General features: G+C 43.2%; 2 protein-coding genes across 2 annotated transcripts; one reads left to right on the top strand and one right to left on the bottom strand.

The window, feature by feature from the left end:
• Nucleotides 1–1,801: 1,801 nt before the first annotated feature.
• On the top strand, nt 1,802–6,105 carry LOC133931625 (G-protein coupled receptor 26-like). Its single transcript, XM_062378541.1, has 3 exons — nt 1,802–2,748; nt 3,488–3,601; nt 5,680–6,105. The coding sequence occupies exons 1-3, from the start codon at nt 2,081–2,083 to the stop codon at nt 5,906–5,908; spliced, it is 1,011 nt and encodes a 336-aa protein (XP_062234525.1). The 5' UTR covers nt 1,802–2,080; the 3' UTR covers nt 5,909–6,105.
• A 9,111-nt stretch (nt 6,106–15,216) lies between these two features.
• Nucleotides 15,217–38,485, bottom strand: cpxm2 (carboxypeptidase X (M14 family), member 2). The gene is made up of 14 exons (XM_062378878.1): nt 37,876–38,485; nt 35,706–35,798; nt 29,968–30,077; nt 28,698–28,837; nt 26,363–26,447; nt 25,421–25,571; nt 23,943–24,031; nt 22,008–22,131; nt 21,673–21,869; nt 20,335–20,514; nt 19,137–19,434; nt 18,762–18,901; nt 17,887–17,986; nt 15,217–16,023 (listed from the first exon to the last, which is right to left on the bottom strand). The coding sequence occupies exons 1-14, from the start codon at nt 38,156–38,158 to the stop codon at nt 15,767–15,769; spliced, it is 2,247 nt and encodes a 748-aa protein (XP_062234862.1). The 5' UTR covers nt 38,159–38,485; the 3' UTR covers nt 15,217–15,766.
• Nucleotides 38,486–53,251: the final 14,766 nt, after the last annotated feature.

Raw genomic sequence — 53,251 nt, 5'->3', positions numbered from 1 at the left:
AATGTGATTGTTTGTGTGGCTTTGCGCTGATTGAAACATCTCAATCAAAGTGACGGTTTAAAGACCAAAATTCCAGCTATAAGAACAAGAAAATCCATCACCAATCTGCATTATCCACATCCGTCCAAATCACACAATCCCCTCTAGGTTGTATTTTTAGAATGACTTCTTTTCAAGGGCGTTATTCCCTGTGTAGCCGTCATTTAATTATGAAAAGAATAATTAAAGCCATGCCTGCAAAAAGCTGCACCTGTGCTTGGGATCAACCGGTGGCTCTGTGCAGATAAGGCCCCCGAGCGGACACTGGAGAGCCGCTGAGGCGCTTACATGACAGGGCTCGATTGTGCCTCTCTCCAAGGGCTGATGGGCCCCTGACATGTGAGGGTGCATCGCGCTGGATGTGCATCCATCACGGCCAAAGCCTCACTCCGGACAGGGAGACAGGCGCCTCTGCAGCCGCCCTCTCTTTGCACCAAGGGCCCACGTCATCCCATGTTCTCCTCAGACACCATTAACAGGATGGACTTTTAATGAGCCTGCACATCCAAGGCAAATCCCCCCCCCCCCCCCCCCCCCTGTTCTCCCCTCTGTTTCATCTCACCTCTGTGCCACCCCAGAGAGAGTGAAGGGAACACGGTGGCCTGCGCTGTATCACATCTGCACAGTTGAACACCATGTGTGTTGCAGTTACAATAACGCTCTCCGCCCACACACTCTCAGTCTTACTCAGCCCCCCCGAGCCCCCCCCCCAGCCCCCCACCCCACCCCACCCGCTCCAGCACTTTTCAGCACACACTCACGTGCCGCAGCACACTCCGATGAGTCCTACGCTTCAGAGAAAAAAGAAGAAAAAAAAAAATCTTTCTTCACACTCCAAGTCCAGAGGGGCAGCAGAGTGAGGGGGCGTCGATTGGCTTCCAGGGGACCGGAAGATGTTGCTCACCATCAATGTGATGGAGCTGACTTAATTAGAGGAGATATTTGAGTACAAGCATGAGGAGGATGAGATGCTACTGGACGCAATGGTGGTTCAAAGCAGAATGGACCATGTTATTTATTATAGATTAGAAGTTGCCCTTTCAGCTCAATTCAAGTGGGCAGATCTTTTCACGTTTGCCAGTGCATATCGCTATCTTGTTTTATTTGATGTTTTGGCCTTCTATTAATCACCCTTAACCAAATAAATAGCATTGCATTTTATTGTATCACAAAGAAATACATTTGTTTCCTACCACACATTTTATAAAACAAGATTTGGTGAAAAGAGACAGAGTGAAAGAATGAATCTTTTGACAGTAACTCATCTTTTTTTTAATGGTTTTGTTATGTGCTTCTTAAGAAGACATCCTGCTCTGTTTTGCAGTGTGATGCAGATTTCTTAAGCTGCAGGATGTATTGCCATCTCCCCTGAAAAGCAAAATGTACCAAATATAAAATATGCATATGCAGTTCAGAATGAATGATATATTAAAGCAGTGGTCAAAGTCCAAGATATATATTCTGAATCCGTTGTTTTCATATTTCCCTGCCCTGATGTGAGAAATCACTTTCAGCACAGACAAGTGTGGATTAGGGCAAAAGGAAGGAAACTCTCTGGGAATCAGTGCAGTTGTCCACCAGTAATTAATGTTGTCTGACTGTTCCTCGGAGGAGAGGAGGGTCGGGGTGAGTGGAGCCCACACACTGGGCTGTGTGTGTGCGGAGAGGGGTGATGCCTCCAGAGCGCATCACAGGACGACAAAACCCCACTGCAGCGCCAGAGGAGAGCAGCTTTGGCACCAGCGCTTGTTTCATGCAGTTTGCTGGGAGGGAAAGTGCACAGACCGAGCCCACGAATCTCCAAACATCCCTCTTCCTCTCATCATGCCGGACTCCTTCTCATCATCCTGTCCTGGCTCTGGCACTGAGACGATGTAGTGGAGGCAAGAAGCAGAGGGAATCTCCACGGGCGGAGAGAGATGTGGGGATGCACGGACACGGTTATGGGTGACTGATGCCCTGTTTTTTTGCAGAAGGAGCAAAATGAGGACGGATTTACGGACAGAAAAGTGGGAATAAGTGAGTTTCTGGGCCACCCAGGATGGACACTGCGGAGGTAATCCTCTCTGTGTTGGTGGTTGTGATCATTATAGTGTCGTTGCTGTCCAACGTCCTGGTGCTGGTCTGCTTTCTGTACAACCCGGAGATCCGCAAGCAGGTGCCGGGTCTCTTCAACCTGAACCTCACCTTCTGCAACTTGTTGCTGACGGTGTCCAACATGCCGCTCACTCTGGTGGGACTCGTCAGCAACGCGCAGCCGGGGGGAGACGGCTTCTGCCGCACCGTGGGATTCCTGGAGACCTTCCTGTCCACCAACTCGATGCTGAGCATGGCAGCGCTGAGCATCGACCGGTGGATCGCGGTGGTGTTCCCGCTGAGGTACCACTCCAAGATGCGCCACAAGGACGCGGCTTTCGTGCTCGGCTACACGTGGGCGCACTCCATGTCCTTCTCCACGGTGGCCGCGTGCCTCTCCTGGGTGGGATACCACCGGCTCTACGCGTCCTGCACCCTGTCCAACCCCAGGGCGAGCAGCCGGACCCAGTTTGTCATCTTCACCGTCTTTTTCCACTCCTTCACCTTCCTGCTGTCTTTAATAGTTCTGTGTGTCACATACCTCAAAGTGCTGAAAGTGGCGAGGTTTCACTGCAAGAGGATCGACGTTATCACAATGCAAACTTTAGTGCTGCTGGTGGACATACATCCCAGGTGAGCGGCTCTATTCACTTATTCTCCCTGTTTGTGGGACATTTACTATTGATCTCATGGCTGTATGTCATATGTATTGGAAAAGCTTATAAGGCAATTACAAAATGGAAAACTCTTGTTGGTGCCATCACTCTTCTTCATGGTTTATGTCCAAACCTGACCTATGTTCTGCATGTGCTCTCAGGACTAACTGGTTAATGATGCCTTGCACTGACATTTGAGTTGAGCCCTCAGTATTCAGAGGGGGATGCAAAATCGGATTAATCTCAAATGTCAATCAAAGTGATTGCTTTATGCTGCCTCCATACAGTATGGCTCAATAACCATATGGAGTGTTGGTGTGTTTATGTGTGTGTGTGTGTGTGTGTGTGTGTGTGTGTGTGTGTGTGTTTGTGTGTGTGCTATAGACTTAGATTGCATAAATTGCCACTTAAAGCATTTTGCATCACAACATCACAGCCATGGTGCATTCTGGTTCACATCTAAAATCACCATGTTCTAACAGTGACTGTTGTCCTAGTAATTCCAAGTATAAAAGGATCCTAATTTTTATTTTTGAGCTAAGAATGTCTTTGGGATGAAATCAGTTGCCTTACACCAGCTCATCTTCTGATGGTTCGTTCTCAAGCTGTATGCGCAGCAGGAAAAAGGACAGAATCGCAGCAGCTTCTTTTATGAAATCTTAGAGATGCTTTCCTGTGATGTGTCCCACTGACATAAAACCCCCCCGTGTCACCAGCGTTCGCCAGCGTTGCCTGGAGGAGCAGAGGAGGCGACGGCAGAGAGCTACGAGGAAGATCAGCACCTTCATTGGCACCTTCATGCTCTGCTTCGCTCCCTATGTGATCACAAGGTGAGTGTGAGCCGCTGCGGCCTATATACGCTGGCCTTCTTGTTTTTGCTGGTACCTCGCTTTCCTCTTCTGTCAACTGGCCCCACTTCCTCCTCTTTGCCTCGCCTCCTCTTCCTCTCCACGCCGGCCAGATTTGGAAGATGAGATTGGCTGACCTTGTGATAAGTAATATGTCTCTGCTCTGCTGTAAAGCTGCATTAGCACTTTCCCCCCTCCTCAAGTTCGTTGGGTGCATCTCAGTAAAGCCAGGTACAACGAACATGTATCATTCACTGGGCAGAGAGAGGATGTCAAAACGAGAGCTGCCCAGATGTGCGAGAAGTGGAAGTAAATATGTGAGTTTCAATTATGCGGGTTAAAACTATGCCAGGGGGTGACAATATTAAAATGTAAAAATTGCAGGGAGAGGAAAAAACCAGAGCAAAGCTTTTTCATTCCTCTCAGTGAAACAGTATTTCAAAGTCTATGGCATGTGAAGAATACATCGAAAAAACAAAAGCCGATCCCAGCTGACAGTGGGCGAGAGGCTGGGTATACATCCTGGACAGGTTGCCAGCAAATCGCTGGGCAAACATACAGAGAATTAAGTGGCTGAAAAATTTACTTTGTGTGAATATTCGTTGTTTGGTTGAAGATTGGTCAGAGAAAGGCTGTTTTTGAAGGATCATGTTGTTGCTGAAATGTGTTGTTTCTGCAAATGGTTGGAGGCAGAGATCCCAGAGAGTCAGGCCTGCATGCAAGTCTGGGTACCAATCAAAGACTGTAAATAAAGATGGAGGACATGACAGCTCCCCCAAAGTGAAGCCAAAAGGTCTAAATCGCCACCAGGTGGCCCTCTGCAGTATGAGTCATAAATCGAGCCACCTCCATGTTAGTGGACGGGACATGGACCAAAGTCAAATACATTTTTAATGATGGTTTCTCTCATTTTAATGTAATTCTAATCACACTGATATTTGTTCAAGTGTGGTTTTTCTGGTCATTTTTGTTTGTTTTGTAATTTAATGCTATCAAAATTATGAGGCCTTGTTAAGTCACAGTTTGATTGACACCTTATGTCACACGTGTCATTGTCTGTGTGGGCGGATCATACAATATGCTATTCTGTCAGTAGTTAATGAACCCCAGCAGCACTCGACATGCTCTGCAAACGGCAGATCGCTAATTACAATCTGAATGTATTATGCGTCTCTCATTTGTTGTCAGAGTTGTCGTGTGTATAGTTAAGACCCTGCTGCGGCGTGTGTCAGCTGACTTAACCTCCTGTTCACGCTGCTGCTGTGGAGTGTGTGGGCAAACGCCAGCGATGGCCACTGGCCCGCGTGAGCCTCACGTTGATGTGCTGACAGGGCTCGACGGTGGACAGAGTTAATCACACAGAGTGCAGGGTTAGAGCATCAGCAAGTTTTTTTTTTATGGCGAAACATACAGTAAAATATTTGAACACATGACAGAAATTAGAGTGAGAGCAGCAACTTGATGTCTTTACGAGCCCAAAGGAGACGATGCAGACACTAGTAAAGCTCATTATGTGTTTAAATCATATAAACAGTGGTGCACAAGAGTTTCTTAACCAATCATTTGGAAGTCACCGTCCCGCGTCCTTTAAGGTTTTTCTGCTCAGCCGTCCGTCTAATAAATCACAACTGAAGTTAATTGGCTCGTTCCCAGACACTCGTTACTGCTCAGACAGTTCTGTTTTATTCTTGCAGTGCCTTCCCTTTTGCCTCTTCTGACATGAAATGCTGCGGCTGCAAATGAGACACGCAGCCTCACACCATAAATCCACTCACTTGAGACGAAGACAGTGAAACTCCTCGAACGGTTTCACTTGAGAGCTGCCTTCATTTCATCCTGTGTGTGTGTTTGCAGTAGTGAGCTACTACGGAATACTTCTAGGGTGACTCTACTCGAAAATAAAAAGCTGTTCTTTGCATAATTATACAGAAGAACAGCTATGGATAACAATGTCTTGCAAATGTATTTCTACTTCTGCATAACACGCTTATGGCCATGCATGTCTTTTCCAGCATGCCGCTTCCCCTCTCTCACCAACTTCTCTTTGTGTTCGCTGGCAGGATCGTGGAGTTATTTCCAGCAGTGCCTATCAACCCTCACTGGGGAATTGTCTCCAAGTGCTTAGCTTATAGCAAGGCGGCCTGCGACCCCTTCGTGTACTCCCTGCTCCGACACCAGTACAAGAAGACGTGCAGCGACATCGTCAACAGGCTGCTGAAGCGTAGTTCCCTGAACACGTCCGGCCGCGGCCACCAGACCCATGGCAACAGCATACCGACCGCGGAGTGACGGACAGCGGGGGGGACTGACAGGGCTGTGTCCCGGGGGTTGACTTGGCCACTGTCGGGGAAAGCTGATTTATCGCCGATGAAGAAGAGGACAAATTAGTTCTCCCTGTCTGCTTGAATTTGGAATGACATGCCAGAAAAAGAGTGACTAAAGACAAGGGCACATCCCGGCACAGGAATACCACTGTGCTTGCATACTGAGCGGTCAGAACAGCAGACCAGTGCGGTGGACTCGCTGCGAGGAGATTACACAATGGTAGACTTCACATCCACCTGGAGAGACAGATGTGCCCACCCAAGAAGAACGGCCGTTTCATAGTCTCATTTCTTTATCTGGATTGGCTTCGGGATTTAGCAGTGTATGTTTGTTTTGAGATTACCGTAGTATACACTGATATTGTGTTTTGAAAAAAAAAGAGTCAGGAAAGGCTGTATGTCTGTTTTAGTCTGTGCAAAGTGTTTGACACGTTCCTGCTGTATGTAGCACTGAAAACTAGCCTAACCAAAATGATGCGTGTATTGTCTTATGAATTAAATAATTGTATAAGAGACGTTAAACGTACAGTACAGCGGACAGTGACACTGCACAGCCCCGCCTCAGGTTTTTTTTTTCAGAATGAATGGGGTGAAACACACTCCCATTAATTTGTACACTACTTTTAATTTATTTTAGTTTATTTCACTTATTCGTGTAAGACCAGTGGAAGGACTACGTGATTCGTCATGGTTTGTGCCCTGAGAACCCATTTTTTGAAGGACTTGATGACCTGGCAGAGGAGAGTTTTAATGGAAAAAATGGGCCTTCAAAACCATCTGCCTTCGCTGTCATGACTGACGTGTGCCCCTCAGGCTGCCTAGACAAGTGGAGCGTGGCCGACTGTACTTGTTGTTCACTAAGAGGAATAATCCACAGAGACTGCCTCATGCTTTTCTCACATATTTGCGCAGTATGAACAGGGAAGAGGAAAAGTCTGCAACATCTTTATTTGTCCTTTTAGAAAAGTGATAACATGTATTTAAATGACATCCTGTGGTATTACATAGGAACGACAGCCGCTCCTTGCGAGGACACAAACGACAAAGCAGCTCGGGAGGCAGAAATGGACATTCTGCCAAAGTCAGTGGTCGAGCTAAAGAAATACTCCTGGCTTTCATCTAACACACACTGAATGTGATATTTGGGTCAGTCCGTTGAAGGCAGCATCTAATATTTATTTTTGGCAACCGTAGCTGTGTCTCAATGCAGGGGCACAATTCATTTTCACAATAAAATCAGTTTACAATGATTGAACACGCTAATGCTAGCTAGATTCAATGACCAAGAGATCACGATCAAGATCCTTTTCTTGTTTTTGGGGCCTTCGGGCAAACCCGATGTTTTAAAGTTGTTGTATAGTGGCTCACTTAAAAATATTATTGGCAACAACCTCATTTGTCAGTCAGTTTACACTTGTATTCATGAAGTCAAAGTTAGCGGGTTAACAAACTAGCTTGTTTGCCATGAAAGTTGAGGTTCGGCTAAGCTAACTAGCTAGATTACTGCTGTGTGGCTACAGTGCAATATGTATTTAGGTTATTGTTGTAAAGATGAGATGTCTACCTCAAGAGGTGTGATTTTTTCAGAAAAACAGAAGAACAAAAACAATAGATTATGTTTGAAAATCATCCTCTGATATATTATCCCAATCAAGTACAAAATCTAGGCTTCACATTTAATGTTTTTGGTCTGAAGAACAGAACAGTGTAAGAGGTGAAATGATGGTTGTGTAGTATAACCCTCATTCTATTAACTTTAGGCAGGGATCTGTCACCCACGCCTTCAGCCTACTGGGAAGACGTTATCCAGGAAATAGCTTTTCATACTATACAAAATAAATCATTAGGATTAAACGAGTTAATCATATCAAGATTAAACCAAAACAAGTTCTTGCATTGAAACTAGCAGTTATTCTCGGTTATTAATCAGTTTTTGGTTTGGTCCATAGTATGTCAGAAAAAAAACAAAAGATACTTTATTTATTAGCACGGAAACAGAGAATTTGGGGAATTATTTTGCTTATTTCTTTTCCTCTAGCGATAACGAGACCATCAAAATTGTTGCAGACCGACAATACAAATTTCCCACGGAAAAAGGCATTTCAGGTTTTATACTAGCAACCGTAAATTATCATGGAACCTTTAGAATGAGACTGAAACATACTGTTGATTGATCAATAAAGCTAATTCAATGAAATGAAAGGGACATCATTTTTGCATCAAGAGCAGCTTCGTTTGCATCTGTGCAATTAAATCTCCAGATTTGTAGTTTGATGTACAAGATACATGGCAACTAATATTCAACATACATTATTAGTAGTATGTTTGTAATATGTTTCTTAAGGAGATGAATAGCTATAGAGGGTTGGTGTAAACTCAGTTTTACGTGAACACGGAATATATTGATATTCTGTATATTTATTTAGTCCTGTTGCTTCTGACTTCCAGGCAGTTCTTAAGGACAGGTCGCCCACTACATGTTGTACCTACTGTTTTATGTGCACTTCTTTCTGTATCAGAAGACGAGCAGCTCTGTATCAGAGGGCGTTAGAGTTGACATACTGTAAACAAAGGTGCTTAGCTCTGAAAGAGAGAGACTATAGAATAAGATGTAATGTAATATGTATTGTAAAAGTTTATATTGCAGATTTTTCAATGGATTTGGACACATTATGTTTAGGTTGTACACGCAGGAGGCCATTAGTGTATTTACACACAGTGACACAATGATCAGTGATGGCACCAATTGTTATTCTCTGCAGTTTCCTTCTCTGAAAACATATTTATTTTTCTGCCCAGGAGTTAGAGGATTTGGATAAATGGCTGTATTGTGTTATCTGATTGTGTTGTGTTTGTTGTTTATGGCACGCCAAGATATTTAATGCCTTAAATTCTGTAATATAAAGTGTTTTAAAGTTTTTCCATTCACAAAGGCATTGGGATATGTTGACCAATACAGAGAGACTAAATCATTGCCTTATTCACTTCCATTCATTAGCTTGATGTTCTGTCTTTATCCCAACTCAGCCGGTAGATTCCTCTCTGCTGATGTTTTGCACTGATGTAGTGTAGTTATTTTTCTCATAAGCTATAACTACGGTATAAAAAATAAGCTAGTCTCGAAACGATTCGTGTCGACAGGTTTAGAGGGACGACAAAGTGAAAAGTATTTTTGTGTCTTTTGATATACGTCTGTGTAATTAATTGAAAATACTGTATCTGTTTGAGTGTTACAGAATGTGCTGCTTCAAATGCAAACTTAGTTTTAACCAATGTTGTTAATAGTTGACGGTGCAGTGAGTGTTATATACCTCATTTTGTAATGGTGACTGACTTGACAGCCTGAAGTGTTTTGTTATGTTACCTCCTAATTTATTCAACCTTGGCTCAATGCTGCTGCTGCTGCTGCTAATGGTTACTAAAATGATGATGATGAGGATGATGAAGACTGCGGTTTCATTTCTAGTGACGGTAAAATGAGAATATTTTGAATTGGTGGACATTTTAATTGTAATATTGGAGAAAGTTTTAGATTTTGATCCTTATGATTTAATTAAACTGTAGACCTTACCAAAGTGGTCTTGTTCTATTGTGACAACACACTAATTTAGTATATTGTCTAATAAATTTAGTGAAATAATCCACCCTTGGTTTTTCTTCAATGCTTCTCTACTGGGTAGTTATATCTGAACAATTCATCTCCGCCAAAGCTAACTCCCTAATTTGCCATGTTAAAGAATTCCTGGAGCCGTCCATTTATACAGATAAACACATCAGCCATAATGGCCTCTTCAAAGCTGCAGCCAATAGGGTTTTTTTTTAGGAGCAAGAAAAACGTAAAGAATAGTTATCGTGCTTGAGTAGTGACTGATGCTCGATCAGAGCCTCCTGCTGGCTCTGATTGGTGATTTGAAACAGGAGGGGGGGATTCTTTCAACTGCATTATGAGCCGTAGGTGGAGCCAACAGTCCCTAAGAATCTTTCTCAGACGATTAGTGACAGTTTTAGCAGACATGATAAAAAGTCATTATATTATTCAGTCACCAACAATAACACCTTCAGACATAATGTGGGTCAGCAATAGAGAAAATGAGGGTTTGACAAGACTGAGATGACTTTCAGAGGGAATTGATTTTTCACTTCACACCACAGTGCAGGTGGTAAAGCAACAACATCCGAGGGAGACGCCTGAGATTCTGGACACTGATTCACACCCGTGGAGCTTGTGATTATCTCCATGTGGGTGGCGCTGACCGTACCGCTCGGCGTAATCACGGTCGACCTCAACCCACTCAGCCGACTGACCTCCCAGAGTGAGGAGGGAACCACAACTCACAGTGCAAAGTGGACTCTCTCGTTTTTCTTTTTTATTACACTTTGACAGGGAATTTAAAGAAGCATTGAAACAGCTTACAGTATATGAAATCAGTGCGTAATGTATTTGCAGCTATTTAAGTGTTTGTCTTTTTAAACGGGGAAAAAAATAGCTTTTTACAGGTTCCTGGAAAACTTCAAAATACAAAATAAAGGGTGTAAAAAAATAGGCCGGTGACAGTAAAGAACAAAGCTGCTTGTTGACTTTTTTGGGCTGCAAAACAAAACAAAATATCAAAAAGCACACAAGCGGCCATTTTCCAATAAACCAGCCAGTCCTCTCTTTCATGAGTGCCGCACTTGTTTTTGTGTTTCATCCGAAACCCGAAGCTTTTACCTTCACATCTGAATGAGATGGAGGCGAATTTGTGAAAATGGCCATAGAGAATCCAAAATGACTTCATACATCAATAAACATAAAGAGCATGTGGTGTTTATTAGTCCATGTGTTTCTCTCACATATGTTTGTGTATGTGCTAGAAAATGGGATTCAAATCGTCACTTTGCTGTTATGTCATATTATGTCATTACGAATTGATGTGTTTGGCTTTGTTTTTCATCTACATTCTGCGCTTTTAATGAAACCTTTTGATGTTTACTGCAGTATGGCGTCACCATGTGTCCATTAAGACCGCCATACACCCACAGCCCACTTACACTGGTGTTTTCACATATTCTGGTTGATTGGACCTCTTCTCAGGAATTCCTCCTCTGACTTGGAGTGTACAGGATGTTCATTCTTTTGTTCTGTTGCTGCATTTGTGTCAAATCAGAGTTTCCGTAATTAAGGATTCCAGGATGTGGCAGGCAAAGCAAACAGTGTTGGACCAGTAAATAGACGTTGATTAGACAGAAGTTGACGCAGCATCAAATCTTAGCTTACATCTGTTCTCGGTCAAGTGCCCTGTTTCTGATTCTCTTAAACCTGCCGCCCAATGTTTTTGGAAAGTACCTCGAATATCAGCCGATGCTACTCATCATTTATTTTTTGGGGGTGTGACCAGAGAACATCAATGGAATGTCTGTTCACTTCCTATTAATGTCCACGTAAGTACCACAATCAGCTGCAATCCAAAGTGTCCAATCGCTGCAATGGCTCGCTGCAATACAGGAAATACACTCTGCACCATGTTAGCATATGGGAGGGGACCAGGCTAAAAAGTAAAAGCAAACGTTAAATAGATTTGTGGGGTTTTTCATTTAACTCTTCTTTAATTCATTATTTGATGCTATAAATACGTGATGAGACATCAGCTGAGACTGGCTCATGATTGGTCGAATATATTTACAAAAAAATACTTTTCTAAACACCCATGTTGAGGGATCCAAAGCAATTTGATACAAGTCACTGCAATTATTTTTCTCCAACTAAATATTATCTTCAAAACCTACCATTATCACACTAATCTCAGAACTCCTCTGTGTCTCTGTGACGACAGTAAAATCAAGTGAGCACTATAATAATCCCGTATTGCAGAGGAAAACTCAGCCAGTGCACAAGCAGGATAAATACAGGAGGTCAAACTTGGAGTTGTGGTTGCAGCTCACATTCACTTCTCCTGGGGCTGACCTGCAGGTTTGTTTAAAACCCGCCCAGTCTTCTGACGGCTCAGGTTTCTTGCTCCTCCACACTTTGTTTTAGTAACTCTCTCGAGCACAATACACAGTGAGTAACTGTGTTTTTCTTAGCAGTGGGGAGGATGGTCAGAAGGAGGAAAACAAGCCCCATGCTGCATGAAACTGGAATTTCCCAGAGGTTTAATCCAAACAAGTAAATCCAACCCCACTGACATACGTCTTCCATATGCTCACAAGGAGGAAGATAGTTTAATGCTGCTAAATTTAGCAAATTAATCCATCAATCATAAAACTTTTGGACCACCCTCCATCTCCTTGGCCGTCCGGTTTGTCTTCTTTGATGTCCAATGAGCCCACTGAGTGTTTAATCTGTCTCCGAGGCTCTGGAGCGGCGGAGGGGAGAGAGGTTATGAGCCGGGTTTGCCAGCGCTGCATGGCGACTCGATCCTGTGATATCCAGGCCCGGCGCACTAAACACTTCAAAGGCTGGATGGACTTCTGAGGGAAGCTGTGGCCTTTCAACTGCCGGCGAGGGCAGCTGGTGCCTGTGTCTTCCCACACATCTGCACGGTATCATAGCTGCAGGCAAGCGGCTACACTGCACACCCTGCGCACTGTACAACCCCCCCCCCCCTTCAGACCCCACCCTGATCCAGATCCACCTGATGGGATGGTCTGGAGTCCATATTTGACAGTTTGGGATCTTAATTTGCCTCAGGAGTTCTTATTATAGATGAAAATCCTCACTTGGGGATGGTGAAGTCTGTCTTGTTGGATTAATACGTGGTCTGTTTTGGTCAAATTCTGCCCCGGTGAACTGGTGCCTGCCACTTTTAGCAACACAATAATTGCAACACAACACAATTGATAAAAGTTCAAAGTATGAAACCGACCAAAGCCGAGAGAAAAGAGGGACCACACCGGATATTTTCGGAGATTACCGGCACATCCGGCATGAAAAATCAATAAGATATCCCAGCCAATGTGATGGAACCCGGCCAGACCCTGAATATAATTTAAAATGTGTGTCTAACCCGGTCCCACTCGTTAAGACCCTTGGGGAAAGTTGTTTTCTCTCCTTCACCTCTACGATTTTCCAAACATCTCTTTTTCATTTGACCTTGGACCTTAACATTGGTGCAGCATTTCAATGTTGGAGACTCTGACAAACTTTCCACTAAGTTGGTGTTGTAAACTGTTCACAGAATATAGAAGTGAAAAGAAACCTATGTAGATTTACTGTATGTTGGCTACATAATCTAATGTTCATTCATTTTTGGATCTAATAGTGTCATGGCTCTAGGGATGATGATCAGTCTGTTCATTTGTACATTTTAATTCAGACTAATTTACATTTATCTAAATAACTATTGGACGAATTGCCATGAAATTCTTTTCATGGTGCCAAGATACTAAATCCTATTGACTTTGGCAATCTTTCGAGTTTTCTTCTCGCTCCACTGGCAGGTTGGAAATTAGCATGAAATTTGGTGCACAGCGTTCAGCACAGGATGAATTGCAGTAATCATTGCAATTAGTCTGTTATTACAGGACTGAGATGGATGCAAGTTTTTTTGTAAGTCAGGCGGGCAAACTTTTTACTCCTCCAGCTGAAGCAAGTAGGCACCAAATAACAAAAGAAACACACTGCAATACAGCAATCAAAACATTATTATTATTTAAAGATGCTGTTATTAGTACCTCCCTTTAATAGGCAAAAAAGTATACCACTTAAATACTGTACTCATTTATTTCTGTTTCAATTTAATTCACTGACTGTGGTATCGCTCTAAGGTGCTGTGAGTTGATGACAGGTGTGTGAGCCTCCATCCGATAATCTCAGGAGGGGGAGATAAGAGGTTGAGGTCTTCCTCTAATTGCACGATGGCGAGAGAGGAGGAGGGAGCGGGTGTGTTTTCGTCAGAATAAGTCAGTGATCTGTAAAAGCCCCAGCAGAGTTCTGATAATTAGAGCCTTTCCACTCCGACACTCCCGGGCTGCGACCACGCCGCAGCCAAAATCAAATGAGATGATGCTCCAAATTAACCACAGTCATTACAACCGGGTTACAGGACTGTGATGGAGCTTATTACCCATCAGGGATGTCCAATCATGCAGGTAGCGCATGTAGAATCCCAGATACTTTTGATATGAATTAACAGGAAACATCCCAGTAAATCATTCAAGCACTGACTCCTTGTCCTCTGAATACTTTTTTCTTATGTTGTAGCCTTATTCCTAACTGAAATAGTTTCATCCTTATCAATTTACCCTCAACAATCTATAATAACAGCGGAGAACAGAATTTTAGATTTTATTTTGCAGATTTTATTTAAGAGGTAAAAATTGGAATATGACATTGACATAAACATTCCGAACTTTTGCAATGGTACTTGAAATGGGCTCCTCCCATTTCCCCTTTTCCCGCACATTGATGGACAATAAGCTGATATTTGTCTGTATAAAGCGCTAGTTACGTATTTAGAAAAGTCTGCATTATTCACCTAATATAATAACCAGTTGATGTATAGTTGAATATTCACTATTAAATAGCTTCGTAGTAGCTACAGCTTGCTTAGTAGATGAGGACAGCTGTTTTGCTCCTTGTGTATTTCTAACTTGACTTCATGTCTTAGTGCTGTTTCCCAGCCCTGTGATTGTCTGCACTTGTTCCTCATGCGTTTCACCGGTGTCCAACTATCCTGCCTCCCTGAGTATATAAGTGTCTGTGCCTCCCTTTGTCCTGGTCTCTTCGTCGTCATCATCGTCTTTGGCTGTCCCTTCTCTTGTGACTCCTTCATGTTCGCAGTGTCTTCTTGTACCCCAATGTTTTCCATGTTTTTTCAGTTTTGCCTTTTTCAAGCCCTTTTTTAGTTTACAGTGCTTCTCTGTTTGTGAATTTTGGAACTTTGTTTTTGTAAATACCCTTTATCTTTATTAAAGGACATATTTAGTTATTTATTTTTGCTCCTGCCTTTTCGGGTCCCCTCGCACATCACATCCCTAAATCCGACAATTCATAGTGTTACATGCAATAATTAATAACTTAATATTGAAGTAATCAACTGTATGGAAGCATCCTGCTCCCTTTGACAAATCTAATGGAATATGTTACAGATAACATTAAAGTCCATGTGTAATTTGTAGTGAAATACATTTTTAGAAGTAACCCCCCTCACAACTGACAATGCAGAGCAAAAACCAAGTCATGCAAACTGCCTGCAGAGCTCGGAGAGGTGATTGTGTCGAGGCCCAACATTTTCCAGGGTTCATGAGTCAAATCCAAACTCTGCACATGAGCATCTACAGACGTTCAATCTGTGCAAACAAGCTCTTTATTTAATAACTTGCCAAAATAAAATCAGCGACACACAAAAGGTCACTGAGTCCACATGCTTCATTCAAGTGCAGCTAATAAAGCTTAAAAGTAATGGTTTACATAGCTGTGTTACATAAGTTAATATATGTACAGAAGTCACAATCAAATTGTAGTTCAATTTATGTAGAAAAATAAATTGATTAAATCCATATATATAATCAATATTTATTCATTTATGGTTGACGCCACACGTAATTATTAATATTTATCACAGATTGAGAAGAGGGGATTGAATAATTTGAAAGAATAAAATACTTTTACCTTTTACAGTGGACATCAAGAAAAGTTGACGTGACAACAGTGACCACATGAGCTTAGGACTGGGTACAAAACCAAAAAGGATCCTGTTTAAATGAATCCACATTTTTTTAATATCCAAGATAATCGTGCAGACAGCTCTATGGAGGGATCTAACAGAGGTCCAAGCCCCGGTCTGATCAGAACTGGTGTTTCTTATTTGTTTCTTATTCCTCTGGTTTCTACATTCAGTCTTTATGTTCCCAAATGTCTAGCCCTGGACCTGTGAGCTTGAGGCGGCCTCATGGGCACTCTGATGGGCTGCTTGTTGAACTTCTCCATTATTTCTTTGATGCGTGAAAGGTTGGTGCGGCCGAGGGTGAAGTCGCACCTGGTGGCGCCAATCTCGTAGCCCACCTCGCACTTCTTGCTGACGAGGCTGTAGCCCACCGCCCTGGCTGATACTCTGTACTCGCCGGGGTTCAGCAAGCGCCAGTAGTCACCGTCGGCAGCTGAAGACACACAAATGACATGGCAAACAGATATTTTGTGTTTTGGGTTGATTGTTTACAGTGTAAGCCCTAAAATAATGGCTATTCCCACCAGAGGCTGATTTGTGGTTAAACCATAGCCACTGGTTCCAATATTGTGTTAAACTTAGACGTTTTCTAAAATCAACCCCATAAGGTAGTAAATGGCTATTTTAATTTAAAATATGCCACTTTTTATGGCAGTTGCCTAATATACATCATCGGCACAGCTTTTGATAACTGGCGTAATACTGATTTAACACTAATAAGCTATTAATAACATTTCAAAGTTTTAGCCAACTAAACCGTAACAGCTAATAAATAGCATTATTTAAATTTAAAGCTTCACTTCACTTGTGATATCCATAGAGATAACACAAGTGAGTAATATAAGCATCAGTATAATTAGAAAAATTGGAAAATGCAGCTACACACATTGGTTGATTTACAGTTTCAATTTGTTAAAGGGAAAATATCATAAATACATGATAAAAGTAATATGCTCCTTTGTTCATAGACCTAATACAGAACAAAATAATAAGAAGTGAAATGGATCTAATTACTAATGGATCATGAAACTCTTCATCTTAAGCCTAAAATAAAAGTTCCTTGTGTTACACCTCTGGAAAAAATGTGATGAGATGTTCTGAATTCCCATTTAGATTTTCAAAAATAGCTCTGCTTTGTCATGTTGGATTTTCTTGGTCTCACGGAGCTGAACACGAGCGCGCTTGTGGTGTATTTTCAGCCAGTGACTCACTCATAAAAACAACAGTGTTGCTTCCTTGCAGTCATCCGAACACCCACCTGACACGTCTGAGCGAACACTGAGACAAATTTAATATGACAGCAGGTCTGTCTCTGCAGCTGATCTACAGTGGATCCAGCCCGTCACACAAGGACATCACGTTACTCACATTCAGACGGCAGAAGGGGATCTAATTGTTCCCTGAAATGCAATATACTAAATGCTAATGAGCTCATGGATTCTTCTGTTCATCAGTGGCTCCCAGGCTGTGTCCTGCCGTCGCAGTGGCAGCAGTGGATTAATCTAGAGGGAAGGAAAACTGCTCTCTGTTTATAAGAAAGCAGTTGTCCAAAAATGTCCGCTTTATCAAAATAAATAGCCTAAAATCGTTTTTGACTGCATTCTGAGAAAAGCAAGGTTTCCAAGAGGAAGCCATGACTTGTACTTAGTTCCAGGAATAATAATAATAAAATGTAATTGGACATTCGATTGCGAGGCACAAAACTACTTTGGCTTTGAAGGCTGCTGCATTTGTCAGGCATCAGCAGAGATTTCCTGAAGGATGCACAATCAATAGTCAGATTCCGATAAGTCTCCGTCTTTGAATAGATACATCAACTGGTTTGGTTGATTCATTTTGATCGCATCGTACGCTGGAGGACTAACTTGCTGTGATACTGAGGAACAAGATGAAGCGTAAAAGCAGATCAATGTTCTCTGAGGCTAGACACATTTATTGAAGGGAACATGTCTAGTACCTCAGACAGAGGTTATGTTTTCATTGCTGTTTTTCTTTGTTTGCCAAACCGATTTTCTCGAAACTTGCAGGAAGAGTGAAGCTTGAGCCAAAAAGAAACCATTACAGTTTAGTGTGATTCAGAACATTTTCACAGATTCCTCAGGGAATTACTTATGGATCTTGATGAAAAACAAATCTTGCATATCTAGGGAACTGATAATTAGGGAATTAAAGGTAAATCTTTGGGCAGGTTTGTGCTTTATCGAGTACCATTCTAGTTTTGCATTGGTTTGTGGCTCAATGGAACCATAAGTAGCGGAAACTGTATATGAGAATCATGTGAAATGCAATATTTTACCTGTGCGGATGTCGTGGCTGATGCCCTCCACAGAGATGGTAGCATTAGCTATTGGACGACCCTGCAGGTCCCTCACAACACCTTTGATCCCACGATGCACCTGGAGAGGAAGAGCATGACCCGAGTCTGAACCATCGACTGCATAATTTAACACAATGTTTGTTGCACCATGTGATGTGTAATAATGTATGATGCATAGTGTATCATCTGCAGTTCGACACAATGCTTTAACATAAAAGCTTTCCTCCTCATCCAGCAGCAATATTTAAATACAAGCTGCCAGCATGGGCTCACATCCTCTGGAGTCCCCATCACAAGACACAATACAACGCAACAGGCCGACGAGTCAAAGTCGTGTGAAATTGAAACTGAGGATGCAGCTGCATTTTGCCTGAATGTGACGGACAAAGACCTTTGCAGCCCCCGGGATCCTATAATCCACTGGTCACTTATTTGATTAAACATCCAGGTAATCCTCATGGTATAATAATGGCTGGGATTATATATTTGCTTTCAGATCAGTCTTCAGGTTTGGTGACAGGCCGGCTTTTGTGTCCATCAGAGGATTCAGTGATTAAATGTGGTTTCCTAATGACCTTTACTGCACATTTCAGAAAGGCTATCCATTTCACCCTGATATTAATTTGGATGTTTGACAGTTCAAATAGTCCTGAGCATGTGTTACAGTATGAGTTCAGCTCTCATGGTATTGCTACAGATCTTCTAAGATCAGAGGAATGCAAGAACACAGGAAGCAGTTAATAGTCAAACATCTCCCTAACACAAAAATAGCTTGTGTTAATGTGGCTTGTTTGCACTGGTTCCCATGAGTTTGTGCGTTTGTGTGTGTGTGGGCTGCGGGGGCCGCTGGGTACCTGCTCCATGAAGACGAGAAGAGACTCGCGGTTGTTCTCCCACTCCTCAGGCAGTTCGTTCTCATGGGGGAATTTGTCACAACCCACGTACATGGACAACTCGAAGCAGTTGGTGTGCAAGTAGCTGAAGTCGTTCATACCTGCCGAGGAAGACAAACACACCTGAGGCCGACTGCATCAGCTCGGCTCAGCATTGTGTGCGTTTACTGGCCAGCATTCAGATGCTCTGAGACAGCCAGAGGGCTCCTGTGCTCAATATGCAGATGTGGCTGCTACACAAAGCTACAATTCAAAGCCTCAGCGGAGAAATCCTGCACAACACAGAGTTAGGCTCAGTGAGAGAGTGTGTGTGTGTGTGTGTGTGTGGACACTAACTGCCAGCCGCAGTGTGCCAGGACGCTCCGTTGATGGTGCCGTCCTCCTTGGCAAAGTCTTCCATGTGGCAGACCCGTCGGTTGGCATCAGTCATCAGGCGGTGGGTGGAGGCGTAGGAGAAGGCCAGCCAGCGGAACACGTGGTCGTCCGGGGTGGGGGTCTGCTCCCTGCTCACCCCCGGGGAGCGGGTCTTGTCGTAGGGGAAGGTCACCACCAGCTCCCCTCCCTGAAGGTTACTGCCCAGCACAAAGGGCATCTTCTCCATCCACGCTATCAGGGCCCGCGTCTCCATGGCAACCTACAGTAGGGGGGGGGGGGGGGGGGGGGGCACAAGGGAGAGGGGATCATGTTGTAATTCATCCAATCTTCTCAGGGGCGTGACTGCTGAACAAACCACCTCACGCTTTAAGCAGCATCAGTGCAGTGTGCTCTCAAGAGGCATCAGAAGGTTGTTCCCACTGTCCTGTGCTGTAAACCAATCCCACTAACAGTTACGACTCTGAATTGAAACACATTTTTCAAGAAGATGCCACCTAATGGTTGCAGTGGTTCAAATTTGAATGTGGCAATCATGAAAGTGATGAAACGCTCTCTGCCGTTGTGCTTTAAACCTGCCGTACTATCACTGAGCGCCGGCCCTGGCCGCTCAGCGAGGCGAGCGAGGACAGTTTTCACAGCTTCCTGGGCACAGATGGGGATCCCGGCTCTGCAGGAGCTGATCTCTGTGTGACTCACTCACGGCTGAGTCTCTCGGCAACGTCAAAACACTCGTGAGGATGAGCTTTAAATAGATCGCCCGGTGTATTTTAGCTCACAGCCCTCCGCGTCACAAATAGGAAACGCATCTGCGTCTCCCGAAATAGATGGCGCTGAAACACCCACGTGGCTGCTCTTCAACAGGCGGATTGTCACCACTGTGGGATTTGTTTCCCAAACCAGAGGAGGTGACGGAAAAAAGGACGGAGAGATCTAATTTGTCACTGATTGATATAGTCACATGAAACTGGCAGCTACATTACTAAAGATGCAGCACAAGGGAAGACAAAATTTGACTTTGAAATGTCCAAAAGGACAAAATCCTACAATTCTAATCAAATGCTGGTGTTTTGAAATTCCCAGAATTACTTGTCGAGGTGCTAACATAATTCACATTGCATTAATGTAAAAAACAATACATCAGTCTGTCAGTCACACCCACCGATGCATTTGAGGACTGGTACCACTCAGGGATGGGCACGTGGTGGTTGAACATTTTGCGAGGGATCCATTTCTTGGCCTCGGCCTCCCACAGTATGGAGTTGAGATCGGGGAAGTTATGGTGAATGTCTATTCCGTCAGTGCTCCATCGACCCAGAGACCAGCCACTGAGCTCAGAACCCTGAGGAACAGATAAAAGCAATAGAATCAGAGTTAGACTCGGACAAACTTTCTTCATCTCGGCAGGATCGTTACAATTGTTTAACACAGTCTTGAAAAAACTACACAAAAAGTGAAAACTACTCATTCAGTCACCCATTAGTGACATGTGCAGAGGGGTGTATTGGATAAGTGGCCACAGGAAGGAAGGTGCTCAGTGGACCACTACAGGATGGGTGAAATTGTCTGTGACCGAGAGTTCCTCTTTTCCGCAACTACACGCAGAGGGTCCAGCTCCAACTCCAGTACTGAGCTCGCCTTGTGAATCATTTTGTTGAATCTGTTATTGGCGACCACCCTCAAGGCAGCTCCCCCACCCCCATAGACTCATCCACAACACTGGTCCAAAGACGTCAAAAGGACCAGAACTTGTGCAGGAAACAGACCCGACTCTGGCAGTGGAGTCTCCAAGTGGAAACCAATTCTCCTCCACCATCACTCCCCTGAGGTGAAGAGGAATAACAGGAGTCCTGGATCTCTGTATGTCCATCACCAGCTGATCTGTTTTGTGGATATTAAGCCCAATGCTTCCAAACACGACAGGACCGTCCCCAGTGAACTTTGGGCAAAAACATTGCTTACTCTGCAGACAGATGGATTTCATTGTCTCAGTGGAGTTTTTGGTCCCATGCAAAGCCAGGTCTGGGAAACCAAAATAAGAACCACAAGAGGCTAAAAGTTGCTTTACTGCGCAATGCTAAGTTAGGCTTTTATTCTGAGTGGACGGAATTACACACAGTCATTGGAGTCATTATAAATATTTAATAAATAATAATTCTTTCTAATGACTACAACAGCAATGATCAAATGTTTGTCATATGGCTCTTTCTCCTCCCTTCCTTGTCTTGTGTCTTATTAAGTTCACAGTCCTGCAGCTGATGTAAAAACCATACACAATAACAGTGGTTCTCAAAAAGCAGAGTCCACTTACACTCACTGACACAACACATACAGGGCTCATCAGTTAATTTCAAATATTCCACCAGATCATTCAAACCAATTTTCTGGCATGCACCTGCGTTTCATGGCGCTCTTATCAGGAGAAGACCTGCCAAGCACATACGGCACAATTTTCAGCAGGGGCCGTCTCGTGATACGAGGTCGCTAATGGCAGACCTACCGCTTCAAAGGCTTTCTCGTACCCATCGGGGTTGACAGATGGCAATAGATGGATTCTGGTCTCCTCCACCAGGTGACGGATCCGCTGGTTGCCAGACAAATACTCCAGGCACATGAACTGCATCAGCAGGAGGAGCAGCTCCCGGCCCAGCACCTCGTTACCATGGGAACCGGCCGTGTACCGAAACTCCGGTTCACCTGGTAAACAGGTTCATGAGAGGGGGGGGGGGGTGGAGGGAAGGTAGAGAATAAATATGCAATCACTTTGACGACTGAGAAAACCTATGTATAAGCAGTAAGTTGAGCGAGTTGCTATGTTGCCTTTAACACACTCACCGACTTCATGCTCTCCAGGGTTGTCAGAGATCTCTATGGCGTACAGCTTGAGGCCATTTTGGCTTTTTCCTATGTTGTAGATCCGGGTGACGTTGGGGCACATCTCGTTTACCACCTTCATCATCTGTGGAAGGTAAATAATGTAGGTAAGTATCAGATTCCTTTTTTTTTCTCTTACTGTTTCTTATTTCTTGAATATTAGATTTTGTGTCCAGAAAAAGCAAATGTGATGCAAGATTCTTTGAGGTTACAAGTGTTCCTTCAATGGAGTGATGCTTTATTAAATACTGTGATATTTGAAGCCTCAGATAGGACAACGTAATCTCCATGTTATTGGAAATGTAAAAACAATATCCCCGGAGCTGTGACACAGACCTTTATTAATGTCACGCTAGCAAGTGAGGTGGGGGAAAGGCATTCCAGGTAATTATCAGGACAGGCTTGTAGAGCAGATGACTAAAATAGCAACAACTATCAGCTGCTCATATGAGCGGAGACACCGAGAGGAAGCGCCGCCGGAAAAAGATTAACAAGCTGTTCAGGGGAGCGACGGCACGGACGGCAGGAGTGAGTGTTGACTCGTTCCACCGACTGCTGCGGAAGACGTTAACCAGTCAGGAGTGATGGAGTTTTAATTGAGTGTGGGTGGAATCTCCACAATTCTAACCAAGTACACAAACTGCTCATTAGATAGAGGATAGATACCTGGGTTGCATTTAGCAGAATTTATGTAGAACATTCTGTCTATTACCTATAGAGACAGATATTGTGTTTTGGAGTTCTCCCGAATCGCTTCGATTTTGGTACAAATGTTCAGTTGGACTCGAGGAAGACCTGGCTCGATGTGGGTCATCAAAGGCCAAAGGTCAAGGTCACAATGACTTCACGAATCAAATTTTCACAGGGCAGTAACTAAAACTGCTGGCTGTGTTTTAACCTGCTTATACTAACTATTTACTTCAGCTGGCACTGTCATTAAAGAGAAGCCTCATGTCTGGGGATGTTCCAGGGTAATGGCGTGGTAATATCCCAACTTCCTGTTTGAAGAATTTGTAAAATGGTAATTTTTACGGTATCAGTATTCCCAGGGCCACTACACGGCAATCAGCTGTGATCTAAGGATCCCACTCCCCCTCATGGGGCATGTACTTTATTTGAAAAGGCACAATGGGCTATTTCCACTTTAAAGGTCCTGGCACATCTAAACTGCAGTGGACAAGAGGAAGCTGTGGTACCAGGTACCTGCGTGGAGAAAAGAAATGTCAGGGGTGAGAAGGCTTTGGAAGCTGAGTTTCAAAAATAGACCTTCCTTTCATTGTGAAGAACCACTGTGGCTGGACACCCTGTGTGACACACATTAGCCTCAGAGGTAACGAAAAGAGAAAGAGGAACAGTCAGTTGAATCCACTCTGATGTTCCTGGAGGAGCGTCTCCGGATGAGAGGAGCGCTGCTGTGCCACAATGAGGAATACGGAGCGAGCATTAATTGGTGTATGTCTCATGATGGGTCAGAACAGCAGGTGAGGACACCAGCGGTCGGCTGCTCGGCACAGACGGGCCGCCGCTCTACAGAGGATTCAGATCCCCGGCACTTGTCCCTTCAGGTTCGCTCAGTCTCAGCGGGCAGTGACAAAAACAGCTGTCCTCCTGGTCCTGGCTACATACAGGCTACTGTTCATGACAAGCATATGAATAAGTGATGACACAACCCAGGAGATGCTGTATGCATTTTCATGTGGCTGGCAGCACTCGGTTCAATTTGCTGCTGTCGCACACTTTGTTCTTGTAAAGGACACAAACCGCCGGGTGTTTGCTCAAAGTTGCACAAGATGTTTTATTCCTCCATGCTCCGGTCCCTGTGCTGAAGGAGAAAAAAGAGCCGGGGCCCCTCGTAAGTAGGCTGATATCTGTCGGCTCCTGCTCACTGGGACTCACCTGCCTCATCTCCTTGTAGCTGTGGTGTCTGAAGTCCAAGTCGTCCGATGTTATGACTTCATTGCGTCTGTGGTAATAATTGTTCGGATCTGCAGGGACTCAAAAACAAACGGATGATTAGAAACCAAACGCCTTTTGAGCAGTTGATGACAACTGAAGGCTTAACACAGGTTCTCTTTCATGTTTGGAAGAGGAGGGTGAAGTGAGGGGTATTCAGCTGCAATATGCAACTTTACCACTAGATGTCACTAAATTCTACACATTGAACCTTTAAGACCCTTTTCCACTGGTCAAAAAACTCACTAACATCCACCAACATCTAACTTTTGTCTATAAAGAGGAATTGATTCAATCTGAAGTAGACACAGGGTTTTATCAGCTCCGATTGGCAGCGATGCAAATGAGACAGCCGGGTGAATGCACTAATTTGGCATTACAGCAAGGTGACGGAGTGCCAGCGTTTCTTATGTCGAACATGATACACTGGGGTGGGAGGGAAACACAGAAACGCAAGGTCCTCGATTGAAATTGCATGGGAAATTATTCAATCGCCCTTTTCAGCGAGTTTAAAAAAACCTGTGAAAATTGGCAAATTAAACCTCTCATACAGATGTGTAGCCATGCAGGTAGTTTAGTTTTTTTGTGCCAAGATATCTGCCTTCTGAGGTAAGGTTATCTGAACTCAACAAAACCTGTCTTGGTAGAATCTCCACCGCCCATCCATTGGGACTGCTCCAGTACGAACAAGTAAAATCTAAAGTGAGTGACTTGTTACCAGCAGAAGGCTGAGGGGAAACCCGAGGAGCAGGTTTGTGCTTAGGGTGCTTGCAATTAAAAAGACACACTTATTAAAATGAGCACATGGCTAAGTGGACTTTATGAGCGAAAACAGTTGGCAGGATCCTTCAGGCAAGAAGTGTGGTCTTTACACACAGCAGCAGATTGTCTTTAAAAAACAGTAATTTCAGTGAGTACCCAGTAAGACGTGTTTACTGTAAGACAAAGTAACAAAGCCCTCTAGTGGCGTCTGGGATCACGACTCCTGTCCATCTGGAGCAAAGGAAAATATTATAAACATTTGATGTAACAGATTCCTCGTAAGGAAGAAGTCAGGGTGGATGGACGAACATTTTTTTAAACATGGCTTCATTCTTTCCCCAACTGTTAATTATTGTTACCATAATGACAACGATACCCGAAACAAAAAACTGCTTCTCAGACTCTAAAACATGTCCTTAATCATCGTCACATCATCTGTGAATCAATCTGTTATCTGTGCAGCTTATCCTTTGAGGGTCCCAGACGACCTTGGGCGAGAGGCGGGGGGACATCCTGGACAGTCAACATACAGAGACTCACTCTCACACCCATTTCTGCATTTCTGCATGCTGCCTCATTCAACTACAACCCCAGCCTAATTTTTCATTCATTCTATTGGAAGGATTCATGTGTCGGCTCTGTCCATACAAACCCTTCACCTGGCATAGGACAGCCAAGGATCTCCACTCTCATGCAGAGGTTGCCGCTGTTGAACCAGGAGAGAGGGTTGACTCGGATGTATCGGGCGACCACCGGCACCTGGAAGATGTTCCGCACGGGGATCTCCTTTTCCCGGTTGGCGCTGAAAATCTACTGATGCAAACAGTCGGCCAGATGGTGAATAAACACAAAAGAACAGGATCTTTTTCTTTTAAAATAAAGTGAGTCAGTCAGCTTTTGGGGATATAAATATTCAGTTAGATCAGGCACAGGACAATGAAAAGTGATTTAATATGGTCCGCATTACCCTTAAACAAATACATTGGATCCATTGAGGGTCATTTAAAATAAAAGGCACCTATAGGTGGAGTTGTTCTCTGCTCTGCCCTTTGGCATTTTGCAGAAAGCGTGGGCGAGCAACAAGTTTGTATCCGAGACTAAATCACTGTCGGGGCATTATCTCCCACATCGATGACATCAGCAGCCAGGGGAGTCTACATTTACACCGAAATTTCATTTGCGGGGGCGTGAATATCAACTTAACTCAGATCTGCATGTCCGTTGGTAATAGGATTTTTATTAGTATCGTTGTTATTTTACATCCGAATGCATCGCTGTGTTTGGTTTGCTCAGTTATTTCAACTAGAAAAAAGAGACACACGTCTGATGAGCAGCCAGGATGAGGTTCCCATCTGCTCGAGGATCACCGGTATTTACTATTCCCACTCAGCTCATTAGGCTTGGATCCTGAGCTTCCTCTGAAATTGCTCAGAAGTTTTTTCTAGTGTTCTTTGCTCAGTCAGAGAAACACAAAAAAACAAGACTCCTCATGAGGAAGAGCGATAAGGCCCCGGCTCTGTGTAAAACAGGCTTCACCCAGTGTGATGAGAATTGCCAACTTCAGGAGAAATTAGTTTTTAAATGTCATGGCTGTTACTCACCATGTCGTCGGAGCCGTTCTGCAGCGTTACCCAGCTGTGACTGTCGTTGCTCACCATGACTTTGTACGAGGTCACCCAGTCACTCCTGTCAACATTCGAGGAAAAGCAGGGGGATCAAGGAGAGAGAGACAGGGACATTTCCTGTCATGCTCAATTCAATGCAAATGGAGCTTGGAGGTGCACATCCTGTCATGCTGAAATCTCGACGGGTGAAAGTCCATTTAAAAATAGGAAAATTGGAGACGAGGTCAAAGAATATGTATGAGAAAGTCTTTTATTACCCAAGGTATTGGAATCTGAGCAAAAATGACAGATGCTTTAAATTTTTTAACAGGGACGGGTTTGGGATCTGGAATCCAGGAAACTTTCGTCTGATAATCAAAACTGAAAAGCAATTTTTAAATAAAATGGATTTCAGTTGGTGAATACAAACATTAATGGGTCAGCTATTGTAATTAAGCAGCCTCAACTTAAAAAACAAACTGTTTTTTTCCATTGGAAGAAGAATATACAGAGCGCACTGAGGTGAAACATGAAAGAAAAAGCACATTGTTTGTTCATCTCTTTCTGCCGAAGGAGTCCACTGATGACTTAATGTCCCATCATGCCCAGAGTGTGCAGTGTGTGGGCTGCCAATGAGCCCCATCCTTCTGGATAAAGACATCAGTGCTGAGCTGGTGCAGCCTGGTGAGAATTCCCAGTTCTGCTAATTAAAGCACTGTTCGAGACAGAAGCCCCTGAGCCGGCAACACCGACAGCTACATTGCCCTACAGAGCTAATTGTGGAGAAATTCTGTCTCAGGAATCAGAGTCTCCTGCCCCCTTAGATCGTGCTGCATGGCCTTGCTGGAAAATTACAAACGCGGCCTGCTATCTCCTGGCATCTCCATGCACTCTCTAACTAAGCAGCGGTTTCCCTTAGACTGTGCCACCCCTCCCAATTAAGGAGCACAAAGGCTAAAAGTTGTCACATATTATTTCAGAGCAGAGGCAGAGAAGGTAGACAGCGGAAAAATGGGAACAGAAGAGGTTGTGGGGTTTTCCTTGGTGAACAGAGAAGCAGTATAAATGCAAGTACATCTTTTCCCTTTGGTTCATTACTTACTTGCTGTAATTGTGAAATAGAGGAAGGCGTCTTCTTTCTTTTACAAGTAGTATCCAGTGGATATTATGTTTGAGCTACTATCTTTGTTATGGTTAATCAAATATTTGACCTTTATAAGAATTTTTTTAGATTTTGGTGTGTTTTTAACACAGTGTTTGTCATGAGGTGAACTGAAGTGTGAAATGTGCTACACAAATTAAGTTTATATATAATTGAATGGTCAGGACAGAAACTACAAAGATGTGTAAGTGGTCTCCAGAGGGTTAAAAGAACACAGATGCATGAGTCATTTTAAGCTGTGGACATAATTAAAGTATTAAAGTCCACAGTTTAAGAAGTAATCCCCACTTGCTATATCCCCATTTTTCCCCCATCGTCTGAGTGTGATGACCAAGCTTAGAGTGAAATCTATTTTCTCAAGTGTTATTTTTATATTGTAGTGACCTTTAAAGAGAGATGAAAGAACGAGGCTGCACTCCAATCAATACATCCTCAACCCCGCCGTGAAGGCATCAGAAAAGACTTGTGAAAAGGGCAAACACGCACAAAGGTTCCGATACTGAAAAGCTTGTTTTCTTTATGAAATTGAAAGTGAAATATTTCCAACTGGGTTCAGAGGGAAATCCACAATTCATTAGGAGCTTTGGAACGATTACTCTTGTCTGACTATTCACCATCCTCATATCCGATAGTCTTTTTCCAACTGCAGGCTATGTGTGTGGGTCTAGACTGGCTTCATCCCATTGGATGGATGGCTATGACACTTTGTGCAGACACACGTGGCCCCGGGACAATAAATTCTACAAACTTGACAAGATTTACCGCTGATCTAAGTGTGACTAATAAAAAGACAGTCAGCCAGCCAGTCTGTTTCCATGAGGACACTTATATTTTTTTACCACTCACAAGTTCCAGCTGATCGGTCAGAAACAAAGTGTAAAGTAAAATCAAATATTATTTTAATCTCATATTTTATCTTTATTGTCTTTTATCCTTGTTTATATTGAATGAATTTGGGTGAGTGGTGAAAATAGTCCACAATTTTTCCAAAAATGATTTATAACAATTTACAGACTGGACTCACCAGGATTTAAAACTGGCGCGACCCCCCCACCCCCCATCCAATTATCCTTTCAAGTTAGCTCGGACGAGGAAATCCTCCTCCTCACTGTGCGACCATCTGCAGCTCTCCATGCATTTCGGCGGGGGGGGGGGGGGGGTCCTACTCACGACCAGAGGGAGCTCCTGCCTTGTGTGATGACCCCTGTGAACTTGGTCAGCCTCCTGGCGTCCACCTCGAACCACTGCAGCGGGTCATCTCTGCCCGCGCACCAGGCCCCAGCATAGAGGTCATCATCATAAATGCCTGCCTGCGGGTCGTGAGGAGCATAGTTTTATTCCAGATGTACTTGTTGACTCACACACACACAAACACATACACATCCTATGCATTGTACAAAATGCTGAGTGGTAGTGATGTCAGCCTCGACTTAATAAGGTATAGACTGCATAAAAAGATGGACGACGCTTCTCCGCTTCCTGCCACAATCTAGAAATGAAGTTGTACTGATCTACTCAATCCATAAATGACACTGTTAGCCGAGAGCGAGATGTGTGAATAGTCATCATACAATCTGTGGTGTTATTGTTGGTGGAGTTGGTGCAAGTGTTGGTTTTAGTTAAGGTGTGGTTGGTGTTGGTTGCGTTTGTTTTAGTAGTGGTAGCACTTATTTTAGTGTTGTTGGTGTTATAGTGTTGATTTTGATGGTGTTAGTTGTGGTGTTTGTAGCATATCACAATATCAAAAGAAAGTAACAAACTGTAGCAGCTAATAAAATGGAAATAAAGTTCAGAAAAACGTCCTCACAGGCCTAAATCAACAGGCACTTTCTGCTTTTGATGCGTTTCTCCCGATTTCCATATAATTGTGCTCTAGAATCAACTATTTCTCCGTCAGTCACATACGTGCACTGGGAACAGCGAATCCTTGGTTTTGGTTGTTTTCCTGAAAAATAACACCTTGCAGCCTTGAGCGAATCAAGAGCATGTGTGTGTTCGGTTAATTGCGCAGATGGATTCAGAGCAGCCTGCAGAAGGTGAGACTCGCAGCAGACTGAACGGAGACTAATTCCCTCAAAGCATAGCCTGCACTCACAGGAAATACCCTTCCTCCCAGATGCCAGTTCTTTTTATTAGGGTTTTGGGGATGTCCTCCTGATTTGATGGCAACTCCATTACTTTCTTTGTGGAGTTAGCTTCGGACTATTAAGAATTTGCCATGAGAGGAAGCAGGCTGATAATGTCAGTCACATTAAACTCATGAAACCACAGCCAAAATATTTCCATGTAACATAAATACAAATTTAAATAGATCTCAAAATGACAGTCTCTCTATAACTTTCCTTAGTGTTGCTGCTTCATGGAAAATGATACACCAAACATGAGCTTCCTCTGGAAATGTGAGATCACCCAGGGTTAACGTTAAAGCTACACCACATACCTGAATGTTAAGGCGACCTCTGTGTGCACCAAGGCCGTAGCGTTTCGTGCTCGAAGCGTGAAGCTGGAAATCATCAATCTTCAGCGTCTCCAGTCCCATAGGAGGGCATTCTAGGTAATGAGAATGACAAATTGGCATGTGATGGAAATGTTATGTATCACACTTTGCATTGCTCCGGGATAATTTCGCTCTGCCAAGTAGATCTCCTGAGAAGGGCTCCGTGCATTCGTTAATAGCTTCACAAAATTACTTAACAGCAAAGAGCAATTTGGTGCAATTTTGTTGAGAAGATCTAAGAGTATGTGCTCTGTTCAGTAAACCTGCTGTGATTGTGAACACACACACACACACAGACACAAACACACACACCAGAACTCAAGATGGAAACTTTCATTACCCACGTCACATTCTGAGCTTTTCTAGGAGATGGAGACAGGTTAATGTACATTTCAAACTTCTGTGCGTGAGCAGCTAATTTTTACAAAGCGCTGGAAACTCACAGTACAAAAGGTGAGCGTGTGTGAAGGGAATGGAATCGAACAGCCTGACGGAGGCTTTGATGTCTCAACTCCGATGAATTTCAAAATGTGTGGAGCTTCACGGGTGATTAATGGCTGTACACTATAAACGCTTCCTTTTTGTCAATTTCACAGCCATCTCACCGCAGCCTGAATACATGATTAAAATGTTGGAATGAACTGTATTGTTATCCTGAGATAGAGGAAATGCCACAAACCTGTCGAGTACAAGTTCAAAGGTTTATTATAAAATAATAGCACAAACTCTCTATACTAGAAATTTAATGTCATTATTATATTTTCGCTGTTATTGCAAAATCGACTGCATGGTCAAATTTCACAAGTTTATCTTACTTAAAAAAAAACTATTGCCAAAATTAAGTGAATATAACTAACATTATTAATTTAAGTGTATTTGTTTCTTTTGATTAAAGCTTTGTTGTTGCTTGGTCAGGTTGTTACAACTTATAAATGCCCAGTAAACTTTACTTTATCTAAGTTTTAGCACAAGTTAGTCTGACTTGAATTAATAGTTGTGTTTACTCAGTAGAATTTAGTAATTTGAGTTAGCATAGGTATGACATTTTACAGTCAAGAATAGATAAATACAAAGTTTGGGTCTACGTTTGGGTCCTGAAATAACCCAAATTACTGAAAATTTAGAGCAGACACAAGCTATTTTAAACTGCACCTATTTCAAGGACTGTAAGATTAAAAACAAATCCAAAAAGCAGAAGCAGCAGAATTATCCTGACCTCTTTTTATTTTGTAAGGGTCAAGCTCCAAAGGCGCTGGATTCTTATATTCCCACAATAAAATCTAATAAAGCCTTTCTCCCTGAAATAAACTCTTTCTAAATCCACGTCTCAAGGTTTTTGTGTTTTAAGTTTTCAGGCCCGAACTCAAATTACCACAATTACATTACAATTCCTCGGGGTTATCAGGTTATTTAGTCAGACTTGACTTTGATGCTCTGTATAAATCACTCACTCCCATGTAACAGAAACTCTACAGTGAGCAGTAAATTTCATCATTCTTTATCATCCTTTTGCATCATCAAAGTCTATCAATGAACTTCTATAAAATGCAGAGTATTGCATTGTGGGATAAGCAGAAAGTGGTCTACACACCATGGGTGTTATTCATCGCCTTTGTAGCTGCCATCAGATTCAGTTACACAGATTAAAAGATAAAACATTCTGTGGATGTAAAATCATCATTTTTGTTGAGCTTTTTAATTATTTATGTATTTACAAATGATAATATTTAAAAAAATGTTGGGTTTTCATGGCAGAACAAATGTTTAAGTAACGGTTGCAGCGGGGGGGGGGGGTAATTAGGGTCTCACTGCACTCTGAGAGGCAGAACACCTGCCAGCCTAAAGAAAGGAAGCCATTTAAGGCGAGTTACAATGTCTGTAAGGATTTTGTGAAGACTTGCACAGCTGGATGTTTGACTTATTACCCCCCTTGAGTTAACGCAGCCAATGAGATGCTAATGGGCTAATATGCTAGCGGTTGACAGCTTGTACCATACAATTGGTGCAGGTTGCAGGCGCAGGTGGTGCCTGGGAGCTGTGGCTGCAGTGTGTGTCTTTCTGTGGGCGTATTGTGTGCCATGCTTAGTCGTGCAGAAATGCTTCGATGTAAACAACATCTTTGTGTGTCATTTTATTTCTATAAAGTTTTTTTCAATAAAGTTTTCATCAATATAGGTTTGTTTCAATAAAATCAAATATCAAACAGTTTCAAGAATACAGTCGTCTTCTTCTGGGTTATTTGGTTTATGTTGCCAGATTCTTATTCTCTTTCAAATCCTTAAAAAAGTGTAAATGATATATTTTAGAACTGTTTTTTTTTTTTTTACTTAAGATGCTGCCCAACGCACGCTCAGCTCTAAAGGAACATGATGCATCTACACTGCAATGAGTGGCACAGTTCACATCTCTACCGGCGGTACTCCTGATGGCAAGTAGCAGTCATCAATATGAATAATTATCTCGTAATTAACTCCTTGAGCGTACCAATTATCCAGTAACACCCACTCGAGCCACAGCAATGGTTCGACAGGCATGCAGCTGTATTCAAGGCTTTTTAAAAAAAGAGAGAGCTGCGAAGCCCTTAAGAATGTTTTTGATTCGCCGCTGGAGGGAGGTTGAGCTTCATCTGAACAAATGCCTGTCTTTAAGTGATTGCAGTAACTGAGACGGGGAGCACTAAAGAGAGCTCTTTGTGTGAGATTGGCTCATCTTTTACTCTGCGATGGATCTCACCCAGCCAGGGCCCAGCAGGCAAATCAAAGTTGACGTGTGAATTGGCCGCCCATCGTCTCTCTGGGTGCGGATCAATCTGTTTGCACGACTTCCCTGGACCGCAGCGATGGAATTTACAGAGCAAGGATTGTTTCGACTGGGCACCGGTCTGGTTGTACGTCCAGCATATAACCTCACAAGTAGTTAAATTAACTCCCAGAAGTGTAGCAGGCACAAAGAAGATGGAGGCATGTTTGTTAAGAATATTGTGGCTCTGGAGGTTTGCATATAAACGCACGCGAAGCTGGCAGTGAAGTACACAGAGGAAGTTGGCTTTGTGTTTTGAAACTGTTCCATCAGCCTGATGTGTCTGAGACGCTGAAAGATCGAGAAAGCACCAGACAAAGAAGACCTGCTTCCAAAATCCCCAAGTGCATGAGGCAATTTATGTTTGGTGCATTAAGTAAGCACGGGCCAAATGAAGTCCCGCTGTAAAACTTAAGTGTAGAGGTTGATGAACAATCCAGAAGCAAAGCCACAGGTAGGAGCCGTTACTGGAGGATTCCGGTAACTCTATACGGCAATAAAGCACATGTTGCTCCTCTTGTGACCCTGTATGTCTATTTTTAAATACCGTGAGTCCACAGGCTTTCGGAATGGAGGGATCGCAACATTACGGGTGTATCCCAACCCTAGAACCGGCCTGAAGGATCAACGTAAGCCGGACAAAAAATAAAAAAATAAATGCATGTCTGCTATTTTGCAAAAAACCCTAAATCATTATCCCCATCTGCATGCAACCCTTTTCAGGAGGACCCCCAGTGGAACGCAGCATCTGGATTCAACAATAAAGTTTAATAGAAATGACAAAGCAAACAGTCGAGGCCTCATATTTTGCTATCTAATCTAGGATCAGAGTTTTATCTGGCCGTGTATCACTAGTCATTGCACATCTGGCAGTATACTGTTGTGAAGTACTCCAGGGGAAGAATGTATTAATATTATAATGTTTATGTACTTTAAGCTTTAAACTGCTTCCAAACACAGAGGGTCCGAACCGTTTTTAATTGTTACACGATGACAATCTGAACAATCTAAACAGGAGAGGTGTTTTGTAAACTTTAAATATTAAAGCAAGACTGTTTGACTTTCGCTGAATTTACTCTTCAATGATATTTTACTGATTTCAAAAACATCAGCTAACTTTAGCCACAATAAGTTATCGGGCCACACCATACCAGTAAAGATGCAACAGCAAATATCCCTTGTGTGTTTGAATTAATATTTTCTTACTTTGGCAAAGAACAGCAGTACATGGGGAGAAAGAAGCGCAGATCCAGGTATTTTTGTAACAATTTTTTTTCTTTTATTGGAGAGATAGATATTTCTTTTTGGACATTTTTACTGATTTCCCAGAGAATAATTCATAGATCTGATGAAATTAATCATGCATATTTGGTGCGATTGGCTGCAGCTTGATTGAATTTAAAACAACTGCTGGGCCTCGGCGGAGGTACGCGCTCATATGAGGGACATTTGTTAGTTCTTCTTTTCATTTTTCAGAAGATTGCGTTACTTCAAGTCAATTTAATCAAATTCTACTTTGTATAGCGCCAGATCACGACACACTTTCAACGCACTTTACGTAAGAAAATGTTGAAACCTTACAACACTTCAGAAAACCCCAACAGATCCACAGCAGTTCAACAAGCTGAAGCACTTTCTCCAAACTAAACTTAGTCTCGCTTCAAAAGAAAACATCAGACGATCAGAGAGATCTACGTCAACTGACCAGTATGTTTGAAAACCTGCATTTTACCAAACCCCGGCCTTTAGGGCTTGACTTTGCACATGTGGCAAACTGTGAGATCGCGCTGGAAACATTTGGTTTCGCTAAATTTCTGTTGCGTCTGATGGGACTGGTGAACAGGCTGTTGAAACATCCGCTGCTATTCTTAGAGCCCCGTTTAATGAATTCCCCATTGTTTTGTTATGCAGCCTGTGTGTGACAGAAAACTGAGTCTCTGCACTACATTCAACAGCACCCTTGTAATACAAATTCTGAAGGCTAAACAATCTCTAAAGACAGGCAATTGAGCTCTCGATGTGCAGAACGTGTGATTTTTACACAATTCTGTGCCCGTTTAAGTCTGACCGTGACAAATCAGCTGTTACCAGGACATGCTGAAACAAACTCAGAAAACAGATCAGAGCTGAGTCACAGCTTCAGCCATGAAAACATGCGTCTGCGAGTTGAGAGCGATGTGCCAGGCACGTCGGCATGAAGTTCTCGTTTTCCTACATGCAAGGGTATCCAACTTTCTGCTCCCATTCCCCTGGTGGCAAATTATAAATGGCAGCCTCTCTGTCTCACCCAGTAGGTTCCTCACGATAGTTTCAAAATAAACACATAAATTCACCGTTGGCCACCGCATCCAAACTTAACCTCGCAGCGGTATTAAACTCAGCTTCCTGTTATGACGCCGCGCGAACGAGTGTCATATGGGCAATATCACCGTTTTCAGAGCGGCGGTGGAAAGTCTGAGGTCTGTAGCTGCACGCGCCTCGCCCCCGAATCACACTTTCAGCCAGGCGGGTTTAATCTGTCATCCGACGTGACGGGAAGGCTACCAGGGCATCGTGAACCCAGTTCAGCAAATATACTGGGATCCATGGAAACCAAACAGGATGCTTTGGGGCAGAGCGCCTCTGTGGCTCCACTCCGCTCCTGAGAGCATCGTCATATATTGCCAGACTTTCCCTCGCAGGGAAAATATGCTTATTTTCGAAAAACTCTCTTCCCCTTTCCAAAATATTTATCATCCTCGAGAGGGTTTGTTTCTCTCTCTCTCTCTCTCTCTCCCCGGCAATCATAAAAGCTTCTGTGAAAGCGGAGGAACGATCACTGCACATTGGAGGAAGGTTGCATTTTTATGAGATCATGAATTTTGAATCGGTTCTTCACTTACCCTCTTTTATTGAGTTGTATTGTCCTCCCTCTGAGATGCTGTTTGCGGCGTTCAGGTTGCTCTTCTTGTTCTTCTCCGCTTTCCTGTTGCTCGCTGAGGAAGGACATTGCATTTTTAGAGGAATAGGAACATGGCGTCTATATTTCGTCTTTTGAACGGAGGGCTGTGAGAGGTTAAATCACATTTGATACTGCTGATTCATTGTTGTCGTTGCGCAGCGGGAATAGCAATAGCGTTGACGCTGAGGAGAAAGTAGCTTTGGCTTGATTCAGGCCTCCACATATGGATGGATTCAAGATTGGGACTGAACCAAGAGACAATTTCTGGGCACAGAACTTGCAAAGTTCGAATCAGCTCGGCCGCTGATGCTTTTTAATTTGCACTCTCTTTTAAGATCTTTAACACTGATAATATTTAGGAGGTAAAGGGCCCGGGGTTCAAATCCATCATGGAAATGCCCCGTGCCGAGCGGGGAGTCGCATTCCAGGGATTGTGGATGGAAGTGAACCGTGTGCTTTATATTTGACAGAGTGTCAGGTCGGGATCGGCCCCATGTGATAACAATCCTTCTCACATCTGAAAGTCTTTATCCTTGTCTCTGCAATATGCTCCGAGCTGCTTTTACCAAGTTTTGGATTCCTCCCATAATAATAGATAAGTTAAAGGTCGAGTTGCTAGTTCACAAGTCTTCTAACAGTTTTCTCTCTATAAAGCATAATTTTAGATAATTTCAGAAAAATTTTGTTTCATTAAATTATATCATTCTTTCCCTTTAGCAGCATATTGAGTGATCAAAAATAATAATAAAAGAATCACCTCTTTCAAGCTGTTAACTTGTTACTTAGTAATTACCTATTTGATTCCAGCAGACACAGGGCAACATTAATTAAACAGTGAAGAAAAACAGTAACGTTTTGTAAAACTGATACGATACAGGACATTTTATTGAAAGGAGCTCACATGCTCTGTATCTGAGGGGAACTGTAGAAAAGGGGAATCGCTCTCTGAGGTTTGGCCTCTTTAAAAAAAAATCAATTTCATATTACACACAGATTCAGAACTAATACGAATATTGATTAGTGCAGCATATAAAGAGTCGCCATGTCTTTTTTCCTATACCATCCAATAAAATACTGTAAATAGTTTTGCTTGTGTGTGTCTGCAATCCGTATTTTCTTGATTTGATGCAGACTGCTCTCCCACCTGCAGCAGGCATCTCTGTCTGGACACGTGAAGCCCAGCTGCCTGAACCATGAGGTCACTGTCGGCACAGCTGCTCTGAGTTATCCGCCACCAACCAACAGAGAGCCCTCACGCCTGCTCCCATCCTCCAATCACCTGGCAGGATTAGAAACATACCTACAAACCTGCTACTGCATGTGCTGGGAGACCCCCAGAGAGAGCCTTGAGCTGAACGTTTCTGTGCAGGCTGTGTAACTGGGACTGAGCGCCGCCATTTCTCGCTGCTTTTGGGGGGGGAAATGTGGACTTCACGTGTGTTCTGGCTCTGACCTCTGGCATGCATGAGCTGGTTAATCCTGCAGGAGCCACACAGAAACATGGCTCTGATCTATGTGCACAGAAGCGAGGAGGAGGAGGAGGAGGAGGAGGAAGAGGAGGACTACCTGAGGTGGTCGTTGTTGTTGTAGTTTTTTCTCTGCACATCCATCACCCTGTGAAGTGAACACAGCTGCTCCTCTGAAGTCCCACAGGATACTGAGGCTCAATGTGATGCGTCATATTTTCCATTTGAATTCATCAAAATGTGTCTGGAGCAATTAAACAGTAGCTTTCTGAGCAATAAGAACTTGTTTTAGTTTTATCATGAAAAGCATGAACTGGTGTCAAATAAAATGTCATATTCATCTTGTTATAAACTAAACTTAAAAACCTCCCTCAAAAAGCTGAACCGATCAGCCACACTGGCATCTAGTGGCAACACTGACACGTGAATTCCATAATTAGTTCTGATGAAACTTTTGAAATAAGTTTCTCAAATGTGGCAGCTATAAAAATTCCACTGACGGTGTAGGTGTTAAGTTTATTTTCTTTTTTAAGATAATCAATGTTGCACCGGTGCAGAAGTTTTATAACCGAGCGCTTGAAAATCAACCTTTACAGACACAACTCTTTTCCATGTTGTCCTGTGAAGCGACGGCAAGCCTTTTACCTGGTTTTGCATCAGCTGAGGTTTGATCTGTCTGCCTGCTGCTGACTTCCTTTCCCTTGGGCACCTTCTTGCCAGGGTTGCGGCCTGGGTGCTCCTGCCTGTCAGGTACCGAGGCCACAGGCTTCTCCTGCATTTGGACCTGGTTGTACTGCTCCCTTGTCAGCAGCTCCTGCATGTAATAATCCTCATCCTCGCCAGCAGCGTCCTGGCTGAGGTCTGCGAGCCCCAGGAGGAGTCCCAGCAGAGCCAGGGGGGTTAGGAGGCTGAGGCACCGTCTTGTCATGACCCGAGGGGGATTATCTCCAGCTGAGAGTCCTGATGCCGTCTCCAGAGGAGCCTGCCGCTGCTGCCGGGCTGCGTCCCATCAACTGCTCCCCTTCCTCTCCCTTCCCACTCCCGACACGGAGAGTTCACAAAGTTCTCAGAGCGCTCCAAGTCACTGTTGAGAGCGGCGGAGCCAGAGGGTCCATGGAAGCCTCAGCCTGGGAAAAACCCTGTGAGGGAGGGAGAGAGAAGATGAGGGAGAGGAGAGGGAAGAGAAAGAGAGACAGTCGGAACAGTTCTCTCCCTTCAGATGCAGGCAGGTGACTCAAACAGTAACCCTTTTTTGGTCTGCTTCTCTTTTAGATCCAAACAAGTCCACTGTGCTGACACATAGCATATATTGTATTGTGAAATGGGGATGGAAATCGCTCTGGGAAACATCCATTGACATGTTGAGGATCTGCTTTCATCTCCATCTCCTCCCACTCTGTCTGGGGCAGGCTTTGCTTCAGGCAGAGGAAAGTTTCCTCTTTCCTGCGGGGGAATCCACTCAGGGACTCAAACTGTTTGCAATTCACCAGTTCACGATTGTTTTTATTCAAGCGGAGAAGAACAAACGATATGTACATTCCCTGCAAACAGGAGCAGTGTTCCACTCTTTTCATCACACTGGGTGTCAGCTAAAGCCAAAGGAAGTCAAATTTACAAACTTGTCCGCTGCCTCACTTTACTGAGGCTGCTCTTGTTTCAGCCAAGACCTGTTTGGACTCTGCGGTAATTTACATGTTAACTAGCAGGCAGAAATCTGACTGAACAAACTGTCCGTGGAGGATCCAGGCGTGTTCCAACACAGGGATGGACCACTGCCCTGTGTGTCACAGCACATCACATCAGCACTGCCGGTTCCTCATGTAGCTCATACTCCCCCCCCCCCCCCCCCCCCCCCCACACACACACACACACACACAAACAGACACACAAACATGACCACAGCAGCTGATGGAGGCTCATTTTATCAGGAGACAATACCGAAGCCCAAAGCCAGGAGTCAAACTCTTGATTAAAACCATATTTTTTCAGCAAAGGATGTTTTACCTTGGGTTAAATAGTGAAAAGAAACAGAATATATTGTGTTACAAGCATCCCTAGCATATGGAGTTATAGTTTAGCAAAAGCAGAAAATGTCTTGCCATGGGCTTATTTAAGATTTAGACATAAGGAGTGGGGGATACCAAGGAGATTTCTCAGAACTAATTAGTTAAGCTTTTGACATTCCATCAACCTGAGGCAAGACAAACTAAGGCAAAGATAATAATCCCTCAACAAGTCTGGTGCCCTGCATGGACGCTGCCCCATTTAAATGCATTGCTTCATTTCACATAACTGATGTGCATGGACATCGCATAGAGAGAAGTCTAGGCAGAGGGGTTTGAATTGGAAATGAGACGTTACACCTGAGAGGGAGAGAGAACGGAGGGTGAAGGAGTCTGAGGCTGCGGCTATCACAGGAACAGGATCTGCAGTGGGTGGACAGCTCGGGGCTGGAATACTCGGTACCTCGCCTGGCACAGGCTCTCGCCAGCAAAGGCAGGCATTAGCTTTCTTCGCCCACACCCCATCTCGACTGCACCCCATCCAAAAGCTGTCTGGAGAGAGAGGGAGGGGGGAAGGGAGAAACAAACGGAAGGAGGGATGAGAGAGAGAGAGAGAGAGAAGGCAGCCAAGAGGGCTGTAAGGTTTTGCCACATGAAACGGCAACTCTCAGAAACTCAGGTTCCTCCAAAATGCACGACCACGCCAGTGCTGCGACGCTTCGGCACACTGGTTCGGTATATGTTCAATGAAACCATGGCAACGTGAAGTGCAAGGAAGTAGTGGGGCTCGGCCATATAGACTGTGTATAAGGATTGAGAACCAATAAGTGAAGCCATAATGTCGCGGCTGCCCCCTGGTGGCCGGCCGCAGTATAGGTCATAAATCCCACCTCCTCCATGTTAGCAGAACTGAAATTTCTAAGTAAAGGATTTTATCACACTAATGTTTGTTAGAATGCAAATATTCTGCTGAGTTTGTTTTTAATTTGTTAGATGATGCTTGAAAAATGGGGTGATATGTCGCTCCTGCACAGACTCTGGCTCCAAAGTCCTTGTATACTACAGTTATATAGTTTCAATAGACCTGGTGTTTGCTGTATATAATAATGTCACTACACTAGATATTATTTGTGCTATTGAATCGTCAAGCTGTCTTGAAATAAATGATAAATGCTTAAAAGAACTTGATATTATTCATTGAAACTATGAAAGTGCACATAGCAAAGAGGAAGGAGCCTCTCCGTCTTTAGCCAACTGTGAGAATGACATCAGCAGCTACAGGAACAGCTACACACATGGTTTCACTAAATGTACGTACAGTAGTTTATAAGTCATATCAGACATGGTCAGCATGTATTAAAGCGTGACGCGATTTCTTCAACTCGCAGTGTGAAGCCACCTGAGCGTCTTGCCTTACAGTGACTACTTGTACGGTCTGATGCCGGGGGATTTAACAACTGCTCATCAGGCTTTGGAGCAGAGCGGCTTGAGGCAGGCTTGTTGTGACAATAGCTGTCTTCCACAGTGAGGAACATCCAAGGTGAGAGAGTGGCGGCTCCTGCCTCTCTCTGCCATAATCTCTTACAGGGAGGAAATCCCCGTCTGAATCCTCATTAATTGGCCATCAGTGCTAGAGAGACAGGTTAGCTGCTTGGAGGCAAAACATCCCCGCTGCTGGTTTGAACCCTGGTAATTGATGAAAGAGGAATGCTCGGCTTGAGAAACACAATCTGAGGGTGGAAAGAATAATGAACAGTGGTATCGAATTGTTCAGCAAGACAAGGCAAGGCAAGGATAATACTGTCACACACTCACTTTTTAAACACAACTTAATTAATTAAATGTGTTAATGAAGCCTGGCGGACTTAACAATGTGGGGGTCTACTCTTCTGCCTTTTGCACAACAGGAGATTAATGATCTAATTAATGTGTATAATCTCACCCTCTTTTGTCACATACACATTTTTTGATCATGCATCAACCTTCTGTGTGATGAACAGGATCGTGGCCAATTTTTGGTAATAAATTCTTACATTGAGAGGTCAAACAAACAGCTTCGCTTATGATTGTGGGCCCCCGTTATATTTACCTATTTAACCGTCCGTCCAAAACACACTGTAATACGACACATTTATGGATCCAGAGCGTGGCCCATCACAACCTTGGATTTATTGCTTTTTGAGGCATGTGCATTTCATTACAGATGAATCTCAACTCCTGGCATTATTCACATTGAGCAAAAACCCTGCTCGCCTCACGATGGAAGACAAACGTGGTGAGTTTCCACCACAAGGTTGACATTGGTGCTGTCAGCGTTTGCTATGTAAATGTGAATGACATAAACATACCATGGCCTTCAGAGGCACGTCAAAATCAGAATATTTAATAATTCAACCCAAAAATGACTATGATCAACATTTTCACTGTGCTTGTAGATTTATAAATGGGTCAGATCATGCACACTTTCAAACTTGTAAAAGTAAAGCTGGTTTATTTCTCCTGTATTCACGCAATGTGTAATGTTTTTGTCGTATTTTCCTTTGAACTCAGAAATCCCAACCTGTGCTCCAGACAGATGAAAGATGCCGGCCATTTTTATTGGTTTGATTATAGTCAATAGATGCGGTGGATTGCAGGATAGCATCAAATAACATGTGTCGCACTTTTGTAGTGGAATGCCCAAGTGGATCAAAGCAGATGTTTTGAGAAGAAATGCTAAGATCTGTTATTCCACTTTTTATTTGATTTGAAACAGGTTCGGTTGGACCAGTTTTGTTTGCTTTTGCTTTTGTACACATTTCATTGATGAGAAGAACAGCATGGTGAGATGTTAACTGAAATGTTGTTATGTTAGATTTTCTGCTAGAGAGAATAAAAACTCAAAGTCCAGCCAGTGATGAATTATGACAACGAGAGAGAAGATGTTTGAGTTAAATGAAGTGAGACATATGAACGCATTGTTTTTCAAAGAGGCTACCAGCGAAAAAGCAGAAAGAGTCGTTGAATATGAATCTCACTGGACTGAATATCAATTGTCATGCGCACATATTCTTTACGTTACAGATGCTATAATGAATATGTTCATGTTAACAATGGATCAAAAGACCATGCTTTTAAGGTGATAAGGGGAATTATCACCTAAAATTGCAGCTCCTTTAATCTCTATGGAGAATGTTTCAACTCATTTAATGCGACATAATGTGAACACAGTGGAACACTTAGTGGGCAAGGGACTGGAAATTTTCCTCAGGGGTTTACTGAAAAGAGAACAAGAGATGAAATCAGGCCAGAAACATGACTCTAAACGACAGCTAATGGAGGTTTGATTAGGCTACACTTTCCTTTGAACCGCTGAATGTAAAGATGGACAACATGGCTGCTCTGCAAAAGTTAAGCCAAAGTGTTGCGATCTACACCTAGTGGCTGGCTGCAGTACAGGTCATATAACCTCAGACGGTTTCTGTCATTGTAGTTAGCTCTTACCTTGAGTCACTTTGGTTTACAACAGTAATATTATGATATAAAAAAAAATGAAACACCATGTTTTGCGGCTCAGACTCACGATTATTCAAGCGTCTCTATCGACAAGAACTCTCTACCGCAGCTCCATCCCCTGATCGCTACTGCCCAGACTATCACTCCACATGCTAAGATTGCAGCACTCATGATAGTTTGGCTTCTTTCCGGGATAGTGGGAGGAAGTGGAGAAGCGTCGTCCATTTTTAAATACAGTCTGTGGCTTGGCGTGTCGGTATATGGTATTATAACACATCCGTCTCTCAGTTACAGCTTGTTTCAGCTGACCACAAAAACAAGTTTTTAAGTCTAAAGATTATCGGCCTACATTTAAATATCAATAAAGGTTGCTTTTCCAAATATTTTCAAAGCAAATGTTTTCATTGGTATGTGAATACTTACCTGTCACAGTACACAGCGAGCCAATTGAGACATCTGCGTTTTACACTTGCCACAGCTTATTTCGTGGTTTTCTACTCATGCATTGGCCCTGTGAGAGAATCCCAGTGTTTTATGATTCCTGCAGAAACGATCACTTTGGTCATATTCCCACAATTTTTTGACAATTTATTGTGTGTGGTTTGGAGAGTGCTTGTTGATTGTCACTCCACTGCGGAGGTTATGTTGATGAAAAGGCACTTTATCTATTTATCACACATTTGGACCTCAGGCTCTTCAGTTCACTTCTACCACATGATGGCTGGATCCGTTTCAGCACGGCCGACCTCAGTTTCCTCGCTGAAAACGCTCCCTTCCTGAACACCTGTGTTTCTAATTCTTTGTCCACATTCACCACGGCTCCAGATGGATGTGACCGAAACGGGCCAGATGTTCCCATCCAAATAACGCGGACAGTTTTTAATTTGAATGGAGGTTGGACCATGATGGAGCCATTAGTTTAGATATGGGCACGATCAAATGTAATAAAAGTTAATGTTACATTTAGGTTTTCTGTGTTCTATATTGCCAAGTTGTTGTTTTTTAAGGTTTTCTCAGTGGAAGAAGAATTCATAATCCAGGACAGACTGATGACAAAATAAAAAGTATTCTCATCATGGATTCGATAATACAGCTGTATCCACAATTTAGCGTTTGTCCCAGGTTTTAAGGTCACCTCTGGGGAACATCTGGAAGATTTGCTGCTTTCAGGCGATGCTCCACCCAGGAACAGATGCAACTGTACGACTATTCTGCACTGTGCAGGATGTGCAAAGCTTGGCTGGAGTCTTGGGTGAGAGCTAACACAAAGCAAAGACCCAGGATCCAATGAACCTTGCTGAATAATGACACAACTCCAAGGGGCACAAGAGGCCCGGGAGGAGAGAAGACACAAAAACAAAAAACAGAGGAGAAACATCTGGTTTTGTTCCCATCCTTCATTGTGAAGGATGGAAAAAAAACATTAGGACAAATAATAAGGGTGCAAACACGCATGAAAAGGAAGATTTCGGCCTCGCTCTGCATTAGAGTAAAAGACAAAGAAGTTCTAAAAGAATTAGGAAACTGGCACTGCCTGAAAACATTAAAGTAACTGCAAGCAATTTGACAAAGCCATTAAAACAACAGCGTCTTAGCTTAGTCGACAGTGTGAAGAAGTTAGCAGGGCAGACAGTAAGCACCAACTTCCAAAGCTCTATTTCTGCAGTTTTTCCAATGGAGATAAAACTGCAAGGCACAGTGTATCACAAACAGATGTTTGGGGCTGGACTCTTAATATCCAACAACTGTTGAGAAAAAGAACTGAATTGGACTTTTTAAAAATATCTCTGCATAGATTTGGATTTATAATGTAAAAGAGAATATAACAATCTTTTTAACTCTACTTGACTATATTTTTATGAAGATCTCTGTTTACCCTGCATTCCCCGCCGGCTCCATCATCGGCGAATATGACTGGGCCTCACACAGACTCTTCAAATATAACTGGCAAACCATCAGAGCACTCAATCAGCATGATGGACTGCAAATGTTTGTTGCATAAACTTGTTTATTCAGATTTTTCTTTTCTTGTTATCTCCAGAAAGTCTGAATCAATCATTGACAGCAGGGAGACACAGAGCAGAGAGGGGGTTTTTCATTTCGAGCCGGTTCGTTTGAAAAGGATCACGAGAGACTGGTGGAGCCGGAGGTGCGGTTATCGTCACTCCGTTGGTGGTCTGGACATCGTACTCTACCCTGAGTGTGATGGTCATAGGTCTCACACATGGGGACATAACAACAAACATCCCTCTCATCGAGTACCACAGCTTTTCATTCAAGTCTAAGGGGGAAAAGAAAAGCGTTGGGAAAGTCATTAGAAAGAGAGCGCCCTCTGCTAAAGCCCTCGTTTCAAAGCTCATCCAAACTGACAGAGGAGGAGAGGACCCGAGGAGAAGCTCAGTCTCGAATGCTTATGAATCTTTACAGAAGTCATAGAGGAAAATTGTGAATAGTTAACAAACCACACCACCAAGGTCCAGCAGTCTGTTTGTGAAACCACATTTATTTGAACTAGATTATTATTTGGTGCGGCACTAAATAACACACAACTTCATCACTGCCTCAGCAGAATGATAAAGGTCAAAGGTCAGATGAGTCTGAAGTGAAATTCTGCACAACTGATTTTAACAAACCCTGAAAATACCCGACAGGAAGTAAAGCTGTTGTTTAAAACAGCCCAGGGATACACAAATTATCCAATTACTGTGAATTGAAATGTGTATTTTAAGGCAGATCCACGAGCAGGAAAACAATGTAAATATGCCTGAGTTCAGTAAATATATGATCCGTCAGATGATAGAATTAAATCTGGGAAAAGTGCAGTTGTGGAGAAAGAGTGTCTCTCAGTTCAAATAATAAACATGTATAAATAATATACAGCTATTGAGTATTTTTTACATATAAATGTTGGGTTTTCATCATTTGGACCAACCTTCTTCTGTAATAAAAGAGCAAACCTTCATCTCAATGAAAAATCTTTATTATTTTTTTCAACAATTTATTTTGTAGGAAAAGTCAGTTTGGAGTAGAGGGTAAGGGAGGAAGGGAGGGAGGGAGGGAAGGGCGATGTGGGTGGGGGGAGGGGGGAGGGAGGAGGGAGGGAAGGGCGTTGTGGGGGGGGTAAGAGATGGGGGGGTAAGGGATGTGTCAATTGACATGTCAGAGGTAGCAGCAACAGCAATACCATTTCCCCGTTGTTCCTTCTTCCTCATTATTTTCCTTCTCTATCTTCTTCCTTTCTTTCCTCTCCATCTCCTCCATCTTCTCTGTTTCCTGTTTCTCCTTCTTTTCGATGTCTTTCTTTTCCTTCTCTATCTTCTTCATTTCTTTCCTCTCCATCTCCTCCATCTTCTTTGTTTCCTGTTTCTCCTTCTTTTCGATCTCTTTCTTTTCCTTCGCTATCTTCTTCATTTCTTTCCTATCCATCTCCTCCATCTTCTTTGTTTCCTGTTTCTCCTTCTTTTCGATCTCTTTCTTTTCCTTCTCTATCTTCTTCATTTCCTTTTTCTCCATCTTCTCCATCTTCTTGCTTTCCTGTTTCTCCTTCTTTTCGATCTCTTTCTTTTCCTTCTCTATCTTCTTCATTTCCTTTTTCTCCATCTTCTCCATCTTCTTGCTTTCCTGTTTCTCCTTCTTCTCCTGCTTCTTCTTCTCCTCCTTTTCCCTTTTCTCCATCTCCTCCTGCTTCTTCTTCTCCTTCTTCACGCTCTGCTTGTATTTCTCCTTCTGGGCAGGGTATTCATTCACCCACTCCCTCTGACGGGGGTTTCCATCCATGAGCTCCTTCGGGATGAAGTTTTCATCCTTCAGGTCATTCAGGGTTAAGGATAAATCATCCAGCTCCACCAGGACCTCCAGCGTCCGTGGTGAGGCAGGAGACTCCGTCTGCTCCACCACCTTTCCCTTTGTTTCCGCTGTGACGTTGTTGGTGGCGGTCTGCTCCTTCAGGGTGGAGTATTCCCAGTCCAGCTCCATCAGGGCGAAGTTTTCATCAACTTGTGTCCCCAGATGGGGGTTCTCAACCAGCAGCTCCGTCGGGGTGAAGCTTTCATCTATCAGGTCATTCAGGGTTAAGGATATATCATCCAGCCCCACCAGGGCCTCCAGCGTCCGTGGTGAGGCAGGAGACTCCGTCTGCTCCACCATCTTTTTCCCCTCTGTTTGCACGGTGACGTTGTTGGTGGCGGTCTGCTCCTTCAGGGTGGAGTCTTCCCAATCCAGCTCATCCATCTGCTCCTGCAGCTGAGGGATTGCAGCTTTCAGCTCCCTCAGGGCGGAGCTATCAAGATGAGGGTTTTCATCCACCAGCTCCTTCATGGCAGTGAATTGGACGATCAGCTCCCTCAGGAGGAAGATATCTTGAGCCTCTGGGTCCTTCAGGGCAGAGTACTCATTCAGAAGCTCCCTCTGACGGGGGTTCTTACCAAGCAGCTCCGTTGGGGTGGAGCTTTCATCCAACAGCTCGTTCAGGGTGAGGTTTATTTCATCCAGCTGCTGTAGGGCCTCCAGCGTCTGCATCTCCCTCTTCCAAACCAGGCGGGTTTGGCTGGGGTCCTGCAGAGCACTGCTGCTGGTGCACTCTTGTTCCTGGGTCATGTCTGTTGAGATGATGATCCTCTGCATGTTGGTTAACAGGTGCTGCAGTTGGATCACGTTGTATTAAGGGTTTGAAGAGCGATTTCTTGCGTATCTGCTTTCTTCTGTTGGTGTCGTCAGTGGCGGTGATTGGAAGTCACAGGTGAGATGTATCTTGTGTGGCTCTTGTTGAATCGCGCTTGTCCTGACGGTGGCTCCACTCAGAGACGTGGCTCCTTATATAGGAGATATTTGGCTTTGATCTGTTCCTCAACTCCACTCAGCTTCACAGCTTCACAGCCTCAAATCTTTAAAGCGACAAGCTTCAAAGTTTGCCTTTGAAGCTTTGAAGAGTAAATTGGCTTTGAATTATTTCATTACTGTGACATAATGTTACATGGTAGTTGTCATGTGACCTTGACTGACACACGTCTGATTTTTACAGGAAATATTATAAAAGCAGATCTACACTTTTAGTCAAACATATTGTTTCATATATAATCACTTCATATCATACTGTTATATTCAAACTTAATCAGCATAACATTATTCTTGTTACACAGACTTAAAGTTTCTGTTGGTGCATGAAAAAGTAACACATATAACAACAATTAAATAGAACATATATAATATAATTATAATAAAAAGTATGTTGGAATCCATCAGATGGTCTGAATCCAGATACAGGACACCAGGGATGCAGCTAATGAATCTGTCCATTCCCTGAATCATCTTGTCCACGAAATGCAAGAAAGTAGTAATACATTTACAGTGAAGTTGTGAATAAAAAGATGCAAAGGTCAGGATAACATCTTCAAATGTCTTGTTTTGTCTGAACAACAGTTTATTTCCATACACAAACACAAAAGAACCTGAAACCTGCAGATATTTGGTATTTTGCTCAACACGGGACCGAAAAAATTATTTGATTATAAAAGATATTTGCAGATTTCCTGTTGTTCTGTGAATCATAGCAGCTCTACAATCACAGATCCTTAAAATGAAAGTAATTAATAAAACATATAATTTCAGCTGCACAATTTCCTTATTTTGTGTTTATGATGACAGATTAAGAATTTCTGTCTTTTCTGTAAATACAACTGAGACAGGAAGGTGTAGCTTCCGATCTGAATCATGATACCGTAAATATGAAATAAAAGATGCAATTTTCCCAAGTCTCCGAGTCACCTGCACACGTTTCCTCTAAAGTGTCTGGTACTTTTTATAATAAGAATTTTATTTATTTTATTATGTCGATTGCCTGGACACACCCTCATTGTCTTGTTTGTGTGTTCAATAATGTATTTGTTGAGCGATGTAAGGTCCATCAGTGAAAAGCCTGCAGACAGCTGGCTCTCTCTCCCTCCTCCTACCGGTTTCTGTCCTTTCCTCACCTTCTCTGTGGAGTTCGGCTCACGGGTTATCTTGGCTCGCTGTCTGGCCGGTGACCAGCCGTCCGGACCGCTCCGTGAAGAAGGAGGAGGAGATGTTTCTTTACTTGGAATGCGGCCACTTTATTTCTCGAATATACAGCAGGAGCAACACTCGCATCACCTCTAGGTGGTCCGCCACTTCTCGTTATAAACACACTTTTAGCGTCATTCCCACAATGCCCAGGTGCACTACGTCACACACTACAAACTTTCCTTAAAGGGGCAGGACATACCTACAACACAACAGCTCTGGCCTCTTACAAAAATGGCAAGTGAAAGGAGAGATGCAACCTCAGCCACTCCATCCGATGCACCTTATCATCATCTGCGGGATTTTTACACAATATCGGATAAAGATTCTGATCGTAATAATCTCACCTTTTTGTGCAAATTATGTCCTCCTGTGCTGAAAAAGCAAGTCTGGACGTCAGCCTCATCAACATCTAATTTAAAACGGCATGTGGAGCTGAAGCATCCAGCTAGCCTAAAAAGCTATCTCCAAGAAATTGAAAGTCAAAAAAAGACCAAGACCCCCTGCCAACAGCCCCAAATGACCCAAACCACATTGTCTGCAGCCTTCAAGGGTATGATTTCCGAGCAACAGGTAGACAAACTCATAATTGACTACATTGTTGAAGATTATCAGCCTCTGAGTAAAGTGGAAAAGCCCTCCTTCATCAGACTAGTGAATGGTTTGCAACCAGGCAGACGTGTGCCTTCAAGAAGGCAGGTTCAGGGACTGTTAAATCAAGAATTCAGTGAGGTCATCAGTAAACTTAAAGCTGAACTTGCTGATATTGACCATGTTTGCACAACAGCAGATTGTTGGTCAGCTGTCAACAAAGGATTTATGGGCATTACCATTCATTGGCTGGACAAAAATGATATATCACAGAGAAGGTCAGCAGTCCTTGGATGCCGCTGAGTCAGAGGAGCACACACATATGATGTGCTGGCAAAAGTGTTGGCAGATGTGTATAAGGAGTTTAAAATCCAAAATAAAATTGTGTGCACTGTGACGGACAACGCTTCAAATTTTGTTAAGGCATTCAACTGTTTTGGAGCGAGTGTTGCCATTCCTGATGCAGCTGATGAAGCCACTGAAGATGATGCATCAGAAGAATCTATCCCTGCCAGTGAGAGCTCAGATGAGGATGATGAGATTGAGCCTGCACCTCTCTCAGATTTAGAGGATCCTTGCCTTCCACCTCACAGAAGATGCATGGCTCACACCTTAAATCTGGTTGCCAAAGACACAGAAAAGGTATCTGATGGACGATACAAAACGCGAGCGAGGCCCGTCTTTTCAAAGGCATCTGCTCTATGGAACAGAGTGAAAAGAAGTCCAAAAGCCTCAGATTTTGTTGAGGAAAAGCTTGGGATTGGCTTTGTAACACCAAATGATACACGTTGAAACTCTATGTTTCTCTCCATGCAGCGACTGTCTAAAATAGCAACTATGATTCCCCAGGACAGTCTGTCTACAGATCCTGAATATGACAGACTCCTCCTGCACACTGTCTGTGATGAGTTTGGCCTACGTCGATTTACTCCAGAAGAAATCGACTTCATTCACAAGTTTGTGAATGTGATGAGCCCACTAGCCTCTGCCCTGAACATCCTTCAGGGGGAGAAAAACACATTCCTTGGGATCCTGGCTCCCACTATTGTCCAGCTGAAGAACGATTTGAATGGCCTATTGGATGAGAGTTTCGAGCCTACAGCTACGCAAGGTGTAATTGCATGTCGTCCCCTCATCCAGAACATGATACAGTCACTCTCTACAAGAGTGGAAGGAATGCTCGAAAAGAAAGAAAACATACTGGCAGCTATACTACTGCCAGCATTCAAGATGGACTGGGTGGAGGATGAGATTAAGTGCTTGCAATATCGCATGATGCTGAAGCAAGAATTTCAAACTGTTGACATAGCTAATGACTCTAATCAAGCCAAGTCATCTGGTGGCTCTGAGAGCAAAAGGCCATCCTTTTTCAAATTGAAACGCCCATCAAATGTCAAAAAGTCTGAGGTGGACATCTACCTGGATGCACAGACCAATGATGACTTCACGGAGTACATAGTCTTACCAAAACTGACAAAGCTGTTTGTCAAATACAACACAGCACTCCCTTCGAGCGCTGCAGTAGAGAGGCTATTCAGCATTGGTGGCCAGATCTTTAGGCCCAGGAGAAACAGGTTGGGAGATGCCAACTTTGAAAAGCAATTGCTTTTAAATGCTAACAAAAAGCAGTAGTCTAGACTGTTGACTAAGCAAGCTTGTGTGATTCTTTGATAAGAACATTGTCTACATGTTTGTTTTCTCAAAGTTTTGCCTTTAAGTCCCAGAACAGAGTTCTACAGGGGTGCAGTTTACAGTATAAAGAGTTAAAAAGGAGTTTTGATGTCCAAATGTATGTCATCAGTACTTAAGTTTTTGTCTGAAAAGTTAAAAACCCTGGTCTCGATCACGTCCAACAATCTGTTACAAGTCCCGTAGATATGACCAGAATCACTGGGACAGGATAAATTTTACTGTTATACTTTGTTGTTAAAATAGTTTAATAGTTACTTTGTTTTTTAAATGTCTAATAAGGACAAAGTAGTAGTGGTTACAGTGTCAAAAAAAGCAGGCTTGGGTCGAGCTAGCACCATTAGCTAGCTATTAGCTGGCCGTCTGAACCAAACTCCATTTTTAGCTTTGGAAGGGTTTCCTGCTGCTTCACTTCAACAAGGTAACTTCACGCCAGTTATGCTAACTAATAAGATGCTAGTTGCTGCTGTTCATCATCTCCAAGCTGACACTTCTTGCTTTTATATTGCTGCCACACTGATGTTTGTGTTGTGTTGTTGTGTTCATTTGGTTCAGTTATTTCCCACCTGTGGCCTCACTCTTTGCCAGTTTTTTTATTGGCTCACACAGGAACAGAAACATGACTATTGTCTTGCATAGTCCTTGTATATGTTCATTTCTCTTTGGAAAATGGTCTTAATGGAGACTGCGTATCCTTTAATGAAACACAAGTGATATCCACATATTCCACACACACAATGCATCACTGAAGTAAACTCAACACATGCAAATACATACAAGTGGATGTGTGATCAAATTGATGATGTTTTCTTAATTTGCTTGTGTTGGTACTTTTTGCACATGTTTTTTCTATTTCCATGTGTTTTCTTAATTTCCGGGGATGTTTTTCTAAATAACACAAAGGCTGGTGCCCAGTCTGCACACGGAATCTGCTCACCAGATAGCAGGCTATATATGTTCTTATATTTTATACACTTGCTGCCACTCCTGCATCCTTAAGTAATGCTTAATACCTTTATCAATATCACTCCACAGATCCTGCTGTGCCGAGATTGTGGCATAGAGCCTCAGGGTCAGAATCTAAGAGGCCAAATATCAACTCTTTTAAATCTACTCCATAAGAGCTGGTTAACTTCCATATGTCCAATTAAGAGCAGGAATGGTTCCCCCCACTAATTTCCAACGATGACCACTTGAATTTGTTGCACAGGCTTCTGGGACCAAAATGAAACACAGGGCCAGTGGTAGGAAATGATAAATAGTGGGACCTTTGGCTAAATGTGCGTCTCAAAAAGCCTGTGGAGTTTCCCCAGCAGCAGTATTTATCCACTTTCCTGTCAGTCACTGTATTCCGATGCATGCGCAGACTGGGATAAAGGAAGCTTTGATAATATTTATGAATTCTAAGGAAATTGAAGTTGGTTGGAGGCTCTCGGTGAAGCGGAACCAGCCAGATGGACCGGCCAACTCCAACCAAAGTATGCAAATGATTTGCAGTTCCCCCCCCCCTATCGGATTGTCTTGAATTCAGTGAGGAGGACGTAGTCAACGCTGCTGGCATTTTGACTCTTTCGGTGTAATTAATTAAGCCTTTTTCCAGTGGTATTTAGGTCAGTTTGTCTGGATCTGTAGGTTTTGGGGAGGAAGGTTTAGGGACTGCCAGAAAACTGTGGCACGACTGAAGACAGGTGTTTTCTCTCCTCTCTGTTCTCTTGTTTAAAATTTGGGCAACTTCTCCGTTTTTGAGACAAACCAGATTTAGTTAATACCATCACTATAGAAATGTCCTTTACTATTGCTCTCATTTAATGTTCTAACCCCACATTACAACTTTGTATTTATAGGTGTTGTCTGCCCTCTGGTGGAGAGAATGGGTATAACAAAATATCAGCACATACTATATGTCCAGCTGTCTCTGATTTGAATTGCAGAGTTGTGTCTGACGAACGGTTTTAATAGTTCTTTAATAGACATCGCAATTTCATCATCTTTGCTCAATTTGATTTATAAACTCAGTAAGGGTGATTGTCATTGGTGGCTGGCTGAGGATGCAGAGCTTGCACGACACTCACTAGTAACTCACCCTGTGCAAGAACCCTTTAATTTGAGTAGATTACTATTAATCTGGCAGACTAGTCGCAGAAATTGAGAACTGTGTGAGTTTTCCGTTTTGAGTTGCAGTTTGACCCAAGCCTGTAACAGCA

The sequence above is a fragment of the Platichthys flesus genome, chromosome 20 (assembly GCF_949316205.1).
Source record: "Platichthys flesus chromosome 20, fPlaFle2.1, whole genome shotgun sequence".
Classification (NCBI taxonomy): domain Eukaryota; kingdom Metazoa; phylum Chordata; class Actinopteri; order Pleuronectiformes; family Pleuronectidae; genus Platichthys; species Platichthys flesus.
The sequence above is the reverse complement of the archived record's forward strand: the minus strand, read 5'-3'. Positions and strand labels throughout refer to the sequence as shown.

Excerpts from the sequence above, each read along its gene's own strand:
- cpxm2 (XM_062378878.1), bottom strand. The coding sequence starts at position 38,158 with ATGACAAGACGGTGCCTCAGCCTCCTAACCCCCCTGGCTCTGCTGGGA. Across the intron at positions 19,435-20,334 it reads ACCAGTCCTCAAATGCATCG|GTTGCCATGGAGACGCGGGC; the intron begins GTGGGTGTGACT and ends CCCCTACTGTAG. Across the intron at positions 17,987-18,761 it reads TTCTCGTCTTCATGGAGCAG|GTGCATCGTGGGATCAAAGG; the intron begins GTACCCAGCGGC and ends CTTCCTCTCCAG.
- LOC133931625 (XM_062378541.1), top strand. The coding sequence starts at position 2,081 with ATGGACACTGCGGAGGTAATCCTCTCTGTGTTGGTGGTTGTGATCATT. Across the intron at positions 2,749-3,487 it reads CTGGTGGACATACATCCCAG|CGTTCGCCAGCGTTGCCTGG; the intron begins GTGAGCGGCTCT and ends CCGTGTCACCAG. Across the intron at positions 3,602-5,679 it reads GCTCCCTATGTGATCACAAG|GATCGTGGAGTTATTTCCAG; the intron begins GTGAGTGTGAGC and ends GTTCGCTGGCAG.